Raw genomic sequence first — 72089 nt, forward strand, 5'->3', positions numbered from 1 at the left:
TGCTGCGTTTGCATCTATCTGATACCATGTAATTAATTAAGCAAGAGAGTTTATGAGATGCATTCCCTAAGAATTTCATTCTTTTAATTTTGTTAAATTCAATTAAATCAAAACAAATTCTGGGCTTCAGACTATGTTTTGTGGAAATAAGTTTGCATATGACAAGACCAGCTATCTCTAGGAGTCCCAAGCCTTGTTCAGGAGACAAATAAGTAACTCTAACATGACAGATTAATGTCTGTGATCATGGAATCAGAATAAATGGCCCAGCTAATTGGCTGAGGTTGGTGCTGGTAGGGTCATGAGTAGCCAAGGAAAGCTGTCCCTGAAGAGAATTGAGGAAATGGCCACATGGAAAAGGGGAGATGAACATGTTGAGCAAAGGGCAGGGAAAGAGCTTAGAGTTGTGATAGCACATGGCTTATTCAACTGGCTGACCTAGAAATGGTAGCTTGCAACATTCCAAATGATTTATAAGATTAATACCTTCCAACAGCCCTATGAAGTAGGTTCTGATGTTTTCTCCCTTTTATAGATGAGGAAGCCAATTTGCCTGGTGACAAGATTTTAACATGTCAAGGTAACTTCAAAGAAAGATAATTATTAGTCATTAACTTTAGTGACTATTCTCTATGCCACGTCTCTAAGCTGGCTTTTATTGATCAGGGTTAGCCATCAGAATAGCCTGGGACATTTCTAGAACTATGCTGACCCTGGCCAATCCCATCCCACAGAGAGTGAGTTAGTGCCTCTTCTTGGTAAATGGTGCCTCTTCTACTATTCAGCCAGTTGCTTGAACCTGAGATTGGGAGTAATTTGTAGCACCTTCTTTATTTTCTATATCTAATTCATCTCCAAATTCTCTCAAATCTCCACTAAAAACTTATCTCAAATTTTCTCACTTGTGTGTTTGCTTCCACTTTCAGCATCTAAATCCAAAATCCCCAAACCAATTGATCTCTCAACTTCTCTTCTAGCCCCCTTCTAATCCATCCTCCAAATCACACCTACAGCGATTGGCTCAAAGTTCTCCAATGGCCCATGTTGTCTTTGGAATTTGGACCGAATCTTCCTCATGGTTTACAGGGCTCTGTATGGCTAAGCTCATGCCTATTCATTTTATACCACTCTTCCTCTTGTTCAGTCACACAGGTGTTCTTTAACTTCCTTCACTGTGACAACTTCTTCTCTACCTCAAGGGCTTCCCATAGGCTGCTGCTCTTTCTGTGGGGATAACTCTTTCCATACCTGACTTCACTGGTTTCAGACCTTCCTGATCCTCTTTGATAAAATATCCCTTTGATCATTTTCTTTTTTAGGGCATGCTGATCTTATCTTTTATTGTACAATTTGTTATATGTTTCTATGTGGCTACTTATCGAAATCAATGTTCTAACACAAGCTTGAAAGCTCCAGGAGAGCAGGGATTGTACCTGCTGTGGTCACTGTTGTGTACTTTATACCCAGCCTGGTTTATGACCCAGAGCAGATGCACAATGCAGTTACAATGAATAAATGATGGACAAAACACATACCTAACTGCATGCGATCAGAAATGAGGTCGTTGGATTTGGCAAAGAAGCTACTGATGGTATTCACTTGCCTGTTTTCAGTTGAGTTATGGGGAAGAAACAAAATACAGTGACTCCTGAACCTAAATGAGAAAGCAAAGAAGAAGAGGAACTAATAATAATCATTACTATGTTCCAACCCTTGACTTTGGCACTAAACATTCATTATTTTACATTACAGTAAACATATAGAGTTCTATTCTCTCCATGTTTTGGATAAGGTAAAGAGTCTCAGAGAGGTTGAGTAATATGTTGGGGTCACACATCTAGAACATAACAAAACCAGGTCCGGGCCTAACTTCAGAGTCCATGCTCCTAACCAGTAAACCAATGGCTCTTGAGTATGCAAAAGAATCATGGCAGTGAGTGGCTTATTAAAACTGCTACCATCAAAAGATTGAAATTAAACAGGTATGGGTGAGGGTACAGGATTCTTCAGTTTTAAGAAGCATTTCACGTGACTCTGAGCCAGGTTAAGCCAGGGATTCTGCTCGGTGGAGCATCATTCCGTGCTAAGCTTCATAAACGAGTACATTTTTAGGTCACTCATAGATTCTGATCTAAGCCTTAGAGCCTGTAAGACTCCATTGCATCTATATAGTGAGAAAAATATTTTTTCATAAGGTTATGGTGATTATATGGCATAAGTTATGGACTGCTAACATACTTTATAGATGCACAGTAAATGTTAGCTTCCCCCCTCTCTCCTAGACTTTACTTTTAAGGAATTTCACTAGGTTAGAGATGAGAGAAACAGTTAATATTTTAAAGTTGTGTTTATTTCTGGGAAAGTTTTATTGTTTCCCTCTATTATTTCCATTTTGTAGGTATAGAAACAGAGGCACAGAGCATTTAGGTAACTGGGCCCAAGGTGACAGCTACTAAATGGCAGCCCTCTCAGCCTCCAAGCTTTGCTGGCGAAGAGATTTGGAAAGAAGTCTGTAGTAAATGCTTGTTGAATTGAATTTCTTTTTTTCCCCAATATTTATTTTATTGATTTTAGAGAAAGAGAAGGGGGGGGGGAGAGGGAGAGACATTGAAACATTGATCTGTTCCTGTATGTGCCCTGACTGGGGATCGAACTGATAACCTCTGCTTCTAGATGATGCTTTAACCAACCAAGCTATCTGGCCAGGGCATAAATTTCAAACATGGCTGTTTTTCTATAGCTTTGTTGTTAAAACAGAATATAATCTCCTATCTCTCCATTATTTGTTGACTTTTGTTTTTGACTCCTTTTCTATATATGCCATCGTGTTTTTATTGTAAATACAAACACCAAGTTCTCTTTAGGAGACCGCATAGTATTAAAATCAAATAAATTTAGTCAATGTGTCAGGCAGTGGGTGGACCATAAGCCCCATTACGGAGAACAGTGGCATTCATATACTTAGAAATTGCTAATAGAAGCTGCAAGCGCCCCGCAGGCCTCACAGTAGCATGCACAAAGAGAAAGTGAAGCCCTGGTACATTGCTTCTGGCTGGGTGAAAAGTCTGCAAAGGTCCCAGAACCTTGTCTCAGATTTTATGCTTCAGGCAGGACTGGCTTTTCTCCAGTTTTTCTTTGGGTTGTTCCTTTTCCTTGCAGAAGCATGTTACCCTACATCTCTCTTTCTGTGGCTTTCCTTTATTTATTTTTTCTTAAGTGAGAAGCAGGAAGGCAGAGTCAGATTTCTGCAGGCACCCTGACCAGGATCCACCTGGCAAGACCTATATAGGGCAATGCTCTGCCCATCTGGGACTGTTGTTCCATTGCTTGGCAACTGAGCTTTTTTAGTGCCTGAGGGGAAGCCATAGAGTCATCCTCAGTGCCCAGGGCCAACTTGCTCCAACTGAGCCATTGCTGCAGGAAGAGAAGAGAGAGAGAGAGAGAGAGAGAAGGGAGAAGGGGAAGGGTGGAGAAGCAGATGGTCGCTTCTCCTGTGTGCCTGGACCTGGAATCGAACCTGAGACATCCACATGCCAGGCTGATGCTCTACCACTGAGCCAACCAGCCAGGGCTTGTGGCTTTCCTTTTAAAGCATGAACACATAAGGCAGCTTTGAGCCTCAGCTGACATATTAGCAAAAGCTTCATGTCTGTCTGGCTTGCCTTAGTAAGACCTCACTAAGAGCCAGAATATTTTTTCTTTCATTTCATGTTTTGAACCCTTAGTTCTTATGTTGGCATTTCTGCTTTTAAAATTCACTTTGTTTGTTCTGACATGTTTCATATTTGATCTCAGTGCCTGGGTTTTTAACTGCCCTTTACTCAGAATCTGTTTCTCTAGCACATTAGAAATGCGTATGTCCCTATTGCTCTTTTAACCATGAATAAAAATTAAACTACCTGGAAATGGACTCAATTTTCAAATTTATATTAACTTAATGTATTAGTCAGGGATCTCCAGAGAAACAGAACCCCACAGAACACAAACACAACAGAATGTGTGTGTGTGTTTGTGTGTGTGTGTGCACGTGTGTGTTATCTCCACATCCCTTTTTGTGAGGCTTATATAAATACATATAAAGATCTTTATTTTAAGAAAATGGCTCATGTGTGGTTTGGTGTGTCAAAAATCTGGTGGGAAATCTCAGCAGGCTAGACTGAATAAAAAGTCTCAGTTTGAGTCCAAAAGCAGTTAGAGGTCAGAATTCCCTCATGCTCTAGGGAGGTCAGTCTTTTGTTCTAGTTAAACCTTCAGCTGATTGGTTGATGCCCACCCACATTAAGGAGGGCAATCTACTTGATTTAGAGCCCATCGATTTAAATGTAGATCTCACCTAAAAACATGCTCACTGAAACATCCAGAAAATACTTGACCAGATGTTTGGGCACTGTAGTCCAGTCAAGTTGACACATAAAGTGAACCAGCATACTAACTGTTTTTCAAATTGGACTCTGCAGAACTGCATTCTAGATGTTAATAGGTTGGCAGGAAAAAAAATAGAGGAGCAGCAGTTCAAAGGTTAAATACATGTCTGACCACCCAGTTATTGCTCCTCTCTCTTGGAGTGTCATATTTTACATTCATCTGTTAACAGTTCTGAAAGTTCCTGAGAGCAGGGAACTTTCTCACCTTGTGTACGTGCTGCCCCAGGAAGGCAGGGCGCCCTGCACGGTTCTGCACTCGGTGGCCCCCACCTCCACCAACACATTTGTAGGGAGAGCAGCTGGGCTGTTCCTCTGTAAATCTCAAACCCTGAACCCTGGCTCTCAAATCTAAATTATACAGAACTGTTTGTCTAAGTACTAAAAATGTGCTCTGCCAACTAAGCCAGAAAAATAGGACAATCATTTTATGTTCAGCTGTCCACGAGTTTTCATATAACTCCCAGGCAAAATGGCTAAGGCATCTGTGCTGCGCTGAGGCTAAGATGTCAGAGACAATGCCTGGCTTCCCAGTGATACCACAGTTCCCTCCCTCGCTAGCTGCTTCCCACTGTGCTGTCGCTTGCTGTGCCTCATGCTGTCTAACCTTCCTCTTTACCTCCTTCATGCTTTTCCTCTATCCCTAAGGAATCACTAATCAAAGCCAAAATGAATTACACCACAGAAATAGCAAGGCGTTCATTGTGTTTATATAACGCATGCTGTTGTCCTTCTGCGCTTGATGGCTAAGGCTTCCTCGTTCTGCGTTATGCACCATCAATGCTGTCTTCCCTTAATTAGAACACACACAGGCTGGAATTATGCTGTGCATGTAAAGGGATGATAATAGATATTGTTAGTGGTGTACACATCTGCTTCTTTAATTTAGCTGAGTTTGTAGAAGATATATCGACTGAAGGAATCCAGACTCTCTGCCTCCTGGAGCCACTGGTCCAGGTTAGAGCCATGATTTTGACACTTTCTCCATTGAAACATTTTCAGGAGAGACAGCTGACTGCATGTTCTCCTCTCATTCCCGCCACCGCCTCCACATGAGGGAGAAGAAGTGGAGGCAGCATTCCCTTGGTTTAACACAGTCTCCTCCCTCCTTCAACAGTAATTTTTGCTGAGGCTGGCACATCTGTCAATACTTGTTTCCTCTCCCCATGCAGTCCTGTCATATCCTGGACCCAAGGTAACTAACTGTCTGAATGTGGAGGACCTGTCTGTCCTGTGAGAAACCTTCCACCTCGGCTCTGTCCATTGTCCTGGACATTTTGGCATCCACAGGGACACCTCACCCAGCCCTATGGTTCTCGATGGCTCCCATCTCCACACTGAAGCTACTATGATCAAACTCCACATCTGGAAACCATGTGGAGTTCTTCCACCTCAGACCTTTAGACTCCCTCTCACTCATTATAGCTTGTTTTTCTTGTACTTATTTTTCCTTTCAAATATGTAGATAGTCCCAAAGAGTTTAACCCTTCACACTGTTGTCAGAAGATAACTATTGATATTTCACTCTCCCTAATCCCAACATCCTGCAGGATAGGTGAAGAGGTAACTATCAAAGACTTACAATGGGGACATCAGAGCCAAAATCCTCAGTGGCAATGAAGACCTTCAGTGACTGACGGTGAGAAAGACTAGACTCACTGCCTATTATTGCCTTCTTTACCTCTGCCACACCCTTGTCCCCAGGCTAGGAGAGGAGTGGGGGAAGAATGCTGTTTAGCGGACTGAGGGTTGTAAGCAGCAGGTGCAGAGGGGGGTTGAGATCTTTCGGGTGCTGGTTGGTGTCAGGACCACAGCAGAGCAGGAGGCCCAGTACTTAGGCTGAGATTATAGCACTGAGAGGAGGAAGCAGGGGGTCTGGGGCTTGATGCTAGTTCATGGCTCAGGATTTGAAGGGAGAGCTGGAGGGAAAGTAGGGCTCCTTTTGGGTCACTCTGTATAGCTCCCTGGGGTAGAACAAAAGGCAAGGATTCAGTACTGATGCCTTACCCTGGAATCTAGAGTGTGCTGACTCTGGAACTTTCTGGAGGTAACCTAGTATGGTAGTTATGGTGTGGACTCCAGAGCCAGACAGTTTTGTGTGACTTTGGGTAAAGGCCTTTATCTCTCCTGGCCTTTTTAGTAGTACTTAGACTTTCCCTGAGAGATAAGGAGGCAGCAGCGAATTGACCCTCCGAAATTGGGGAACCAGAGCCATGGAGGAGTGGAGAAAACACTATGGAGACCTACCACTCTGGGAGCATCAGCAAGAGCCTCACTCGGGTGAAGCATGAAGGAAAAGCATACACAAAACTGTCTGTTCAGTCCTGGCAGGAGGCTGAGGCCAGCTGCCCTATTACTTAAAAAATATAGATCTTTAGTTAGTGCGACTTAAGGCACTTGTAATGAGAAGTAAAAACAATCAGAAAGAAAGAAAAAGCAAAACAACCTGGAAACCGCAATCTATTGACTGGGGCTAAGGAGGCAGAAAAGAAATGTCAGAGTGGGATGTGCTACATTTCCACACTGCACCGCTGAGAGCAGGAGGCTGGCTTCTTTTTCCTTTTTCTTTTTCTAATGAATTGAACACCCCCACAAAAAGAAACATCACACCTTTCCAAACTCAAAACAAACCGCTGTTCTAACATCCTTGAGTAGCCAAAAGAGGCCTGTGGAACACAAACAGGAAATAGGAAGGCGCCAGCTCACTCTGGCTTTGGAATCGCTGTATAATCCTTATCTCTGTTAGAAACGCCTCCTGCTTTAAAGACTGAGCAGGGGTTTGGCCAACAGGGCAAGGCAGGGGTGACTGTTGATTCCCCGAGTTTGGGCCATCTCATATCTTCTCACTTCAGCCACGTGGTACCGTTGGTAGAGGGACCCATAGCCAATGAGTGTCAGCTTGCCATGTGGTCTGTCTGTCCTCCTGACACCAGCGCTCCTGGTGCAGTTTGTTTTTCTCTTCACTTGCGTTCGTGTATTCATTAAATGGGCAGTAAACACTATACGCTATTACTGAGCAAAATCAGGGCTCCAACGCTCTCTGCAGTAAACCTCAGACAATAAATGTAAGGGATGACATTTGGAGCTTGAATTAGTTGGAACATCATCTCAGGATTCACTTCAGGATCCCTTTTTAAACTCACACCATTTGAAATGTGGTATCTGTACAAACATCACTCCCTCTGCATTTGCAGGTTATTTGGGAGGAGTTACGGTGTGTACATGGCAGTGGGAGACAGCAACATTAGTTTCTGAGAGAGACCACAGAGAAAGACTGAATTTACGGTGGTTGTTAAAACATGTTTAAATTCTTAGTAATCAGTTGTTGAATAATTGAACCACAACCCACATTTTGATCAAACTAGGTCAAATTGAAGTTTGTGTTGCCTGACTCGGGTAAAGTGGGCTGGTGTGGCAAAGAACCACCAGAGAAGTGCAGCTAACCGAGCGCATGATAAGACCGTGGTGTTTATTCTGAATGTGCCTCTGGTCACAAGAGTTTTCTGTTGTTACTGTACTTTAGGAAGCAAATAATCAACTGAGTCAGGAACCTTTAAAGCTCTGAGAACTGCACTCAAATTGGTTGAGCCACTTAACTTTCCTTTGCCTCAATGTCCTCATCTAAAAATGTGGGAATGGTGCTAAGATCTTCTTCTTGATGGTGTTAGAAGAATAAAATGAGATAATACAGCTACTACTTAACAGAAAACCAAGCACAGAGTAAAGACCTACATAAATAGTAGTCATTATCTGAGCCTAAGAAATTGTCATTACTTCATTTTTCAGGAAAGAAAAGGAAGGATGAATGCTCACATAAATTTCTCAAGGCACCAGAGTAATAAATGAAATGACACCATAATGCCTGGCACATAGATGACACCTCAAATAACCATCCGCCCACTGCTTTCCTAATAGGTGCTCTGTTCAAGGCAAGCCAGAAGCAGAGAGCCTGCTGATGTGAGAACACTGACTACTGTATTGTGAATGAAGCACAGGGGGTTGGGAAGGAGGCAGGTTCTGATGAGCTTATCAGGTGAGTAAGGGTTCATCAAAAAAGAGTGAGACTTGAGAGGTAAACTTGGGTGGAGTCAGGGAAGTCAGAAGAGGGAGATATGTTTTGAGATGCTTACTGTGGGAACAACACAAAATGTGTGCGTATGCCAAGCAGATAGGATATGTGAGGTTTGAAATCAGGATGGTAGAAAAACCAAAAGAATAAGGCATTCATTTTTCTCTTAGTTATTTTGATAGGAATGTACTTCTCAAATTGAAATCTGACAATGAGAAGACCAGAGATATATTCTTGCAGCTAGGTAAAAAGTATTGTAAAAGAAGTCTGAACCCTGGCTGGTTAGCTCAGTCAGTTATAGTGTCGTCCCAAAATGACAAGATTGTAGTTTTAATCCTGCAGAGGCACATAAAAGAATAGCTTAATGTTCTTCTCCTTCTGTCTTTCTCCTTGCCTCTCCCCCCCCCAAAAAAAAGTCTGTACAGCTCAGCAACAAACAAACAAGCAAACAATACAACTAAAAAATGGGGAGAGGACCTGAACAGACACTTCTCCCAAAAGGACATACAAATGGCCAACAGATAAATGAAAGATGCTCATCTTCACTAGCTATTCGTGAAATGAAAATCAAAACTACAATGAGATACCACCTCACATCTGTGAAACTGGCTGTTATCAACAAGACTGGTAATAACAAGTGTTGGAGAGGCTGTGGAGAAAACAAAACCCTCATTTATTGCTGGTGGAAACACAAATTAATACAACTATTATAGAAGAAAGTAAGGTGGAGGTGGTTACTCTAAAAACTAAGAATAGAACTACCATATGACCCAGCAATCCTTCTATTGGGTATCTACTCCCAAAACTCAAAAACATTGGTATATAAAGACACATGCACTCCCATTTTCATTGCAGCATTATTCACAGTGGCCAAGACATAGAAACAACCCAAGTATCCCTCAATAGAGGGTTTAATAAAGAAGATGTGGTACATATATACAATGGAATACTACTCAAACACAAGAAATGATGACATATTGCCACTTACAACAACATGGATGGACTTTGAGAACATTATACTGAGTGAAATAAATAAATCAGAAAAAGCTAAGAACTGTATGATGTCATACATAGATGGAATATAAAACTGAGAATCATGGACATAGATAAAAGTGAAGTGCTTACCATGGGGAGGGGGCAGTGGGGGAGAGGCTGGAAGAAGACATTAAAGAGGGGCAAATATAAGATGACTGAAAATGGTTTGACTTTGGTTGATGGTATACAGCATAATCAAGAGTTCAAGTGCTATAGAAACATTTACCTAAAACCTACGTGCTCTTATTGATCAATGTCACTCTGTTAAATTTAATTTTCTAAATAAAACTTAAAAAGGAATTCTGTACATAAGTCAACTGTTAGAAATGCTAAACAAGGACCATTCTCTATTTCTGATAGATAACTGCATGATCCGACAGCATCCTCACACTAATCCAGACTTGAGAATCACATTGTAAATTAATCTTTTCAATTACACAGAATTCAGCGCCTTCATGAAGGCATCAGCTGCACAGGTCAGGCCCAATTCTGAACCTGAGTGTCTTTAGGAGGAGTGGAACACTTTTGTATGTGGCAAAAGTTAAATATGAAAATATCTCAAATCCCCTGAATTATTATTATTATTGTCTATCTCAGCTTGAGAGCACTACTACCAACATTTTCAATTTCTTAATATATATTTTAAGCTTTTTTTAATTTTATTTTTAAATTGTAATTTTTTTTCTCTGAGCTTCAAATATTCTATACTGAAACCTACTTCTTAGGCCACATCATATACTGTGGTCTGCAGGTGTCTCGACACACTGGATAAAATGATGATCAAGCCCTAGGACCATGATGGCGAACCTTTTTATAAAAACCACCCACTTTGCATTGCTGGTCTACCTGGTCCCTCCCGCCCACTAGTGGGTGTTCCAGCTTTCATGGTAGGCAGGTAGCAGAGCAACTAACCAATGCCATGATTAGCCCACCATGAAAGCTGGAATGCCCACTAGTGGGCAGGAGGGACCAGGTTGACCAGCACTGCAAAAGTGGGCGGTTTTTATAAAAAGGCTCGCCATCACAGCCCTAGGATACGAGAACCACCAGACAAAAAGACTGGATCTCTGAATGGCCACCTGGAGGAAAGCTGCCCACTAACCTGAACATTTGCCTAGAAACTTACAAGAGCAAGAAATCAACCTTTTTTTGTTAAAATTGTAACTTCAATAATTTGGTTGGAAAACTCTCCCAGTTTTATACTATTTAGTGCAGTTCAATGTGGGCTTATGCACAGATTTTTTAGGGCTCCTAAGGTAGCTATCCCGTATATAGCCTCTACAGACTCATCACTGACTGATGGCCTACCAGAATGGGGTTTCTCCACCAAACTGCCGGTTTCCTTCAACTGCTTATCCCACTGAGTAATGTTATTCCTATGTGGTGGCGCTTCATTATAAACACGCCAATATTCACGTTGCACTTTGGTGGATATGGATTTGAATTTAGTGAGCCACAGAACACATCGAACTTTCCTCTGTCCCGTCCACATCTCGACTGGCATGGCCATGGGCTGCTCTGCTGTATACATGGTGTTATGTCATCATCTGCACATGCTCACATACTGCCACATCATCCTACAGAAACTGGAAGGGTTTTCCTTTTATTTAGTGCAGATTTCACATTTCTATTGTGTTTTGTTGCTTTCCTGTGACTGGTCAAAAGTGCACCATGACTTTACGAACACACTGTATATAAAAATACCTCCATACTGCAAAATCCCATGATATAGCAAAAAAACCCGTGATACAAAATTAGATATATACAATTAAAAAATCCACGATACAGTGAGACCGTGAAAAGTGAACTGCAATATGACAAAGGACGACTTAATTTTGACTCCAAGTTGTATTTTCATCTCTGAATTTTCCACCACGAGCCAGTTGTACATGAAAATCACATGGTGTGTTCATGACAGACTGCTTCTTGATTAGTAAAATCCACTTCCTCTCCTTACTGGAACCACAGCTACTCTGGGTTTCCCTCCTTCCCTTGCGATTGGGGGTGGCCAAGTGACTGAATTCTCCTTAATAAAATGAGAGCAAAAGAAAAAGTCCACGCTATTTTTTGCCTGGCCCATTACAACTCTCCACATGTGCTTTCCATGCTATTTCTCCTTTCTGATGGAAGTTAATCACAATGAAATCATAAGGTATGGCGGAGCCACAAGATGGAAAGAATCTTAGCTACTGAATGACAGCAAAAGGAGTGGCCTTTCCATTGAATTCACTCTGAATCATTTTATGAGAAAGAAGTTAATTGCTGGGACCTGAAGAGGGCAGTGGAGTAGGCAGACGCACAGTCTCCCAGCTCACGCCACCAAACTGGATTACAAACTAATTTGTGAACAATCAGCATGAAAAACCAAATCTGGACTACAAGAACAGCTCTTAAAAACTAAGGAGCAAAGAAGAAGCCACAACAAATATGGTAGGGAACACCTGAATCTCCCCTGCTTAGAGAAGCAGAGGGGGAGGGGGAGGCTGAGAACCCAGAAGGGATCTCACTCCAAGGAAAAGAGCAGTAAATACTGCTCACAGCCACTTGCCTGGCGACCAGGAACGAGGTGTGTTGAAAGGGCCAGCTTGTCTTCCAAAAAGAAAGAGGGAGAGAGAGAGACAGATGGAGAGGGGCAGAGGAATGCAGGGGATGACCTGAAAATCTGACTCATTCAGTGCTGGAGGTGGTCATAGCTGGGGGAGGGAGCAATCCTTCCACAAAACAAAAGTCAAAGTACTTCTAGGTCACAGATCTCCAGACATCAGTGCAACAAGACACAGCTGAAAACAAGAAGTGGGGAGGAGGGGCAGTAACTCAAGTCTCCATGGAGATCTGAGATACACCCCCCACCCCACTGAGGCTGAGAAAGCAACCCGCCCCCAGAGAGATTAACTGGCAGAAGAGGACTTCAGGGTCTCAGGTTACATCCACCGCATTCCCGGATACAGTTTCAAATAAGACCCCTGTTGAGATTAGCAAACCAGACAATCACCTGTTAAGAAAACAAACAAATTAAGACTTCAAAGCAGCCCAAATCCAAAAGTGGATTACAAATAATAGCTGATGCCAACCCAAGAAGACCTAAAAATAACACAATTGAAAACTGGAGACAGACAACACCAGGCCTAGACTCAACCAGCTCTACAAACAAAAGACCCAAACACAGAGATATAATGAGAAGACAGAGAAGTGCAATCCAAATGAAACCACAAGAGAAACATCCAGGAAATGAACTTGGTGATATGGAAATAACCAAACTTCCAGACGCAGAGTTCAAAATAATGATTGTAAGGATGCTTAGGGCTCTTAGAACAACAATGGATGGTAATTACAAACACCTAAGTAAAGAAATAGCAAGTATAAAAAAATATTGAAATATTAAAAAAGAATCAGTTGGAGATGACAACTACAGTATCAGAAATGAAGACCACAATGGAAGGAATTAAAAACAGGAGGGATAGAGCTGAGGATCGAATCAGCAAGTTGGAGGACAAGTTGAATGAAGGCATGAAAGCAGAGAAGAAAAAAGAAAAGAGAGCCAAAAAGTCTGAGGAAACTCTTAGACAGCCCTGTGACAACATAAAGAGAAATAACATCCACATCATAGGGGTTCCTGAAGAAGAAGATAAAGAACAAGGGATAGAGACTTTGTTCAATCATATCATAGCTGAAAATGTCCCTAAATTAATGTAGGAGAAACTCTTACAAGTTCAAGAAGCACAGAGAACTCCATTAAAGAGAAACCCAAAGAAACCTACACCAAGACACATCATAATTAAAATACCAAAGCTAAATGATAAAGAGAAAATATTAAAAGCTGCTAGAGGAAAAAAAGGCTGTCACATACAAAGGAGCCCCCCTAAGTATGACATCTGACTTCTCAACAGAAACACTTGAGGCCAGAAGGGAATGGCAAGAAATATTCAAAGTAATGCATAACAAGAACCAACAACCAAGACTATTTTATCCAGCAAGGCTATTATTTAAAATTGAAGGAGAAATAAAAAGCTACCCAGACAAAAAAAAAAACTCAAGGAATTCATTACAACCAAACCAATGCTGCAGGAAATGTTAAGGGGCATGGTGCAAACAGATCAAAGTGGGAAAAGAATATAGCAGAAGAGGAATACAGCTTTAAAGAATAAAATGGCAATAAACAACTACATATCAATAATAACCTTAAATGTAAATGGATTAAATGATCCAATCAAAAGACATAGGGTAGTTGCGTGGATAAGAAAACAGGATCCATACATATGCTGTCTACAAGAGACACACCTTAAAACAAAAGATGCACATAAAAGGAGGGACAGAGAGAGAAGGATGGGAAGGGAGGAGGATAAAAATGTGTGCAGGTACCTACACACCTGATTCTCAGAATTAACTGCCAGAGGCCTGCCTGTTCTCCTTGTGAAAATAACACTACACTCTTTCTAAATAAGTGCATGTTCACTGTGTTTTATGATTTTAAAGTCAAGTCAATGACAGTGCTGTATGAGTAAGTAATAAAGTAAAAATGGAACATCTCTAAAAAAAAAAGATGCACATAGACTAAAAGAAAAAGGATGAAAAAAAAACATTTCATGCAAATGGAAATGAAAAGAAAGCTGGGGTAGCAATACTTATATCAGACAAAATAAACTTTAAAACAAAGAATATAGTAAGAGATAAAGAAGGCCACCACATAATGATAAAGGGAGCAATCTAACAGGAAGATATAACTACTATAAATATCTATGCACCTAATATAGGAGCAGCTAAATATATAAAGCAGACTTTGATGGACTTAAAGGGCGAGATCAACAGCAATACTATAATAGTAGGGGATTTTAATACCCCACTAACATCACTAGATAGATCCTCAAAAAAGAAAATTAACAAAGAAACAGCAGACTTAAAGGACACACTAGATCAACTCGATTTAATAGATATCTTCAGAACCTTTCACCCTAAAGAAGCAGAATATACATTCATTTCAAGTGCTTATGGTACATTCTCTAGGATAGATCACACGTTAGGGCAAAAAAGCGATCTCAACAAATTTAAAAAGATTGAAATCATATCAAGCATTTTCTCTGATCACAATGGCATGAAACTAGAAATCAACCACAAATGGAAAGCTCAAAAATTCTCAAACACACGGAAACTAAATAGCAGGTTGTTAAGTAATGAATGGATTAAGAGTGAGATCAAAGAAGAAATAAAAAAATTCCTAGAAACAAATAATAATGAGCATACAACAACTCAAAATTTATGGGACACAGTGAAAGCAGTACTGAGAGGGAAGTTCATAGCACTACAGGCACACTTTAAGAAGCTAGAAAAAGCTCAAATAAACAACTTGACCCTGCATCTAAAAGAACTAAAAAAAGAACAGCAAGTAAAGCCCAAATGTAGTAGAAGGGAGAAAATAATAAAAATCAGAGCAGAAATAAATGACATAGAGGCTAAAGAAACAATACAGTGGATCAATAAAACTAAGAGCTGGTTCTTTGATAAGGTAAACAAGATCGATGAACCTTTAACCAGACTCACCAAGAAAAAAAGAGAGAGGACTCAAATAAATAAAATTAGAAACGAGAGTGGTGAAATAACAACTGACACAACAGAAATACAAAATATTGTAAGAAAATACTATGAAGAACTGTATACCAAAAAACTAGACAACCTAGATGAAAAGGACAAATTCCTTGAAACATACAATCTTCAAAAAATCAATCTGGAAGAATCAGAAAACCTAAGCAGACCAATTACACCAAATGAGATAAAAACAGTTATCAAAAAATTCCTAACAAAGAAAAGTTCAGGGCCAGATGGCTTCACAAGTAAATTCTACCAAATATTCAAAGAACTAACTCATATCCTTCTCAAGCTATTTCAAAAAATTCAAGAGAAAGGAAGACTTCCAAACTCCTTTTATGAGGTGAGCATATTCTGATTCCTAAACCAGGCAAAGACAACACAAAGAAAGAAAATTATAGGCCAATATCTCTGATGAATATAGATGCTAAAATCCTCAACAAAATATTAGCAAACTGGATCCAACAATATATGGAAAAAAATCATACACCATGATCAAGTGGGATTTATTCTGGGGAGGCAAGGCTGGTACAATATTCACAAATCAATCAATGTGATTCATCACATAAATAAAAAGAAGGAGAAAAACTACATAATAATTTCAATAGATGCAGAAAAAAGCATTTGATAAAATCCAGCACCCATTCATGATCAAAACTCTCAACAAAGTGGGAATACAGAGAACATACTTCAACAAGATAAAAGCCATCTATGACAAACCCACAGCCAACATCATACTCAATGGGCAAAAATTAAAACAATCCCCTTAAGATCAGGAACAAAGCAGGGGTGCCCGCTTTCACCACTCTTATTCAACATAGTCCTGGGAGTCCTAGCCACAGCAATTAGACAAGAAGAAGAAATAAAAGGCATTCAAGTTGAAAAAGAAGAATTAAAACTACCATTATTTGCAGATGATATGATACTGAATATAGAAAACCCTAAAGTCTCAGTCAAAAAACTACTGGACCTGATCAATGAATTCAGCAAGGTGGCAGGATATAAAATTAATGCTCAGAAATCAGAGGCATTTTTATACAAAAGCAATGAACAGTCAGAAAGAGAAATTAAGGAAACAATCCCCTTCACTATTACAACCAAGAAAATATAGTACCTAGGAGTACATTTAACCAAGGAGACTAAAGACTTGTACTCGGAAAATTATAAAACATTGATAAAAGAAATCAAAGAAGATATAAACAAGTGGAAGCATATACCGTGCTCATAGTTAGGAAGAATAAATATCATTAAAATGTTTACATTACCCAAAGCAATTTATAATTTCAGTGCAATGCCAATTAAAATACCAATGACATACTTTAAAGATATAGATCACATATTCCAAAAATTTATATGGAACCAAAAGAGAACACGAATAGCCTCAGCAATCTTAAAAAAGAAGAATAAAAGGGGAGGTATCACACTTATATTGAGTTATACTACAAGGCCATTGTACTCAAAATAGCCTGGTACTGGCATAAGAACAGGCATATAGATCAATGGAACAGAACGGAGAACCCAGAAATAAACCCACATCTCTATGGACAACTGATATTTGACAAAGGAGGTAAGGGCATACAATGGAGTAAAGACAGCCTCTTCAACAAATGACATTGGGAAAATTGGACAGCAACCTGCAAAAAATGAAACTAGACCACCAACTTACACCATTCACAAAAATAAACTCAAAATGGATAAAAGACTTAAATGTAAGCTGTGAAACCATAAGCATCTTAGAAGAAAACATAGGCAGTAAGCTCTCTGACATCTCTCGCAGCGATACATCTGCTGATTTATCTCCACGGGAAGTGAAATAAAAGACAGGATAAACAAATGGGACTATATCAAACTAAAAAGCTTCTGCACAGCCAAAGACAATAAGAACAGAATAAAAAGACTAACTACACAATGGGAGAACATATTTGACAGTATGTCTGATAAGGGCTTAATAACCAAAATTTATAAAGAACTTGTAAATCTCAACACTAGAAAGACAAACAATCCAATCAAAAAATGGGCAAAAGAGATGAATAGACACTTCTCCAAAGAGGACATACAGATGGCCAATAGGCATATGAAAAAATGCTCAACATCACTAATCATTAGAGAAATGCAAATTAAAACCACAATGAGATATCACCTCACACCGGTCAGAATGGCTCTAATCAACAAAACAACACAGAATAAGTGCTGGCGAGGATGTGGAGAAAAGGGAACCCTCCTGCACTGCTGGTGGGAATGCAGACTGGTGCAGCCTCTGTAGAAAACAGTATGGAGATTCCTCAAAAAATTGAAAATCTAACTGTCTTTAGACCCAGCTTTCTCACTTTTAGGAATATACCCCAAGAACACCATAGAACTGTTCCAAAAGGAGAAATGCACCCCCTGTTTATGGCAGCATTGTTCACAACAGCGAAGATCTGGAAACAGCCCAAGTGTCCATCATAGGATGAGTGGATTAAAAAGCTTTGGTACATATATACTATGGAATACTACTCAGTCATAAGAAATGATAACATCGGATCATTTACAATAACATGGATGGACCTTGATAACATTATACGGCGTGAAATAAGTAAATCAGAAAAAACTAAGAACTATATGTACCCATACATAGATGGGACATAAAAATGAGACTCAGAGTCATGGACAAGATGGTAACAGGGGGTGGGGTGGAGGGGTGGGGAGGGGGTGAGGAAGGAGAGAAAGGAGGTGGGGGGAGGGGAGGGGCACAAAGAAAACCAGATAGAAGGTGACAGAAGATAATTTGACTTTGGGTGAGGGGTATGCAACATAATCAAATGTCAAAATAATCTGGAGATGTTTTCTCAGAACATATGTACCCTGATTTATGAATGTCACTGCATTAAAATTAATAAAAAATAAGATAAAAAAGAAGTTAATTGCTATTGTATCAATCTACTGGCATTTTCGAATCTGTTTGCTACTACAGCCTGCCTTACCTGAACTAAAATACAAAGAAAAACACAGGTTCCTGATCTGAAATCCAGATGTCCTTGGTCAGAATCCCTGGGATGAAACCTAAGTACCTGTATCTAAAATTTTTTAAAAGTTCTACCAGGTTATTCTGATGTATCTGGTTTTTGACAATAATATATTTTAATATATTTGATTCCACAACCGACTTTTCCCTTTATTCAGCTAAATCCCTCTAGTTGGATACTTTTAGGGAAATTTTTTTTTCTTCAATTTTGCCTGGATTTTTAAAAAGGTTGTAAACCAATAATTTTAATTAATTCAGAAAAAGCTTCACTTATTCTTGATATTTTCTTTAAAATTCAATCTATTTATCCCAGGGAATTCAAGATATATTTCTCATGATCAAGGTTTCAGTTCATTTATTTTCTTCCTTCCTTCCTCCCTTCCTTCCTCTCTTCCAATCTATCTGTCTATTGTCTATTATTCTGCCTATTCATCTTTCTTTCTACCAATCACAGCTAAATAGCTTATCCAAAAATATGTTTCTTCAATTTTATTTTATAGATATAGAGTAACTCCTGAAAGAACATGCAACAATTACAACGTAAGAGTTCAGCAGCTGTTCATGCATTTTATTATTTACTTTGGAACTGTGATTCATCTCCAAATCTTAGGGGAGAGGAAACATTTTCAGATATGGTAAGGCTGCCTCCTGCTGTTTTTGTAGTTTACAATGGAGATCACATTTTCTTACATTATGTTTTCCATTATCTAATGTATTTTTCTGACTAAAATTGATTGTTAAAACTCAGCATAGTGATAAGTTTGATTTCTGTATCAAACGCCTTGAATGTTTATAATAAGATGACATTGTTATTTTTTAAGAGATATATAAAAAAAGCCTTTGATATAGTTTGTCTCTTGATAATTAATGGGGAAGCATAAATAAGGATAGCTAATGTTTTATAGTGTATTGACAGGTCTTCCTAGGGACTTTGCATAAACTCTTTAATCCTCAAAATAATCCTATGAGTTGAGCCCTGTTTATCTTTATTTCATATTGTGGAAACTGAGGCACAGAAACATGAAGGAATACAGCCAAGGTTAGATAGCAAGTAAGTGATAGTGTTGGGACATGAGCCCATGTAGCCTGGATTTAGGCTCTGTGTCTTCAACCATTACATGCACTTTCTATTTTAGTCAATAAATATTGATTTCATGTACTTTTTTATTCCATTATATGAGGATATTAGTTTTCTATTGATTCATTACCACAAATTTTGGAGCTAAAATCACATACACTATTATCTCCTTGTTTTAATGATTCAGGATCCAGACTTAGTTTAGCTAGGTCTCCTGTTCAGGGTGTCATGAAACTGCTGTCAAGGTATTGAGTGGGTCTGGGGTCTCATTTGAGTTTCAAACACTTGTTCCAAACTCATGTAATTGTTGGAAGTATTTATCTCCTTGAAGTTGTAGGACTTATTATGCAGCATGCTTCTTCCAAACCAGCAAAAGAAATCTCTCTCTGATCTCAGTGAAGTTCAAAATCCTCTTTTAAAGAGCTTCCAACTCTTTATTTTATTCAGGTTCATGTGAGATAATCTCCTTTTGATGGATTTTTCAACTAATTTGGGACATTAGGTTATAGCGGTATAGTTCCTTCATTCTTGCCATATAATGTAAGTAATCAAAGATATAACCAATCATGTATGTAACACCAGTGGTAGAAACCATGGGGGGGCATCTTAGACTCCTGTCTATCATAATAACCCAGGGGGTGTGTCTGACCCCCTTTTCCATGCATGAAGGAGATTGATAAACACTATCATACTTCAACAGGGGGATGATATTGCCATTAGAACTTGACTCATCAATCTCAGCTTATAAAAATAGCAAGGATTTGTTAAAAAAAGTTTTATACATAAAATTTTTCTCCTTTAATCTTTATCTAGAACTCTATTCAAACTGAAGGAAGGTTTGTGATATAAATAATTTTTTTTGAAATTATTGTGAATTTACTCTGCTGATTAGTTTTCCAGGTCATTTCTTTGAAGTCACCTAATCACTTTTGTCCTATGACCAAAAATCAAATCCCATAGGGTGCAAATCAAGATCCCTCATATACTAACTAAACATACCACATTGTCCTTTTCTCTTGTTACTGACATCTTCTATTGTTTTACTCCAAGTTCCTTTCATGCCTCTGGATCTCTGTACACAATATACCTATGTACATACTTATTTTTTTCTGGAACAACCTATGTACATCCTCTCATCTCCACACGGGTCTGCTGGTAGGAAAAGGACTTCAGTTCTAGGTTCAGTTGGAGGGGAAAATGGGGGATAATACTGATCTGAACCCCTTCTGAAGTGCCCTGTATCACTCTTGATTTAAGTACATTGTAGAATAAAAATACTTTAGGAGAAAAGAAAATAAATTGAGAAAATCAAATTTAAACTAAAAATACAAATGTGGACTGCTAACATGTTCTATTACTAAAGAAGTTGAGAAATAAACTAATGTCAAATATGTTCTTTAATATCTGGGACTTTGCTTTTGCTCCTAACACTCCAGGAAAAGGCATCAGAGCTCTTTAAAGACTAGGTGAATATTTCATTTTTGTGTGAAACACAAGGATGCTTTGAAATACCTGAGGTAATGCTGAAAGGACAGTGGAGTCAGCTTCCAGGTGTTCTCTCTATCTAACTTGCTCATTAAACCTTTTGAACATTAAAAAATAATTATTTATATACAAGTTGAGTTTATAATTCTATAAATCCATAATGATTTTAAAATGGGAAAAAGTAAAGTACAAAATACATGGTACAAAAGAAAATTGTACATAACTAGATACTCTTAATTTTTATTAATTTTAAGAGAATTGTGGTGTTGACATGTAAGTGTTCTGTTTCTTATTTTAGGTATGTGGCCCTTTAGAAAACCTACATTTTTCTTTACCTTTATATGTAGTGAAGGTACAGAGAATTATAAGTCATCAATCTCAGGAGTTCTGAAGAAGTAAAAAGTATACTAAGAATAAGAAAGATTGTGATCAGTAGTGTAAAAAGAATGTGTTGAGAGAAGATACAGTCACCACATTACTCAACAGTAAACTCAATCTCTCATTTTCTAGGAAACAAAACCTCTTGGATGATTGGAACACTTATCCAGAGATGCTAACAAGGCATCATAGGTTCTAATGCTAACAAATCGTGCCAAATTATAATAAAGAAAGAATATCAGTATGTCTTGCTAGCCAAGGAAACCTTTAAGAATGCATCATTTCAGAGAAACTTGCCAGATTGCAAGAAACCAAACTGTATGAAAGGTGTGGGCTTAAAAAGGCCCATTGGCATAAATCATTGTGACTCTTAAAAGAGGTAGGGAAGTTGGGAATGCAGAAAGTTGGTGACTGGTTTAAGTTTGAATAACTCTGGAAGCTTCAATCAGGACCCAGGTCCTGACTAAGAATTGCCTGATCAGTTATCTGGAATCTGCAACCGTAGCTGGCCTGAGTTAATATGCACTGCTCACAAAAATTAAAAGATATTTTATAGCTTTACATTCATTTTGAAATATCCCCTAATTTTTGTGATTATTAAATATTTTTTATCTTGGTGGTGAAAGTTTACTGTAAAACTAGAAAGTATGAACTTTTCTTTCTGTAACCTGTCCACCATGGTTAAAGTAGTGTCTGCTGGATTTCTTCACTCTAAAGTAACCATAGTGGCTTTAGGAAAAGAGACTACAAAGCACCACCTCATAAAGAACATAAAAAGAGGACATAAAATACCTATAGGTATTAAAAAGAAGTGGATGTTTCCCCTTCTGTGCTAGTAGACTACAAAAGAAGAAAGGAAGGAGAATTAGAGAAGTAGGTTTTCCATTTACGTGCCTTGCTCAGAAAGTTCAAAGAAGAGTTTGATTTTTCCTATCAGTACTGGAACTTCAGGAGGAAAAAGCCATATTGGAAGGCTCTTCGTCAACCCTGAGGTGAAGCAGTGGTGGCCTCAGCAAATGGACAGAAGAATGAGGCAGAACTCTAACCCCTCACCGTTCTGCCTCAGTGGGTGGGTATGTTGATGCTTGGAAGACCAGAGAACTGGCAGAGTCCTGAGGATGCAGAAAGAGGCTGCAATGTGGGAATGCAAACCTAGAGGCAAATGGTCAAGACCAGAGTGTGTGCCAGCAAAGTGCCCCGAGACCCAGGTGGACTCACGACATGTCGGGTGGGAGGGGACCAGATCATTCACAGGGACCTGGCATGCCTCGCCCCCACCACATGCAGCCGCAGCCCAGGCCTTCCCCATCTTTGGAAAGAGCAGGAGAAGATAGAGGAAGCTGGAAAGATTGAGCATTTGTTCAAAAGAAAATGCATCATAGAAGAATCCAATGAAAAGAGAAGAGACTTTAATACTTAATATTGAGAAATTTAAGAGTGTTTTCTATATCCTGGTACCCAGAGAGATAAATGTTGGTGAGATAAATTAAATCCATTTGTTTTCTTCATATATCTAAGTAGTATTTGAAGTTTCCACCCATGCTACCTAGAGGACCTATCCGAGCTTACCCAGGTGAGAAGGGTGTGACCTCAGTCTCAGTTATGTCCCAAGGGTAGGGCATTTTCCAGTATAACACAACCTCCTGTTCTCAGATATTATCAAAGCCTGGCTACCCTATGAACTGTTGCTGTGAATAAACAAACAAAACCTCACATAACCCTCCAAACAGTATACTTCTGTAAACATCAGAGCAAGGGAGGAATTCAAGTTTGGGAAAGGTGGAAATACATTGGACCTGAGTTCAGGAAGGGGAGAGTGTAATGAGGATGCCTCAGGGGCACATGGGCATGCAAGGAGTGAGTGGGGATGAGACAGTGAGCTCTGCTAAGCTCATGGTGTGGTCTTTTTTCCCTGTGTCATTTCCAATATGGCCCTTTTCTCCTAGAGTTCCAGCACTGATAGAGGGAAAACTGAAATCTTTGACCTTTGTGATGCTCATTGCAAAAGAGTGAGATTGACTTCAGTGGGCCCACCCTCAGCAGGTCCTGGCTGGGCCAAAATGTGAGGTAGGCAGGCTTTGCTTCTGAAACCCATTCAATTCCATCAAAGAAGAATTTGGCTTCCAAAGGAATCACAGAAATATCAGCAGTCAGAATGGACAGATTCAATGATGATTTTCACGTATCAATTCGACACAACTAGGGCTCAACAATACCCATCTCTAAAGAGGAAAACTGAATCTTATAATGCAAAACTGATTAAAAAGCTAGAGGTGCGCAAGTAGAATTGAAAGAAGGAGCTATACTGGGCAAAAATAGACTAATAATTTTAAGACAATGCAAAACATTTATATATAATTCAATTATTTCTGGGTTCATTCTTAAAATGTAATACAGACACATTGCAATTATTCTAAACATATTAAAATAATTTAAATAAACATTCTAAATAATGCACACCTTCCTTCCCAACCCTGCGCCCTTATACTGAGAATCGTTACGTGGCATTTGGCTAAATTGTGAAGATGGTCTCTGCTCTCTAGTTTACTTTGACCTGTTTAGAGAGACTTGGAAGCAGCGTGGGGACACGTGGAGCACGGGTATGTCCAGCTCTACAAATGCAGTATTGTTCACAATTACCCTCAAATCAACGAGGACTGTTTTGGATATAAAAATATCACATTGACTCCAACTACTATTCAGTTTCCTTCAAAATTCTCACCTGCGAGAATAGCACTAGAAATTTCTATGCAAGGGGGAAGAAATGAACTTGGTGTAAAGGGTAAGGTGCCATCTTTCGCACAGGATGGGAATAGATCAGTTGTATTCAAGCCCAAGCCTAATAATATTACCTTCTCATTCAAGGTGTTTCAGCAAAAGTATTGACAAAATTAAGATAATTTTTAAAAACTATTAAAATCAGTAATTCACCAACCTTTTCCATATATGAACCCTATCAAAGAAAAAAAATGGTTGGGGCTTAGGTGAGAAAAAATGGAAATAAGAAAGGAGTAATTGAGGGAATGATGGTAGGAGAAAGAGGAGAAGTTTGGATTATTTTGCTCTAAGTAATTTCTACTCTCAAGGTCAAAAACGGCCCATTTGTAAAGAGATCTTATTGACCCAGCATCAGTTGCTGCACATTTTGATTCCATTCTCTGGTGTGCAACTCTATTGGTGCCTACGCATTAAAATTATCTCACCATTCCTCTTGCAACCCATGATGTGCATTGGCTGGCCTTGATTTGGAGAGATGTTCACTGATCCATATACAAATTGAACTCAGCACCTTGGCCTCATTGATTCTGAACTAGCTTATTTCTTATTTTCTAGATAAGATTGCATTTATCAGCCAATATTTTCTCAAACATCACCAGGCAAGAAAATTTAACAATTTATCATTGCCAACCTATTTCACTGTTTAATGGACTGTCTAACCTAAATCAATAATATAATTAATAAATGTATGTATAGTGTGTTCGTAAAGTCATGGTGCACTTTTGACTGGTCACAGGAAAGCAACAAAAGACGATAGAAATGTGAAATCTGCACCAAATAAAAGGAAAACTCTCCCAGTTTCATACCTATTCAGTGCAGTTTGATGTGGGCTCATGCACAGATTTTTTAGGGCTCCTTAAGTAGCTATCCCATATGGCCTCTACAGACTCGTCACTGACTGATGGCCTACCAGAACGGGGGTTTCTCCACCAAACTGCAGGTTTCCTTCAACTGCTTATCCCACCGAGTAATGTTATTCCTATGTGGTGGCGCTTCGTTATAAACGCGCCGATATTCACATTGCACTTTGGTCACAGATTCTAATTTAGTGAGCCACAGAACACACTGAACTTTCCTCTGTACCTTCCACATCTTGACTGGCATGGCCATGGGCTGCTCCGCTGTATACATGGTGTTACGTCATCATCTGCGCATGCACACATGCTGCCACTCATCCTACAGAAACTGGGAGGGTTTTCTTTTTATTTGGTGCAGATCTCACATTTCTATCATCTTTTGTTGCTTTCCTGTGACCGGTCAAAAGTGCACCATGACTTTACGGACACACTGTAGATGAGCACTCTTGAGAATATGGTTGAAGATTTCATTCTTATAAAAAATGATGGTTTTCCCCTCCTAACCTCTTCCTATCCTCATTTGCACATATTTTATTTGTCTTATAAGTGAGTTCATTTCTGTAAATAGTTACCTAGAAACTTCACACTATGAAAACCAAGAATCTCAGACACAAGTGGGTTTTGTTTGATGTATTTCTTAATGTCTTATGCCCTCTGGTGGTAAAATCAAGGGACTTGCTGTATTTTCATCAATTTCTCATAAGCAAAACATTTCATTAAAACAGAATTTTTAAAAAATCATTATAATTAACTACTCATTGTAAATAAATATACTTTAAAGAAATAAAGTACTTTGACATAATTTGTTTGATATTAAGAATGTGAAGTAATTGTAGACCAAGAAAAAGTCCTAAGGTTAGCAAAAGCAGCCTAACCTTTCTAGAGCAGGGTTGCCAGGCTCTTATCCTGGTCTCCATTTCTCCACCTTCTTTTTGAAAATACAGAAGAAAGCTTCATAACTGCACATGAGTACTTTTACATGAGGGTCAAGTCTTCTTTGCTGCTGAATTACATCTAATAGCTTCGGTAGAAATATTAATTCCCTGAAATCTGTTACCCAGAACAATACATAAATAAAATTAAACTGTAAGATGTCTAATATCCAGTAAATTGTCACTAGTTAATTTACAGAAATATTACATCATTACCTGGATCATACATATCTTTTGAAAACATGAGCAATAGTTAGAAAATTAAAAGAATGAGTCAGAGAGGAAACATATTGATCTAAAGGAGAATGTATATATAAAATATATCTTTCATGTATGTTTTTGTAGCTTTTTATAAAGCAAAATATAGTTAACATTTGAGAAGAAAATACATTTTTTTTGAGAGGATGTCAAGTTATCTCTTTTAAAACAAAAGTTTGTAACCATAGATTGCAAGACTTTTTAAAGTTTTTTTTCTTTAAAATTTTATTTATTTTTAAACTTTTTATTTTGAAATCAGTTCAGACTAACAAAAAATTGCAAAAATTGTACAAAATATAATGTAAGATTTCCATACACCCTTTACACAATGTCCCCAAATGTTAACATCTTACTTAACTATAATTTTCAAAATCAGGAAATTAATATTGATACTATATTAGTAACTAATCCACAGACATTATTCAGCTTTTGCCAGTTGTTTTATTATTTCCCATTTTATGGTCCAGGATCTAGAGTGTAATAAAATTCATAATGATTACATTCATATTATACCTATGAGGTAAGAATACCACAGAAGTGATATTTTGGCTTTCTTAGCCTATCATGTCAGAGAGTCCACGATATCTTAGAATTGGAGACATTAATTTTGATCATTTGGTGAATGTAATGTCTGCTGAATTTCTTCACTTTAAAGAAACTATTTTTTCTTTCTTTTTAATTTGTATTTTATAGAGAGATACTTTAAGACCATGTAAATTTCTTGTTTCTCATGCTGTATTGGCTCATTGATAGGCAACCGATAATTTTTAAATAATTTCTTTGGCATTTATAATTAAAATTCTACTGTGAAGTAGAGAGCTTTTCCTTCTAATTATTGGTTATTTGATGATTTATGTATTAATATATTGGTATAGAGTTGTGAATATTTATTTTATTTTATACATTATAACCTATTACTATCATTGTTTACTTTATTTTTCAAATTGGCTCAGATTTGACCTTTGGGAACTTCTTCAAGTTGACTTCTGTGTCCTTTTACTATGTTTCTGTCCATCATATTTTTTTTTCTTTTGAGCACTTCTTTTCTTTCTTGCACCATAAAATATTTTAGGCTAATCGTATACTTTCTCTACCCTAGCACCCTAGGACCATTCACTTCTCCAGGGCTCAAGTTTCTTTTCAAAGTGAAAGACAATATCTGGGTGATTGCTGTGTTGATTGCTACTGCTGTCATTACTTCTAGCAGTTCTTAGCAAACAAAACTGAAGGGAAAACAATCAATGAATATGTGAACGTACACATAAAGATCATTTAAATTTCCATTACTTATTTCTCTCTCTCTCTCTCTCTCTCTCTCTCTCTCTCTCACCATGAGATACCACAAGATTCATTCTAGCCTTCCTCTTTTCTTTATTTGTAACTCTTTTCTCTGACAGGAAGGAATCTGCTTCTCATTACTCAAGGTTTATTTACTTATTTGCACAATCCGAAAATATATATGAACTAGTTTCGGAATTACTAGTCCATGCCACCCTAGAGGGTGGAGGAACATACTGACTAGTATACAGTGTTTATGTATATTTCTTTTCCTTTTTAGAGTATAGAGTCAAAATGCTGTTTTTCAAATGCTCTTTTCTTCCCAATCCCCTTCAGTATAGTTTGTAACACAGACTCATTTGTTATTGTTTGGATTGAATTATTGGGTTATCCCCTCATACTGCTTGATTTAAATCATTTATTTATATTTTTGGTCTGTGAAACATTATCGTGGTTTCTGAAGGTCAGAACATACAAAGAATACTGTTCCCATCATGCCTTCCACCCCATGCTTCTCCCCCTTATTCTTGTATGGAAAAGAAACAGAAAGATACATGTATGTTTTATTTCTTTTCTTTCTTTCATAAAAGGTAGCATATGATAGGTATTACATTTTTGCACTTTGTCTTTTTTTTTAAAATAATGTTCCCAGAAAATGATCCAGATTAGTGCATAGAAATCCTCTTTTTCATGCTTATAGCTGTGTAAATATACATACTTCCTTTAACAACTCTCTTATATTTAGACATTTTCATTGTTTCCAATATTTTGTAACAACAAACACTGCTGTAATTAATAACCCTGTCCCAAAGTATTATTGTATTATTGGAGCAGTATCTTCTGGGTAAATTTCCAGAAGTAGAATCGCTATGTTAAAAGATAGGTGTATATGTAGTTTTCTGATATATTGCAAACTCCCCTCCAAAACGCTTGTACCAGGTTGCAGTCTAGCCACAGTGCTGCACCTGCAGTGCCTCATCCTGCATCGCATTCAGACAGTGACTCGACCAGGATGACTTTCCTCACCTGCAGTGCCTCATCCTGCATCCCATTCAGACAGTGACTCAACCAGGATGCCTTCCCTCACCTGCAGAGCCTCATCCTGCATCCCATTCAGACAGTGACTCGACCAGGATGCCTTTCCTCACCTGCAGTGCCTCATCCTGCATCCCATTCAGACAGTGACTCGACCAGGATGCCTTCCCTTACCTGCAGTGACTCATCCTGCATCCCATTCAGACAGTGACTCGACCAGGATGCCTTCCCTCACCTGCAGAGCCTCATCCTGCATCCCATTCAGACAGTGACTTGACCAGGATGCCTTCCCTCACCTGCAGAGCCTCATCCTGCATCCCATTCAGACAGTGACTCAACCAGGATGCCTTCCCTCACCCTGCAGTTAGATCCCTTCCATGCCTTCTGTAGTGCCTTGTTCTAACGTTTATCACTTTGCATTTTAATTACTTAATTATTGCCTGTCTTTTAAACTCTTGAGGGCATAGACTATATTATTTAATTTTAGATTCCAGATTCTAGTACCATGCCTCACATAGGCTCTTAATATATGTTTGTTAACTGGGTAAATGAATGAATATTTTTTTCTTGCCTCTTTTTTTTTTTTAATTTCATGGCATACTCTTATCTCTTTTTACTATATTGTCTTCTTCCCTGCATAGGAAATGATTTTCCTATATTCTCAAGATTGTCACCACCATGAGCTGTGGGCTGTCATGAACTTTTCAAAGTCTCAAGAGAGACCTCACATCAATGATGTAAGATTATTTTTTTATTAAAGAACATAACCAACTGACATATTTTTTCCACTTATTTTCTTTTCTGTATGGGAATGATTTGCAGCTGTCATTATGATGAGTAATTCCCAGCCTTTTATAAAATGCAAACCTGAAAATGGTCTTTGAAATCTGACCCGGCCATTTCCAAAAGGCATCACTTCCTGTCAAATGCCTGCTCCAACTCTGGCAATTGACATTTTATAAATATCAGATGTGTCCTCTGGACCATTTTTCTTGACATTTGGCAGTGATAAGAGCTATTGTTTATTGAGCTCTATCAATGTGTTACACACTCTTTTAAGCATATTCCATACAGATTACTTTATGAAGCAGAATTAATTTCACCATTTTTCAGATGAAGAAACTGAGACATACAGAGATTAAGTAACTATTCAACATGCCTTAAGCACAGCACAGCCAATTTTAAAAGAAACTGAGATTAAGTTTCTAGGGGAACTAAATCCAAAGTCTATATTCTAAAATTGCTAAAGATCACTCTCTCCATCTATATTTCATTCTACCTTGCCTCCTGGAATGGGTAATGTTGTTTGTTTGTGTGGCACATCTGTGTCTACTATTATCTCCTAAATAAGATCCTAAGATCTTTCTCTTCAGAAGGAGTGACTTATCTCTTTAGCTTCCACAGTATCTAATATACTGCTGGACACTTGATATGACCATTTTATAAACATGTACTCAATTGCTTTGAAAACTTTAAATTCTTTTCCTGGGTCTTAGGAAATTTTATATAGAGATTTTTAACAAGTTAAGATATTTTAAAAAATCTCTAAAATGGTTTATTCAAGAGATTAATGTGTGATCATAACAGTGGTATGGTAATGAAGACTCAAGAACGGGAGGAGACCCCCATGATATCACTGTATCTGTTCCCTATGAGCTTCCAAATGGATGTCACAATGCTGCAATGGGAACCAATAAAACCAGGTACCTTGTGATCTGTTTGCTTTGTACCTACACCGCTTAATCAAAGCATTCATTTTATTCATAATCTTTCATAGCTTTTTTCTCCTGAGGGCCATGGCTCTTCTCTGAAAGAGGAGTAGGAAGCTTATTGTCACTGTATGAAAGTGTAATTGAGTTCTCCCTTAGCCCCAAGGATACCTTCAACTTAGCTTGTATATCCTAACTCTCCTGTAATAATGAGTGCCTTCATTAACTGTATTGCTTCCCAATGCTTGGGAGGTTAAAATATCCATTCATGTCACAATAGATTGGGTTTTGGGAAGACACAGACGTACCAACCATCAACCTTAAGATAGTAATAACTTGTCATTACCAAGCCTGTCTGTCCTTTATGCAAACAGACCCCACCAGGATACCAAACTTGCCTATGCATGTCTGAATTTACAGAAAATATATTTACAAAATATATCTGTAAAATTGCTATTCCATTGTTATTTTCTCAAACCAATGTCAAACTCAAGAAACCAAAAAAGAAAATAATTGTATATATATATATTAAATTCCATCAAAGCTTTTATAGCATAAGAAATATCTTCCTAGAACTTTTGTCATATTATCTTTTTTTTTAAAGATTTTTAGAGAGGGAAGAGAGAGAGAGAGAGAGAGAGAGAGAAGTGGGGGAAGAGCAGGAAACATCAACTCCCATATGTGCCTTGACCAGGCAAGCCCAGGGTTTCAAACCAGCAACCACAGCATTCCAGATCAATGCTTTATCCACTGTGCCACCACAGGTCAGGCATCACATTATCTTTTTAATTAATAAGTACTTTTCTAATCATTTTAGATTATTAAAAAAACACACGTGTATGGTAGAACTGTTGCAAATCAGAAAAATATGTTTAAGTATTTCTAATTACTATCCTTTTTACTCAAAGATACCCACTGTTAATAATTTGGTACACTTCCTTTGTCTAGATAGATAGATGGATTGCAAGATAGAAACATAACTATTACTACTACTACTTCTACTACTACTACTACTACACACACACACACACACACACACATATTGAATGAATCATTTCATGAACATTTTTCAGATCACTTTAAACAATATTAGCAAAGGCTTTATAATGTCTATTGTGTAACTATATAATAATCCGACATTGACATAGTTGGATATTTTGATGCTTTCACTGAGATGAACACCAGGATTTCCTCTTGCAAATCCTGTGTGAATAAGAGAGAAAAGTACATCATAAACTGCATAGAGACAGAGAGATTTTCTAAAGGAATGAAGCCACCTTCAACTGTCCAATAAAATCCTGGAATTAAAACACACACACAAAAAGGCCCCAAAACTTAGGTGCTTATCTGAGCTTTATCAAGTGATTCAAGTGCATTGGAGTCTGGTTTGTGTCTGAAATCCCTCACTAGTGCATAAGGGCAGGAAAGTGATAAGAGGACATTGTTATCAGATTTTCAGCTACTTTGCTTTCTCAAGCCCAGCTGCAAATATCACAGAAACCATCTTACATGCAGCACGTGGCTACTTGCATTGCTTATCAGCTGGTGGGAGGACTATAGATAAACAAAACTGGACATCAAGAGATATTTTCTGAATGTGAAAAGTGGCACAGTGACATTACCTTTCCTTAAGCAAATAATTTACCTGTTCTCTGTTACTAGGAGATGTAAACACCTGCTTTGAGATATATTTACCCAGAGAAAAGTGGTGACTAATTTGTCAGCCAGAAGATCATAACAGAAAGGAATTAGCTTAGTTCTAAAAGAACAGAAAGGAAGTAGTCTAGTTCTAAAAGAAATTAGATTAAAGGATAGAGCAAGAGAAGAGAAAAACTTCACTTTAGTATTCTATGCAGTAGTGTATTGCTTTTATAGCATGGCAATGCAAATACTATATACTATTAAAATACTGAACCTTTTATTAAAACATTAACAACTAAAATATTAGAAATTTAAATACTTATTAAAACATAATATCAAAATATTATATACTATTCTATAGCTATCAGATTGAAAAGAACTAAAATACTGAGTGTGGGTAAGGATGTGGAGAAGAGGAAATTCTCACACAGTGCTGGGGAAACACGGAGGAGCAGTTATCAATATACAGTATAACATCTCGTGAAGCTAAAAGTATATATGTCCTTCAACAGACTTTGGGGAAAATCAGAAAAAAAATTAGGTGTTTTGTTTTTTGTTTCTTAACATAATGAAATATAAATGATGATAAGATGTTAAGGTCAAATTTCCTGCATCTTTGCTAAGCCTCAGGAGAGAGACTGATTCTGGAGCACAGGTGCACAAGGACAGGATGTGGGAGTGTCTGCCTCAGACTCAGGGAATAAGCAGGTACCTTGTAGAGATTTTTCAAACAAATACAACCACCAAAAACTTAGTCTACTTTCTTATTATCACCATATGCCAACATTGCTGAACAAAATTTTTTTCTGAAAATAAAAATATCTTTTGTTTGTCTAAGTTCTTGACAATTGCTGTGTTCATTGAACATTTTTAAACTACTTTGGTTAACTTTTAATTATTATTATTTTCTACATGGGAGTTGATTCAGAGGATTTTCAGTCATGCAGTCAGTTCTCATACTTGTAGACTCAGCTACAAAATACCTCAAGGATGATGGGATCGAAGGGAGATTTTTCCAGAATAGAGTAGACTGTACCAAATTGGTAGATGAAGAGAGAGGAGTCAGTGGAAAGGGAAAGATTAAAGAGAAGGGTTGTATATAATTAATGCATCAAAGTCTGAGGGCTTTTGTAGCTGGGTATCCCTTTTGTTCACATCCTTGGGTGACTCTGGGTCTGACAGTGACTTTGCTTGACCAATGAGACAGTGACACATGTGATGCAAAAAGCAACTTGTAAAGTCTTGGCACACAGGAGCTTTTCATTTGTGGCCCTTGGGGGATCTTATAATCATTAAAATGGGAACAGACTTCTGGATGATGAGTGACACATGGTCTAGCCATTTTTTTTTTAATTTTTAATTTATTTATTCATTTTAGAGAAGGGGGGGGAGGAGGAGCAGGAAGCATCAACTCCCATATGTGCCTTGACCAGGTAAGCCTAGGATTTTGAACCGGCAACCTCAGCGTTCCAGGTCGACGCTTTATCCACTGCGCCACCACAGATCAGGCTGGTCTAGCCATTTTTGTCATCTCAGCTGATATCAGGCTGATTTCCAGACATGTAAGTAAAAGTGTCCAGTTGGCAACTGAGGTATGAGTGAGTACAGCTGAAATTAGCCCAAACTGGCCCATATCAGAAGAAACATTTGCTTACCTTTAGATTTGTGAGCAATGGTATATGATTGTTGTTTTAAGCCACTAAGTTTTGGGATGGTTTGTTACACAGCAAAAGCTAACTGATATAAAGTTCTTGAGTAGGTAAGTAAGGATGGGATAGAAGGCAGAGGGAGCAGGGACAGATTGGTCTTGGATATAAGATAATATATACACATGTATGTTTGAGTTTCCATCCTCACACACTCCTCCCACTTCTCCTAGGGGTCAGAAGAATGAATGCAGGCTCCGACCTGAGATTACCTACATTTAGATGGAGGTTTTCTTCTTTTTAGCTGAGTAATCTTGAGCACACATCTTATTCATCTGTAAAACATTAATATTTACCTAACAAAGTAGTTGAAAAAATTAAGTGACACCACATGCTTAAGGGCCTGGCTCTTAATAAACACGTTTTAAATGCTAAATGGATACTTGGGTGAAAATACAACATAAATTTGAGATGAAATGATAGAGAAAGTTGAGGAAGCACATATCAGCTAATAATATAAAAATCCTCAATAATACAGCATGAAGGATATCTTTAAAGAGTAAAAGGTGGAGCAATAAGAATTTGAGGAATGATGGTGAAATTTTAAATATGTAATTATAAAGTGTTAGTTTGGCCGAAGAAGGGACATGCCAGCCTGATGAGTTTTATAAGTAGTTTATTTTTGCATCTGCAAAACAGATGAGCTGAGACCCTAGCGGCATCAACAGAGAGTGGCAGAAAGGGGGTGTCTGATATAGGGTCCACCTCAGGCATCTGCTGAGTGGGGGTTTGTGCACTTGGACATTCTCAGATTAACCTATCCTGGTTTGTGACCTTGGTCACAAACTGTCTCCCTTCTATTCCAACCCTCTGGTCCTTCCCAATGGCCTTGTCCCAAGATACTTCCCAGAACCTTCCCAGGGTGGGGGAGTTGCTTAATGAAGAAGCTGCCCCAGTGAGAGCTTGGGTGAGGGAAATTTGAGTTTTAAAAAGGACTTGAATCTAAGGAAGCCCTGGACCCAAACCTAACATAAAGGAATTAAAAGAAAATGGTTGAGTAGCAATAATAGTCCAATTGAAGTTTAAAATAAAATTATGGAGTACACACTCAGTACAGTTTTGATTTTCTACTACAGGGCTCAGGAGCTCAAGGGTAGAATTGGGGAGAGCAAATAATGAGATTGTTGGATGGCAAAGGATGTGGCAGATGGGAAAAAAAATAATAATAGGGTCTAGGTAGCTAATACTTAAGAGGAAGTTGCCCATGGGCCTATGTTGGCCTGGAGGCAAAAGAGGTTATAAAGAAACTGACTAAGAGGACAGAATGGGGTCATAAGCCAAGAAACAAGAGTCATGTAAACATACTAATAAGTAGGAAGTTGCAACTTTTTTAATTTGGTAAATAGTATAATTCCACCCTCAGTGACTTGCTCCATTGCCCAGAGTCAATATCTCCTTATCTTATGATCTTGTGTTGTTTTATTTCAGAAGAACTTACTTTCTGAACTTCTTTAAGGGACATCAAACTATTTAAAGAGAATTTATTGGGTAAAGAAGATGTAGTACATATATATACTATATATATATACATGTCCTATATATATATAGTATATATATATATATTCTCTATATATGTCCTATATATATATATGTATATATATAATAGAATATTACTCAGCCATAAAAAGAATGAAATCTTACCATTTATGAGAACATGGATGGAACTAGAGGCTATCATGTTAAGTGAAATAAGTCAGACATAGAAAGACAAATATGATATGATTTCACTTATATATGGAATCTAAAGAGGAAAATAAATAAACAAAACAGAAACAGATTCATAGATACAGAGAACAGACTGATGGTTGCCAGATGGAAGGGGGATTGGAAGGATGGATGGAGAAGGTGAAGGGATTAAGAAGTACATTGGTAGACACAAAATATTCATGGGGATGTAAATTACAGCATAAGGAATACAGTCTATAGTATTGTCATAACTCTCTATGGTGCCATGTGTAGATTTATTGGGGGTATCACTTAGTAAATTATATGAATGTCTTACTACTATGCTGTATAGCTAAAACTAATATAAAGTAATATTAAATGTCAACTTTAATTAAAATATAAAATAAAATAAAAATAAGAGAGCTCTTGGTTTAAAATCCAGCCCATGTTTGTGGATCTCTTATCAGAATGCTGTGCCTATTAGATCATCTATCTTAGCTACTAAAACTTTTCCACAGGTGACCATTGCTATCTTTGCATGTTAAGGTAGCAAGAAACAGGACTTTCTCTGGCACCCAGATGTGCATCTGGGGGCCTGTTTGAATGTAGTCATATTTGACTATCATCTGGTCTCCTGAGTGAGCCTGTGAACTCTTGCCCTCTTTGCCTTCTTCTGTTCTGTCCACTTCCTAGACCCAGCCCATCTTTCAGCATGGAGCTTTTATTCCACGTTTTTAAAAGACCTAAGGATCAATATATTTTGGAACTAGAAGAGAATTCAGGGAATTCAATTCCCTCATTTTGCTGATGAGAAAATTGAAATCCAGAAACACTTAGAGACGGCGCCAAGCTTAGAATCCAGCTCAGCTTTGCCAATATTTGGTGATTTTTCTACTGTGTTATTTGTATATTTTGTGAGGGTGTGAGGTTGGTCAGGAAAAATACATGTTTAAATCAATATTGTTTACTTTTGGGGATCCTCAATGGATATTTGCCCACAGTGACATGGTACTTTACCAAACTATATGAGACAGCTAAAAGAGGAATGAATTCATACATAGAGCAGATTTTTACAGTTAAAAAAATTCTTATGTTTTTCAAACACTTAGGTGTATATCTTTTTCAAATAAAATATATTAGAAAGTTTATGTTTGCTATATAAGATATTCAGGTTTCTAGCTTTATTATAAGCAATATGAAATTAACAGATCTTAGCTTTATTTCCTTAACTCACTACTAAGGGTGGTCTTATTTGGAATGTACTGGACCAGTTCTGACCTGTGCAGGTCACAAATACATGTTTGAGTCTCATTCAGCCAGTTAACTGAAAGAAGCTTACCATTGTGGTTACTGATTGTCACTCCATTTCAGGAATAAAAGAGCATTGAGGAGTCAATTTGATAAACAAAAACATTTTTGCAATTTAACCTAAGTTGACAATATGCATTGGAAAAAAATGGAACAAATCAAAAGTAATATAAGAACACATATTTGGAGAATATATTTATCAGAAATTACCAATTTCCCTCATTTTGAATTTAATTACATAAAAAAAAAATCAATCCATTACCCAAGATTTTCCAGACTTATAATATGCACTCATTACCTCAAACAACATCTCTAAACCCATTTGAAAACAAAGTCCAGAGCCTGGCCCTCTCATTCCAACTAGTCTACCTACAACCGTATTAAGAAGAATTTCCCCAGAAAAGTTCACTCTAAGCTTACTATGAACACTATCGCAATTTATTTAATACTATAATGCTCAATTCAAGGTGGTGGTTCTGAAATCCCAGGAGAGGCTCGTGAGCTTCCTGAAATAGAAACATTTTTCTAGTAATTCTTCTCCTGAGTTCAGTTGGGGCATTCCAGCCCATACACGCCCCTTCCTGCTCTCCCTTCAGCCCCCTTTTCTTTTTCTCCCACCTCACATGGGAGAAACGACAGACACCACCCACTTGCAGTCAGCTCACCTGATATTACCCAGAGGAGCCAAAAACCTAAAGAAAACACATTTACTTGTTTTAAAATGTAACTTGCAGACAGCATTTTCACAGAAAAACGTTCTCACCCTCTTGCTGCGAGTCCACTGCGTGTTTTTCTTCCAGACTTGTTCTTCCCCAAATGACTAGAGCTTTTGCTGGCATTTCTCTGAAAGTAAGAGTCAGAGAAGCTACCTGAATTTGCAGGCAGCTTCCTGTTGGGTTCACATTTTGCAGAATGCATGCGTGGTGTGCAGAAGGTGGGCAAGGTGTTTGAAAAAACAGGAAGCACCTGTGAATGTGAGACTTTATTCCTAGAAGCAGAAGCTCCCTATGAGATGATTGCTGCTTACTCCTGTCTCACCTAGGAGCACTTGGGTCAAGCCTTTAGAGACTTGAGAGACCAGAAATGGGGCTTCCTAAATGGTAGAATTATTTGGAAAGTCTGATGCATCTATAGGCATGGTAGAAATCTACAGCTTTTCTGTTTTTTTCCTATCTGACTTTCTTCTTCTTTTTTTGCTGGGGCTATTGATATGCATGGAAATTAAGGTAGGCTTTTAAAACTTATGATTATTACATTTTTTTTCCTTTTTCTTTTTTTTTACAGAGACAGAGAGAGAGAGAGAGAGAGTCAGAGAGAGGGATAGACAAGGACAGACAGACAGGAACGGAGAGATGAGAAGCATCAATCATTAGTTTTTCATTGCGTGTTGCAACACCTTAGTTGTTCATTGATTGCTTTCTCATATGTGCCTTGACCGAGAGCCTTCAGCAGATCGAGTAACCCCTTGCTAGAGCCAGTGACCTTGGGCTCAAGCTGGTGAGGGTTTTTTTTGTTTTTTTTTGTTTGTTTGTTTGTTTGTTTTTGTTTTTTTTTGCTAAAACCAGATGAACCCGCACTCAAGCTGGCGACCTCGAGGTCTCGAACCTGGGTCTTCCGCATCCCAGTCCAACGCTCTATCCACTGCGCCACCACCTGGTCAGGCTAAAACTTATGATTATTGTGGTAAAAAAACAAACAAACACATAATGTGAGACCCATCCTCTTAACAAATTTTTAAGTATATTCTATAGTATTGTTAACTGTAGACACAATGGTGTGTAGCAAGCATCTCTAGAAGTTTTTGGTCTTGCATGCCTGAAACGTTATTACCATTTAAAAGCAAGTCCCCAGTTCCCGCTCCCACAGCCCTTCACAACCACTGCTTCAATTTACTTTCTGCTTCAGTTGACACCACATGAGTTCCAGACCTAAAGCTAGTCTGTCTCAGGCTGGCTGTAGTGTGTGGGTCCTTGACTTGATGCAGGAAAGTTTGCACAACACAAGTCCAGGTGATTTTGAGAGTACATTTATTAAAGCTGGGGACAGTGAAGCAAGGAAGAGCTTAGGATAGAAGAAGCAACAGGAGAGAGCCTAGACGGGGCTGCTTTGGCTCATTAAGAAGTCAGGGGAAAAAAGGGCCTTGCAGAAAGGTTAAGGGGGGGAAGCCTGGGACGAGCTGCCACTGCCTGATGCTCCCCTGGTTCCAAGTTTCTTTGGGTCCTTAGAGTTTAGGAGAAAGAAAGTAAAAAGTACATGCCTGAGAGTAGGCATGAGCCTGCTCCAGAGAGAGCTTGCACTGGTATCTTTTGTCTTGAAGACTTTTATCTCTCTTCTGAGCTTATGTTTAGGTCTTTAATCCATTTTGAATTGATTTTTATTTATGGTGTAAGATAGAGGTCTAGGTTCCTTTTTTTTTTGCATGTGGTTGTCCACTTTTCTTAACACCATTTATTGAAGAAATTACCCTTTCTCCATTGTGTATTCTTGACATGCTTGTCGAAGATCAGTTGGAGATATATATATATATATATATATATATATATATATATGCATTGATTTTTTTTTTTTTTTTTGCTCCATTGGTCTATATGTCTGTCTTTATCCCAATAGTATACTGTTTGGATTACCATAGCTTTGTTATATGTTTTGAAATGAGGAACTATAATGCCATCTTTATTCCTTTTCAAGATTGTTTTGGCTGTTTGGGGTTCTTTGTGGTTGCACCTGAAGTTCACAATTGTTTTTTTTGTATCATAAATGCCTTTGAGATTTTTATAGGGGTTGCATTGAATATGTAGATTGCTTTGGATAGTATAAATATTTTCACAATAAATTTTCTAATTCATGAACACAGAATGTCTTGCCATTTATTTGTGTCTTCTTTAATTTTTTTCAGCAGTATATTATAGTTTTTAGTGTCTAAACCTTTTATATTCTTGGTTATTTTTAAGTATTTTATTCTTTTTGATGCTATTGTAAATGAGATTGTTTTCTTAATTATCTTTTTGGGTTTTCTATATTTAAAGTGTAGAAAAGTAGCTGATTTTTATATGTTGGTTTTATTTTATTCTGCAACTCTGTTAAGTTTACTATTTTATTTTCTATCTGGCTTGTAGTTTCTGGTTAAGGGGTTATGATAAGCTTCCTTCTGCACTCAGCACCGTATCACCAGTTTGGTTCTGGGACCCACACATTAGGACAGTCAATTTTATCACAGAAGGTAAAAAATACGATAAAAATCTGCAAATTATGAAATTATAATGAAAGGTGGAAAACACTGAGGATATTTTGCCTGAAGAAAAGAGTCTTATAGTTGTTTTCAAATAATCGAAGTTTGGCTAGAAAACTTTTTCCTATATAGTTGCATGTGTGAACATTGAAGTAAATGGGCTTAATAAATAGGGGATTAGGTTTTAGTTTAATATATGGGAAAAAAAATTTTATCTTTCTGAAAATGGTATGAGCTACTTGGGAGAATATGATCCTTATCACTGAATGCTCCAAATATTTCCTGAGAGCCACTTACAGGAGATTTTGTAAGAAGGTCCCATATTTTAGATAAAGGGTTGAACTAAGTGGCTTCTAAGTTCCCTTATATTGCAAAAATTATGCTTCTAAGAGTCATCACATAAGATTTTTCAGTTTCCCAAATTATGCTTTTTCACACTTAAATTCCTTTATATCGAGGCACATTTGTGATGTAGAACAATATGTAAGCACTCGAGTCAGCTGCAATCTGCAAACACCAGAAGAATCCATTTGGATTTAGCCTGACACTGCGATCAAATTCAGAGGCAGGCAGCAGTGAGCTGACAATGGAGCAGCACATGGAGTTTCAGCTGCTCTTGGCGAACGGAGGACATGACACCGAACAGGTGGTTTCAATTAATGGAGTTGCTGCTGCCAGGGAAAAACAGAGAGAAGTAATCAAACCACCCAGGAAACAACAGGTAAACGGGGTCAGACTGGAGTCCTCTGGAACTGCGCCAGAGAACACAGTCCCCCTAGGCCAGCACTGCAAAAATTAATTGAAAAGAAGAGCAATAAAGCATTGTGTATTCTCTGGGTGTATATCTGTCTGTGACAAAACTGACTTTTCTTTCAAAGTTTTAAAGCATAGTAAAAAAAAAATGGATATAGAGAAAGAGGTTGCTACTTAATGGGATGACCACAGAGATGTGCTTGAAATAATGACTTCCAAATTGTGAATGAGCCTGACATCTGAGTACTTTCAGACTGTTCCCAGGGTACTGTGGAGCCTTCCTGCCCCAGGCCTCCTGGATAACACGTCTGATTCATTTACTGAAGTTAGTCTCCAACACTGCTTCTTGCTCTTTTTAAATGCAGTAGCAAAGGGAATGTTCTCTTAGCATAAGGCTAAGAACAGGCTGTTTTAAAAGCATTGTGAGTCCATTTTAATAGAACCGATCAGAACATCATTGGTCAGCAGCTGCTTTATTTCACATTAATACAGTCCTCTTCAGAGCCTCTGATCACACCAGAATTTCCAAAAACCTTTTTTTTTCCTCTGAGCAGATCCTATACAACCAAAGCAATAACAGCATTGTCTTAATCCCTGCAGGTGCTGTAACAAAATACCACAGACTGAGGGACTTCTAAACAACAGACATTTATTTCTCACAGTTCTGGAGGCTGGAAGTCCAAGATCAAAGTACCAGTATTGTTGGGTTCTGGAGAAGGTTTTTCTCTTGATTCATAGCTGATGTCTTCTTGCTGGTGGGAAAGAGTGAGGGGTCTCTCTGGAGCTTCTTTTACAAGGCACTAATCTCATTCATGAGGGCTCCACCCTCGTGAGCTAAGTACCCCTCACAGGCCCCACCTCCTAATACCATCATATTGGGGGTTAGAATTTAAACATATACATTTTTGAAGGACACAAACATTCAGACCATAGCAGGGATGGTGGCTTAGAACCTGTATCAGGCCATTCTCACTATCTCCCTAGAAAAATAAGAATTAAATCATTAACAAGCCATGACTCTACAAATCTGGTATGCTAGATAAGTACCTTCTGTATTATTTGTGATTAATATTACAAAAAGTCTGTGAACCTGTGAATAAAATGCTAAATTATCTTCCAAGTCAGATGGCTCCTCACTTACTCTAGCTGTAGCTGAACCTTGTGCTACTGCTAAGGAGACATGGAAAGGTTCTGACACCGGTTGGTTAGTGTCGCCATGAAGCTACGGTGAGTTCTTCAGGGTCTCACATTCTGTATTACATTTCTGTCAAATGTTCTTTTCTCAGAACTCAGGTAGTTAGAAATATTCCTTTGTAAAACTGAATTGGCACGCACAACAATTTCAGGTCTCTGACACAAACATTTCTGATAATTTGTATTCAAATAATTAGAAAATGTAGAAAATAAGGGCTGAGAATAGAAAATAAAGGAAAGTGAGAAAGTTTTTGAGGAGAATCAGAAATTTATGGGGAAAGTTCAGAAAGAGAGATAATATAGACTAGGCTTGAGTTGCCTGTAGTTAGTACCTTCTGTGAGGACGGAGGCAATATGAACTTTGATCTACAAGATACTGCCAACATTAAGGATGACTCCACTCTGAGGTAAAGGTAATTAGATTGTATTCTAATCATGATAAAAAAGGAATTTTTATGGCACTATGAGATAACAACCAAAGGTTTTTTGGGGGAGGAGATTTGTTTTTCTGGCTTATTTCCTTGACTATTTATTTATTATGAGCGTTAATACTAAGCTAAAGTCAGATATTAGGCTCAGTGCTTCATCCATCTGCCAGTGAAAGAATTCATGGCTGTCGATGTGGTCTAGGGTTCCTGACCTCACATAGCTTGCTTTCCTTTCTTTTTATAATTTTTTTTTTCCATTGAATAAGAGAAAGAGGGAGAGATAGAAGGGGGAGGGAGGAAGAGAGAGAAGTATCAACTCGTTGTCCCACTAGTTGTGCACTCATTGGTTCCTTCTAGTACGTCCTTTGACCAGGGCTGGGACCTGGGACCTCGATGCGCCAGGATGATGCTCTGTCCACTGACAGGTCCTCACATAGCTTTCTTCTCAGAGTTAGATGCCAAGGACCTTGCCCTCTACCCACAGCTAAATATTCTGCACATGGGATATCTTCCAGGAAGAACTCTAGGCTTTTGGTTATATTACAACATCCTTACTTCATGTTCTATAAGTTCAAAGGTAACATCTCATTCTCACACTTTTTCCTGATAGAATCACAGGAAGCTAATGAGTACAATTTCCTAAAAGTTTTTGCATTAGAGGTTCTGTCTGAATTTTTTATTTTCTCCTCCTTTGGTATGGTACATTTTCACAGAAAGTGTCATTCAGATCTTGGGTAATTTCCTTAAGAATAACTGATGAAAGTTACACCCAACCAACTTTATGAGCTTCTCAAGAGAAAAGAAAAATATTACACACAGAATATGAAGACATCTTTCCAATTATAAGATAATGTTTTATTTTTCAATTATAGAAATGTATTACATGCTCATAGTATAATATTTTATAAATGTAGCAAAGCATAAAAGAAGAAAATTAAAATTACCATTTAAGAGGAGTCAGGTAGAGTCAAATCCTGCTCATGGCCTTTTTTGTATGGCCTGAGGTAAGAATTACTTTTACATTTTTAAAGAGTACTGATCTGTAGTGGTGCAGTGGACCTGGAATGCTGAGGTCACCGGTTCAAAAGCCTGGTCTTGCCTAGTCAAGGCACAAATGGGAGTTGTCTTTAAAAAAAAAAAAGACATTAACCAACATTTTTAAAGAGTATTAAATACTATCCCTACCATAATCACAATCAACACACACACACACACACACACACACACACACACACACACAGAAGAACATGCAACAGATACCTTAAATGGCCCACAAAGCCTAATATATTTGCTATCTAGCTCTTTACAGAAAAATTTTCCAGACCTTTGATCTAAAAGGTAACTAATATATGTTGGTACCTCTTTTTCCTTTCCTTCTTCCTCCCTCCCAACCTCCCTTCCTCCTTCTTTCTTTCTTTCTTTCTTTCTTTCTTTCTTTCTTTCTTTCTTTCTTTCTTTCTTTCTTTCTTTCTTTCTTTCTTTCTTTCCTTCCTTCCTTCCTTCCTTCCTTCCTTCCTTCCTTCCTTCCTTCCTTCCTTCCTTCCGTGAAGAGAGGGGAGCTAGTGAGACAGACTCCTAGATACACCACAACCGGGATCCACCCAGCAACCCCTGTCTGTGGCTGATGCTCGAATCAACTGAGCTATCCTCAGCATCCAGGGCAATGTTCGAACCTATCATGCCACTGGCTGTGGAAAGGGAAGAAGGAAAAAAGGGAGAGAGGGAAGCACATGGTTGCTTCTCTTCTGTGCCCTGACTGGTAATGGAACTTGGGATGTCCATACACAAGCCAGTGCTCTATCCACTAAGCCACTGGGCCCTCTTTTTCCAATCTTTGTTGAATACTTATACAAATTTTTACAGAAATAAAAACTCTGTGCTATTACTTTATATAATTTTGTATCTTGCTTTTCCCACCACTTTACTATTATTATATCATAAGCATTTTTTCTCATGTCATTAAAATAAAAAAAATCCATTAAGTAAATTGTAATTAAACAAGCCAAATGTAAACAAGTACCTTTATGGAATAGGACTCTAAATAGTTAGTCCTATTTTCCCTAGAGTTAAAAAATTTGAAAGAATGAACATTTGTTTATCTTTTTCAAGCTGTTTTTTTGTTTAATACACATAACATAAAGTTTATCATTGCAAGCATTTTTAAGGGTACAGTTCAGTGGCATTAAGTAGGTTCACACTGTTGTACAAACATCACCACCACCCATCCTCAGAACGCTTTATTTTGAAAATCTGGGACTCAGTACCCATTAAACAACAACTTCTTATTCTATTCTACCCCCTAAAAACATGTTTTTAAAAATAAATATATAACATTTATTTTGCTGTTATACTTTCTAGCTTTTTTCATTTGGTATTTCTCTATCACATGGGGAATAAAAAACTTTTTTGAGCCTTGCTTTTTGAAGTAATGAAGGGAAAGTAACACAATGATTTTAGAACTGTCAACAATATCTATAATAGCAAATTTTAAAAATGTGGTTTATGGTAAAAGGTGCTAATTCAACTAAAGGTCAGTTAGGGGTTTAATAGAAAATTGTAGAAATGTGCTTAAGATTCTGGCTCTGTGGTATATTGTCTTAAGATTTAGGATTAGTTTACCACTCTGAGTCTCAGTGTTCTAATTTGAAAAACAAGGGTAATAAAACTGCAAAGGGCTGATGTGATGCTTGAATGAGATAAAGCATGTGAAAATCATTTTAAGTAACATAATGTGATGAAAATATCAGCTATTAAGCTGTAAAGACATTTGATATTAAAGTAGTCACTTATCAAAGAAAAAATTTTAATTGATATTTTTTGAGTAGCAAGGTCATTACATTGAAATAATAAGGAACAGATGACAATCTTAGAAATTATTTTTTAGTAGTTTAATTTTTCCCTGGAAATTTACTATTGTTCTGGGAATATCACATGATTCAAAAGCTGAGCACTTCTACATGGTATTTAATTAAAATGTATCCTGAACATGCTACGTGAAGAATTTTAAATAGTCCTGCTTAATATAAAATCTGTCCAATGTCAGCATATTATGTCTTTTTTACTAATAGTTTCCCCATTGGGATGTATCAATATTTTAAAGTCAATCTTTAAAACAGATACATTGGCCCTGGCCGGTTGGCTCAGTGGTAGAGCGTCGGCTTGGCAAGCAGAAGTCCCGGGTTCGATTCCCGGCCAGGGCACACAGGAGAAGCACCCATCTGCTTCTCTACCCCTCTCCCTCTCCTTCCTCTCTGTCTCTTTCTTCCCCTCCCGCAGCCAAGGCTCCATAGGAGCAAAGATGGCCCGGGTGCTGGGGATGGCTCCTTGGCCTCTGCCCCAGGCGCTAGAGTGGCTCTGGTCGCAACAGAGCAACGCCCCGGAGGGGCAGAGCATCGCCCCCTAGTGGGCATGTCGGGTGGATCCCGGTAGGGCGCATGCGGGAGTCTGTCTGACTGTCTCTCCCCATTTCCAGCTTCAGAAAAATACAAGAAAAAAACAAAAAACAAAACCAAAACAACAACAAAAATAAAAGATACATTGGAATTTTGTAACTTTTGAAATGCTTTTTAATCTAATCTCTCTGTTTTGTGATAAATTTGTTATTATTGCCCATTGTGTTTGTAATGATCTAGAGGTAAATATTTTGTGAAATATAGCCAATCTTTATACATTTGAATTCTCAAGTTTCCAATATTATAAAATAAGGTAAAATAACCTAAGAAATATGTTTTTTTCCCAAGTACAATTTTTTGAAAGCCTTTCTTCAGATAAACAAAGTAAAATAATAGATTTTTAAAAATTGTTTTGTTAAATATTAAGCATTTACTAGACTGTCAATTATCCACACCAATCCCCACTGTTAATAAAGTTTACTAGATAATTGTACAACTCAATTGTTCTTTGTGGCTTATTGTTTCTACACAGTAATGTCGAAGTTAGAATTCAAAGTTGCTAGATTCTGCAGTAGGAGAGATGAAATAAGTTTGTGGGTCCTTACATATATGCTATTTCTTTTGGAAAATAATTCATAAGTATTATGAATATACTCAATGTATGAAAGTGAGTATTTATTTATAGGAGGCCCAGTAAGCATGGGACCCCTGAAACTTCAACCTCACAGGAAATAACATCTCTGCCCAGAAAGATGAGCAAGAGGGGCTTTCATTCTTGGAAAACCATTCCTTTCTCTGCATCCATCTGTCTTCTGCCCACCTCTTGCCTTAGTGTAAAGAATTCACATGGAAATTACAGAGAGACAAACAAAAAGTACATTCATGATCAGAAAGTTCCAGAGTGTGCTCACTGAAGAGCTAGTTGTTTGCTAAAGCAAATGTTTAGAAGATTTCAGCCTATGGCTGGGGAACAGAATGCCAACTAAAAATTCACACCAGCGGTACAAGTAGAACTTGGATCCAAGAGAGACGTTTCATTGTTTCTTCGTATGCTAATAAGGAAAACTGGTAACCCACAAATATACCACCAGTTCTTGAGCTAATTCCTCATGTTATGTGCAATGAGTAAGCCTCGCCCTGGGAAAACCACCTTCGTGATCATGGTATCTCCCCTGCCAGGTAAGTATCCTCCTCATGTTATGTGTAAAAGTGATTGTGCCAGGAAAATATTAAGGTCACTGGCAGTAGCTTCCTGAATACATGCTTGTGGTCTCTGTTAGGAGTGCAGTAAGCTGACCTTTTTAGGAAAATGATGTCTGGCTTGTTGGGTGGGTTCACATCCACCCTAACTACAAAGTAAGGAATCTTCAGAGAGCTATTTGAGTGACAAATTGCACAGATAAGAAGGCATTTCTTTTCTGTCTGAGTGACAATGTGCTTAGTGGCAGTCTTATTATGCGATAATGGCTGGGAAGCTCTAAATAGAAAGTTATTCTCCTTTGAAACACACATAGCTTGTTTAGATGTAGAATGACAGGAGTTACATAAGCAAGGGAGAGAACCTGTTAATAAGTTTATAACTAATAAATGTATAGATTTTGCTGAAAGTTTTATTTTTAAATGTTTATTTATTATTACATTTTGGTGATGGATATTCATAGTATGGATGTGAATCCATTCAGTATAAAAGTAAGATTGCATTTAGAAAAAAAAGAATTTAATATATTTCTGTTTTAACTTAACCTCATAGTACTTCCCAACTAAAGTCTGGCCTTTATAAATACAATTATATAAAACTGTTATATCATTATTCCATTGAAATTACCCATCTAAACATGACTTGGGGCTATACTGGACATTATATAAAGGAGGTGTCAGGCAGAAAAATAATGTTAAGTTAATCAAAGTTTATCTTTTCACATCCTCCATTTTCTCCATTAGCCTCATTATTTACTTCTCTTCCCTGGTCTTCATACTCCTCCATTCCCCTGCCTCTCATCACCCTCTCTGCCCCATTTTCTGCTGCAGTTTTAACTGATAAGGTATCAGTTCATTAAAGAGTAAACTTAATTCTTCAATTTGTTATTTAGTAAAATTGGCAAAGCCTTTACAATGTGAAAAAAAATCAAACTGTAGTGGCAGAATTATCAATAGGCAATAGGATTTGAGTTTGAGGAAAGAATTTTCTTCTTAGTTTCCTTAAAATAGAATCATGGGATTAACTTCCTGCTTCACTCCCTAGTTAGTCTAGCGCAATAGAAAGTAATAATCTAAGACAAGCAATAAAATAAATTCCATATAGAGAGAAGCAGCCAAGATAATTAGTAAATGTATGTGTTAGGTGGTGACAAGTGCTAGGAAGAAAAACATCCAGAGTGGGAGTGGAGTAGTCAGGAAAGGCCTTTCTGATAAGGTGACAATGAGCAAACAGTCTTATTTGGTTTCCATGGTGTACTTTTTATAAACAGTTCATCTTAGGGACTCCACTAGGAAGGATCACTGCCTAAAGTTAAGCAATCCTATGGGTGCTTTATTGGTATTCTATGTAGTTGAACTGGTTTTCTACTTACGTTTTCCTAAGCTGAACATAACATAGAACTTTATGGCTTTGACTTCGCATTCCTCTCTGGCTTATAGTGGACTTAAAAAATGTTTTCCTAAGGAGAATCATGGCCTGACATACAGACACTAACTTAATTCACCTCCAAATAGAGTTAAGAAATCTTCTATTTTGGCAGCTGTCCTTATGAGCACTTCTGTTTTTTCAAGAGGATCTTAGCTCTCTCTCCCAGCTCACTTTTCTGTTAAGTCATATTTAATTGGCAAACAAGAATAACTTTATTTGAGATACTAGCCAAAGAATAAAACTTAGAACAATAATAAAAGAACAAAAATAATTAATAGTATTATGTACTTATGGGCAGAGTGACATCTAAAATACTTTGTGTCTATTTCTTTCAATTCATGATTCCAGCTACGCTATGAGACAGGTCCTTTTAATCAGCTCTTTGCAGATGAAGAAATGGAAGGTTGGAAAGACTATGCCAACTTCTTAACATTAGAAAGTTAGGCAGAGTCTGCCCAGGACACAAATCCAGGTCTGTGAGTTCAATCACATACAATTTCAATGTATATATTTTTTCCTATTTACTCCTGATTATGTGATTCTGGTATATTCAACGTATTCTGACAAATGAACTTTTCTTTGGCTGAGGGAGGGAATAAATAAACAATATGGCTACTCCACAGGCTGTTCTCTGTCCTCCAGGAGCATGCTTGGCTTGATATTGAAAATGTTCCTCCAATAATCATCTTTCTCCTTGTCTTGAGTCTCTTTCCTACCCACTGCTGATCCTTCTCTCTCCCTGCCCCCCACCTCCTTCTGCTTGCCTCTTTATCTACTTACCTTTTCTTTATGCCTACTCCAGACTAGTTACTGGAATAACTGTTTAAGAGCCCTAGTAGCAGTTCAAACTTGTCCAGCTTCTGGTGTAGCTATTGACAGTCTGCGTCTTCTCTGTGCATGAATTTTAAACTCTTCACTGATCAACGAAAATTTTTTACCACTTTTACATATTAAGGGATCACTCAACTAAAGGTATAAGGTTACCAAGGAACTGATACTTCCTGAAAGAATCAAGTCAGACAATTGCATGGGCGCTTTACTGGGATTTTATTTTGCATTCTATTCACCCTGTACTTCTTTCATTTTTTTTTTTTTTACCTTTTTCCGTAAAATTAGTTTCAATTAAATCATATATTTTTGGGTATATATATATATTTAAGGTTTTATAATTAAAATATCCTGATTGATTATAAAATTTAAAGGTGTGAAAATAGCATCTGGAACTTCATGAAATGTTTGAGTAAGTGATAAATGAAAATTTGATGCTCTTTTAGAAAGAAAATGTGATGTGAATTTGGTTTACTACTATTCTTATATAAGTTGTTCTGAATATAAAGACAGATTCTGGAAACGTGAAGACCGACCTAATAGCCTCTCCCTGGCCCTCTATCCCGGTCCTCTTGACTGTAGGATCTGAGTGGGAGGTCTTGGGCTCTGGATGCACTCAAGTAGCTGATGTGGAGCCTCCTTCCTGAGGGTCAATCTAGAGCCTCTAAATCACTACTGGGAAATATCAGGGCAAGAATTAGAACCAAGGAGACCTGAGGAATGTGTGTACCCATAGCGGTAAAACTGGCACTGGGTCCATATGAATGTATCTGCTGGCACTGGTCCCCAAGAAGTGAAAAGAATGCTGAGCAGTTGGGGTAAACAAACGTATACTGTGTGAAGAGATACGAGTGGGAGACAATAGTGCTTCCTCCTAGCCTGTCCTTAGCGCCCTCTGGCTCTCAGAGGTAGAAATGCTTTGCTTTGCTTTTAGTAGACAGTCACCACCTATGGTATGTCAGAACTGACCCTAAAGGATCCAACAACAACAGAAAAGGTAGAAAAGATGAAGGAAAAAAAATGGATGGGTCCAGAGATATAGAGTACCAATAATAATTTTTCCACAAAGAGACAGATGTAAATGATGGATGAGAGGTAATAATTTTGCAGATAAAAATGAACAATTTCCTAGCATAAAGGAAAACCCAAGTTTGGAATTTGGATTTTGAAAGAAGATATTAATTCAAAGCAAGTTTTGTGAGGAAAAAAAAGAACAGCACACCTGGGCATATTTTAGTAAGATTTTTGGACAACAGAAAAAAATAAGACCACATCAAAAATAAAATATAGTTAATAGTTTTTAGTGAGACAACATATTATAGAGGTTAAGAATAACAATGACAGCCACACAGTTCAGTTTAAATTTCTGGTTTCTCTATTTTCTGCCTGTGTTACCTTTTATCAATTACTTAACTGTATTTTTGTTTGCTCATGTAGAGTAGTGACAATGGTAACATTTAATTCATAAGATTTTATGAAGATTAAATTAATTAGTAGTTAATTGATAAACAGTGCTTAAAACTGTGCTTGGCACAAAGTAGCAATATATACTGGTCACAAAAATTAGGGGATATTTCAAAATGAATATGAAGCGATAAAAAAAGAAGCTTTTGAATTTTTTATTAAACAAGAACATCAGGAAAACAAATGACAAGCCAAAGACAGTTGTTAGATTATGCAGATAAGATGCAAAACCAACTTTTATTTTATTGGTGAAAATGCACTATACAAAAAGCTGAAAGTACTGGAGTATGTGCACATTCCCTGACCCCTTAATTTTTGTGGTTGCTATTATTATTAGATTCTTTATGTCAAAGCTGCAAGTCACAAGATAGAAGAAAACCAACATCAGTGAAAAGAACTAAACTCAGAGATCTTGCACTGAGCCAGTTGTACTCTGTCCTGATGACTATGTAGTTCTACAAGAATTCAGGGAGTTTATTGCCATATGTGCCATCTGAAGAATTGAAAAATGAATGTTCCATATCTTAATGGGTTGTCAAAAGTAGAAGAAATAGAGACCTCCTTCATCTTACAGTGAGGTGAGAAGGACCACCTCAGCCCCAATCTCTGCAAGGCCCCTCAGATCACAACCAACAAAAGATAAATTTATTAAAAAATATTTGGATATCCCTACATGTCTTGAGACAGTGCTATAGCTGGCTCAGTATAGAACATAAGTGCAAATGTCCACTCTTGAGATGAGCGTTCTCCAGAGCTCTTCCAGTGGATGTAGGATATGAGTAATATAAGTACTTAGGTCAAAAAAGAAAAATTAACTAATTTATCAAATCTTTTCCTTTCTGATAACATGAATGCAATAGTTCTTCCATATTGAAGTCTCATTTTCCAGCAGTACTGAGAGTCTACTTTTCCTTCCTTCTCTTCTCGTTCCAAGTCCTGGCTCTGAAGGTATGAAAAAATTAGCATCCTATTTGCAACAGTTGTATACTGCAGATAAGGAATATTTTGCAGTATTAACAATGCAAATTACTTTTTAATCTGCACATATTGTAGATTAGACATAACGAGTAAAGTATGATATATATTTTGAAGTCCTTGGCACTAGATGAATACTAAATACTAAAATTGAGAATAGTTTTATTACTGTAAAAAGAGAATAAGATTTATTAAATATTTAAAATTATTTTAAAATTCAGATTTTTAAAAATGTTTTATTAAATATAAATTATATTTATTTTACATTTTAATAGATAATTAAAATATTTGAGGTATATTGTTGAATACACAAAAAATAATTTTAGATTATTATTCATCTATTTTACTGTTTGATGTAATTATATTCAATTTTTATATTTGTGATTAAATTACATTTTAATTTTAGTCTCAGATAATTTTATTATAAGAATATAACTAGTAATTTTGTTTAAATGAAGGCAAGAAAATGAATTTTATGGAACTGACATATAATAACTTATAAATTGTATTTTCATTATATAAACATTACTGAAAATTTCAAAGATGTAGGGAAATTGGTATTTGATTATGATAGAGATAATTATATAATTCAAGATAGTTAAACACAGACAGGCACACAGATACACACTCATGAACAAAACACATGGAGAAACTTTTAACAAACATACCTGTGAATAAGATGCACTGTTTATCAAATTGTATGCTACAGCTAAATATATACAGAAAAATCTAACAGCTAAATATATACAGAAAAATCTAACAGCTAAATATATACAGAAAAAAATTGTAAATTCAAGGAGTTCATGACAAAAACTTTATTATAATAGCAGACTTTAATATATCTCTTTCACAATTAGCTCTAACAGCCCCAAATAAAATACAATACAGACTGTATGACTGATGAAGAAACTCAAGTATGTGACAATGATTTGTTACACAAAACTTTGTTAAAAATTCAACATTGTCTTGAGAGTTGAAAATCTTTATGAAAGTTTTAACATATATATATAATAAAGTTAGAAATAAATATTTAAAAGGTAACCAAAAAATTTCTAATACTTGTAAATAAACATATTCCTGGATATTGTTTATGTCAAAGAAGAATTCAAAAGGTTATATCTATCTATATAACAATTTGTAAAAAAATAAGATTATTCATCAACATGAAATTGTAGAAGGAGTTAAAGTAGTTCTAAATTTGAAGGGCCTCCTGGATCTCAGCAGCAAGAGACACATACACTTTCTGGAGCAGAATATGTTCACTGTAGGCCTCCAAGGTTCCTATGTGTGAAGACAAACAGGAAACTATTGATACAATAAGAGATCATCAAGCTCAGAAGAAAGCAAAGCACCAAAAGGAAACCAAATGTGACATTTAGACTTCCAAGAACTTCAGATTTTGAACTGTATGGAATATTTTAAAAGATAAAACCCCAAAGATGAACAAGCAACAGAAAACTTCATAGCAAAATAAAATGTTATAAATAAATAAATATTTGTTAAAAAAAAAGAACAGAAAAAAGTTAACTTGCAAATTAGATACAATTAAGAAATCAGTGAACTAAAAAAATCAGAAGAAATTGTCTAGAATGCAGCACAATGAGACAAAGATACAAAATATATAACAAAGAATATAAGATCAATGGACTATAGAATAAGTTCCAGCATATCTCAAAGGAAGTAAATAAAATAAAGAGAAATATTTAATGGAATTATGGCTATGAATTTCCGAGCATTACTCAATATATAAAAAGAAATGCTCATCCAGACACATCATAATAAAACAGATTATTATTCAAAATAATAAAATCATCAGATAGTAATAATGTCAATAAAATATAATAACCAAATAACCAAATCAAAATCATAAAAAGGAACAGCCTGAGAGGAAAGAGTAACAACCACAGGGGAGCAACAATTGGACCAGTAGCAAACCTAAATAGCAACGGGAGCCAGAAGCCACTGAATAACGTCTTTAATATGTTGAGAGAAAATAACTGTCAACCTAGAATAGTATACCCATCACATTTTTCTTCTAAAAATCAAGGTGTAATAAATATATTTTCAGATGGAAAAAAACTGAGTTTTACTATCAACAGACCTTTATGAAAACACCCTTATAAAATATGTACTCTGTAAAAAATAAAAATGACCCCATAGGGAATATCTGGAATGGAAGGAAAAGGGATGAACAAAGAACATGATAAATATAAACATAAATCTATAATAAACATTGCATGCTAACTTGACAGGTTAAAATGCAAACCTCAAGTACTGGGCAGGAATGGTATATAAATTAGGGGCAGAGTGGGAGTGAAAAGATTTAAAGTGTTTCAAGATCTTGCATTTTATTTTGGAAAGGGAATGAAGCAGTGTTTAATTTTATATCTTTAGTTAAATATGCACTTGGAGAATGACTGAAAACAAAGTAAAACAATTGTATATAATGTACAATTTTCTGATCATAGGCAGAAAAAGGCCAATAAAAAAATAAATAAAAGGAAAAATTATGTCCTGGGAAAAGAAGAATGCATATAATAATAAAAATGTAAAAAGATAGAAACAAGTCAAAATACATTAATTAGCATAATTATTAATTAGCATTTATATATTATAATTATTAACATGAGGAATATAATAAAACCATGGAAGCCAGTTAAGAAAAGTCTATATTGGATATTAAAATCCAGATATAGGCCCTGTCCAGTTGGCTCAGTAGTAGAGCATCAGCCTGGCATGTGGATGCCCTGGGTTCGATTCCCAGTCAGGGCACACAAAAGAAGTGACTGTCTGCTTCTCCACCCCTCCCCCTTCTCTTAATCTCTTCTTCCTCTTCTGCAGCATGGCTTGGTTGGAGCAAGTTGGTCCAGGGCACTGAGGATGGCTGCATGGCTTTGCCTCAGGCGCTAAAATAGCTCTGTTAAAAATAGACACTCAGACCAATGGAACAGAATAGAAAGCCCAGAAATAAAACCACATATATATGGTCAAATAATCTTTGATAAAGGGGCCAACAACACACAATGGAGAAAAGAAAGCCTCTTCAACAAATGGTGTTGGGAAAACTGGAAAGCCACATGCAAAAGAATGAAACTCGACTACAGCCTGTCTCCGTGTACTAAAATTAATTCAAAATGGATCAAAGACCTAAATATAAGACCTGAAACAATAAAGTACATAGAAGAAGACATAGGTACTAAAATCATGGACCTGGGTTTTAAAGAACATTTTATGAACTTGACTCCAATGGCAAGAGAAGTGAAGGCAAAGATAAATGAATGGGACTACATCAGAATAAAAAGTTTTTGCTCAGCAAGAGAAACTGATATCAAAATAAACAGACAGCCAACTAAATGGGAAATGATATTTTCAAACAACAGCTCAGATAAGGGCCTAATATCCAAAATTTACAAAGAACTCATAAAACTCAACAACAAACAAACAAACAATCCAATAAAAAAATGGGAAGAGGACATGAACAGACACTTCTCCCAGGAAGAGATACAAATGGCCAACAGATATATGAAAAGATGCTCAGCTTCATTAGTTATTAGAGAAATGCAAATCAAAACTACAATGAGATACCACCTCACCCCTGTTAGATTAGCTATTATCAACAAGACGGGTAATAGCAAATGTTGGAGAGGCTGTGGAGAAAAAGGAACCCTCATTCACTGTTGGTGGGACTGTAAAGTAGTACAACCATTATGGAGAAAAGTATGGTGGTTCCTCAAAAAACTGCAAATAGAACTACCTTATGACCCAGCAATCCCTCTACTGGGTATATACCCCAAAACCTCAGAAACATTGATACGTGAAGACACATGTAGCCCCATGTTCATTGCAGCACTGTTCACAGTGGCCAAGACATGGAAACAACCAAAAAGCCCTTCAATAGAAGACTGGATAAAGAAGATGTGGCACATATACACTATGGAATACTACTCAGCCATAAGAAATGATGACATCAGATCATTTACAGCAAAATGGTGGGATCTTGATAACATTATAAGGAGTGAAATAAGTAAATCAGAAAAAAACAAGAACTACATGATTCCATACATTGGTGGAACATAAAAATGAGACTAAGAGACATGGACAAGAGTGTGGTGGTTACCAGGGGTGGGGGGAGGGAGGACATGGGAGGGAGGGAGGGAGAGAGTTAGGGGGAGGGGGAGGGGCACAGATAACTAGATAGAGGGTGGCGGAGGACAATCTGACTTTGGGCGAGGGGTATGCAACATAATTTAATGACAAAATAACCTAGACATGTTTTCTTTGAATATATGTACCCTGATTTATTAATGTCATCCCATTACCATTAATAAAAATTTATTAAAAATAAAAAAAAATAAAAAAAAATAAAATAGCTCTGTTGTTGAGCAACAGAGCAGCAGCCCCAGATGGGCAGAGCATCCCCTGTAGGGGGCTTGCTGAGTGGATCCTGGGAGGGGTGCATTCAGGAGTCTGTCTCTCTGTCTCCCCCCTTCTCACTAAAGAAAAGAAAAAATCCAGATAAAAATTATTTTATAAGAGACTCAGTATGTTCCTATACTGCCATTTTCCTGAGAAGCAGATCCAAGGAAAGGATCAGATGTGTAAGATATTTATTAGGAGAAAGCCTGTGAATGATTTAGAAAGAGGAACCAGGAATATGAGATAACCTTCAGATATTAAGGCAGGTCTGTCACGTGAAAAGAGAGGTGGAGAAGGAGAATTGGATAACAAGAGCCTCAAGCAGCATTGCAGTTCTGAGAAAGCCTCAGCCAGATCGATGTAGTTCATGGCAAAGACTGACCACTACATTGATCCCATATGGATTCAAATGGCCAATCTCTACTACTCTTGTTCTCAGTCATTGGCCAAGAGCATCCCAGTTGAGGCTTGTCCTGGGTGGGAATATTGTGGTGGATCTGAAAGTGTGGTGACTAGAGGTTGTCAGCCGACTCTCTCCTTGCAGGAGGCTCTCTTGAAAGAAGATTTAACAGGACACTATCATGGCTGCTACACACAGAAATGCTGAAACTAAGTGAAGGAAAAAGATATACAAAGCTCATATTAACAACAGAAGTAAGGTGAAGTGACTGTTAAAAATAGAAGAAGCAGCAGACTTTAAAACAGGACTCTATGAAAGTTAGTCTTCTTAGTTGCTTGTTTACCCTTCCTATACTTTTCTTTGCAGAAAGATGTATATTTTTATTTCCCTTACAAAAAAAGGTCAATAGATATTGCTATTAGGTTAACATACTATATTTAATTATCTTATTATGAACTATTACTCTTTTGCATTTTGCATTTTTTATTTCACAATACACCGTGGAAATCACTCTGTGTTAGGTCACAGAGACATTCCTTGGTATTTTTTTTACACCCACATACCACTCAATTGTATAAATGTACCATAGTTTATTCAACATGCATTCATTAAAAAATGAACAAACACGAAAAGGTCAAGCCAAAATAGTGGGATTACCTACATGAGTGGGAAAAGGGTGGGAGTTATGGGAGAAAGCCACATTTCTCTGAATGTACATTTTATGAAATTTTGCCTTTTGGGACATACAAATAATATCTAATCACATCAACAAGGTTATAAAAAGCTTTCAAAGTGGAATATGAACAGAAACATGTGAACCTTACTCAATTTCAAATTAATAGCAAAACCATACTTAAAGGAGAAAATGAATAACCGAATAACTTAAATACAGTACACTGATTTTGTATCTTCGGGGGAAGATAAAAAGAATTGTAAACATATGAATTCCAATTAGTATGATTTTCAGAGCAGTGTGGATTAGCAATTCTGAAATTTTCTGTGAAGAATAGAGATTGAACAAATGAGTAAATATATTAAGGAAGTGGGAGCCAGTTCTTTCACTTTGAGTAAGAGCTACAATATGGATAGAAGGATGATTAAGCCATCTGGAGTTGGATCGCAATTGGAATTATTAGCATAAACTCATGAATTTTAAGGTAAATGATAGCTGATTGAGATAAACAGATGATATGTGTGTGTATTTCTCACACCTTCAGTACCACAGGTTTGTTTTCTGAAAGGGCCTGGATATAAAGACAGCCCAATAACAATGAGCACACCGAATATTGGTTACTAGATGCCATTTACCAATAAGATGATGTTGAGCTCCTTAGAATATCATCTGATTCTAGGACTGTGAACAAGCTTTATGAGGAAAACTGCAAGAAAAGTACAAGATGAACCAGAAAAAGCAAAACATGATAAAATAAAAAAAAGGACACATGTTCAAGTCCAAAGGATTCAGAATCCAGCTTGAAGGGGAAAAGTTCTTAGATTAGTTCAGTATTCTGCTCTCTGAGAGAAACTGTTTTTAATTGTTCTCTGAGAAGCCGAACTCCATTCTCCACAAAACTTCCCCCAACCCCCAATATTCTCTGTGGCTCATCTGAGATAGGCATTAAGAATTATCCAGCCTGACCAGTCAGTGGCCCAGTGGCTAGAGCGTCGAACTGGGATGCAGAGGACCCAGGTTCGAGACCCCGAGGTCACCAGCTTGAGTGCAGGCTCAACTGGTTTGAACAAAGCTCACCAGCTTGGACTCAAGGTTGCTGGCTCGAGCAAGGGGTTACTCGATCTGCTGAAGACCGGTGGTCAAGGCACATATGAGAAAGCAATCAACAAACAACTAAGGTGTCGCAACAAAAAACTAATGATTGCTGCTTCTCATCTCTCTCTGTTCCTGTCTGTCTGTCCCTGTCTATGCCTCTCTCTGACTCTCTCTGTCTCTGAGAAAAAAAAAATTATCGAAGGGGTCTGTAGAGTTTTCAGTACTTATAATTTTTCCGTGGAAGTTTGGTGTTTAAAGGATTCTGAGACTTGAGTATAAATCAGTGATATTACAGTGGTTTCTTTGGCAGTCAAGATCCCTCAGAAATATAGTAGATTTCTGATCTATTTGTTTCCAGTTTGTTCCATGTATCACGAATCACAACTCCAGCATATTCCTAAGATAGGTTACACATAACTGCTTTATCTGTTTCCTCTCCCCAAGGCTCTACCTTTCAACTTCATGGTGTCTGCTTCAGAAGCTTTCAACAGAATAGGTTTAGGTAGAACTGTAATAGCTTTATACTGATTTTACCATGGGGTTGAAGTACTTTACCAGGCTTCTGTTTCTCAAAGATTTTATTTTTCATTTTTTTGTTGTTTCTTTTTGCTTTTTAGATTCTAGACAAGTTAGCTTTTTCATCCTTGTGATTTTGAACTGTGATTTTAACAGCCAATTTTGCATAAGGTTGTTTTTGGTTGTTTGGTAATACCTCGATAAAAGCAGCAAGAAAAGCCATCACACTTGAATACTCTTTCCAATCACTTCTAAAGACATAGGCTTACTAGGCATATTATTTGTCAAAGTTATGACAGATGGTAATTTTACCAAATAGTTTGCCTCGACAGTACTGGTTTCCACTTTTTCCACTTGTTATCTGGTTCTCACTGCCTCCACTTGACCTCTGACCTTTCTCAACTGTTTTTTGTTGTAATAGCACTTGACATGCTACTGCACATAGATTTACTCTGTAAAGGAAGCCATAGTCATCATGAGTTTACATGTCTATGTGTCCTGAACAGGGCTGTTGAGGAAAGGACAGTGCAGATGTCACTCATTCACAAGGAGTTGGAGCCAACTCAATGGCACATGATACACAGCACTGTACGTTAAGATGCAACTTTCTGTATTAATTAAAATAACACTACTTGCTGTAACATGTAAACCCTGACCTGCTACCTAACAACGGTTCAATGAGTGCCCTGTTGGAAGGGAGTTTTCCTTTTACACAGTAACTCAGGGCCCCAGGTTCCTTCTATCTCAGGCCTCAAGAGCCTTGGTGTCCTTGCCTCCAACCAATGGGTGGAAAATGAGATTATGAAACTTAGAAGTGACACAGCATTTCAGCTCACATCCCAAGGGTGAGAAGTAGTCACATCATCCGTGACTGGGCGACAACTCCACTCCAGAAGAGGGAGCCTGGATTGTATGTGGAGAGCTGACGGACTCTACCACTATTGACAATCAATGCTGCGTAACTCTTTGCTATACTCAGACAATCAGCTGCACAAGACCTGGCTCGCTTCTCTGTCCTACAAGTCCTAATTCCTGCTACCTCAGAATGTAACTGCTTTCACTTCCAACATTGGTCAAATCAACCTCTTTTTTTTTTTTTCTTTTCAGTGAAGTCAAATCCCTGATGTAAAATAAATCAACATTTTTCAAATGTAAGTCTTTGCTTCTCTTAAACTTTATCTTGGTAGTTGCTTCTTTATTGAAATGGTAGTAGTTTAAGGTCCATGTTTTATTGAAAAATATTTCATGACAGAAAGTAGAAATAATGCAATTGGTGTTTAGATGTGCTAAAAAGCATTCTAAAAAGAATGCACTCTCTACTTTGTTGTGTTATTCTGTTTGGCTCCCCAGAATAAGTTATTCTCTGTGTTCTCAGGATTAAAGCAATCATGCTTCAATCACCCCCACACTTCTCGGAGAGGCAGCATAGTAACCATAGCTGTGTCATGTGTTGAACTAGGTCTACAGAAAGGATATGTTAAAAGTCCTATTTCCTGCTACCTCAGAATGTAACCTTACTTGGAAAGAGCGTCATTTCAGATGTACTTAGGTAAGATGAGGTAATTAGGGCAAGATTTAATCAATATGACTGTGGTCCTTATAAGAAAAGGGAAGGTGATATGAAAACATACACATACACACAGGAAAATGGCCACAGGACAATGGAGGCAGAGGCGGGGACACACAGCCACAAGCCAAGGAGCACCGGGAATCAATGGCCCCATCAGAAGCTAGAAAGAGAGAAGGAAGGAGTCTACTCAAAGTCTTGGGGGGGGGCATGATTTAAACTTCTAGCTTCCAGTACTATGAGAGAATACATTTCTATTTTCATAAGCCCTCTGGTGTGACACTTTGTTCTGGCAGCCTTAGGAAACTCCTGCAAAAGTGCAAGATTGAGGATTAAGTAGATCAGGGTTGAATACCACTTTTCTCACTTGCCACCTCTGTGCCCATGAGCAGGATGCTTTACCTCTCAGAACCTATTTCTTTAGCTGTAAAATGGGGGATAGAATGCCTACCTTTTAGAACTGTTATGAGAATTAAAAAAGAAAAACATAACACAAGTTCTACATACTGTTAATGCTGGGTTAAGGGGAAAGTACTGTGGTATAGTATTTGCTGGCATATTGAGTGGCATAAGTGTTTGGACAGTCTTCCTCCTATCCCTTCTGCAGTCTTGACCCTCATAAAAAGCTTTCCTGCACAATATGTATTTCTACTCCCAGGAATCTCTGTGTTCTACCATTCAGATAACAATGTCTTCATGCACGTACATGAAGTATGAGCTTTGGCCTTGGAGCAGGCAAACTCTTTTATGAGAAAGGATCAAGAAGGATTCAGTGATCCAGTCAATTTGAAAAGTCAAGAAGTACTTACTGAGCACTTCACATAGTCCCTGGCACAATGGCAAGCCCAGGTGATGCCACAGGGAATAAAGTAACATCCTCTTACAGATAAGTTACAGGCAGTGTCATGTGATGAGTCTCTTTTGGACAGTGTGATGAGAGAGCTCAGGGCACTTGTGGTAGGGGCATCTCTGCCAGCCTTGGGAATCAGATAAGGGTCCCTGGAGAAGATGCACCCTTAGGCAAGTCTGTAGTTATAAGTGCTAATTATTCAGATGAACAAGGATGGTGGGGGCATAAGGGTTCCAAGGAACAAACCAGATACAAGGGCCATATGACAGTCAGCTTCCTGGTGATTTCTCAACAGCACCTAAGAGTAGTCATCGTTGCATCAATATGTTCTTGAGTGTCTGGGAGCATAATTCCCTTAGGCTTGGAAACTGTAACTTACCTAAGGCAACTGAGAATTCCTTTACAATCTTGCCATTATTCATGTCTTCTATTTGCTTCTTTTTACAATACTTATTCATTTGGAAAGTTACCTTTCTAAATAAAATAAAATAATAAAATAAAATAAATAAAAACAAAAGCACAGTCCAATCCTTTTGAGCTGTTCTTTGTCGACAGAGTGCTGTCTCACCTAGCAGTGGACTTATTCTGCCTTTGTTTCTTTTACTTTCCAAATGTAGCTTTTAAAAGTCAACCTTCTGTTTTTCTTAAACCTTGGTTCATGATGTGTCTCCATTTTCTGGGAGCTGCTTTTGTCGATGTGCTCTTCGCGTTTGCACTTGTGCCTGCTCATCCCCTCCCTCTACTGGGATGAGTGTGTGTGTGTGTGTGTGTGTGTGTGTGAGAGAGAGAGAGAGAGAGAGAGAGAGAGAGAGAGATGTCCTCTCCAAACATGAGCTCAGCAGAGAGGTCCCCCTGGGAGTCCACATCACTCTCTTGAAATGCCCCTCCCTTCCATCTTCATTTTATTCTTTGTTTAGACTTAAAGAGTCAAACTTTCTTTTACTTTAGAGCTTTGTACATCCTTTGAGGCATGTCCTCTTTGTAGAGTTTTTGCCATGAAACCATACTTACAGTTTTGAAACTTGCTTAACTGAAATCTAAGGAATAGGCATAATAATTCTGAATGTTCTCTTCATTGATTGCTGTAGCCACCAAGATGTGCTAGAAATGTAGACACTGGTAGCATTTTTTTTTAGCATGTGTAAGGATACTGAATACAAGTTTTCCTGTTGTCTTGGAGTGTCAGAGACTCCAGAGGCTACAAACAACTGGTGCCATATTCTCCCACATTCCAAAGAAAAGGCCAGGTACCTATGCTGAACATAAAAAGAAAATGGTCCAAAGTGAGTTATGCTACAAAAGCTCTTTCCCCACCTTGTATAAGGTTATATAAGACAAGATTAAAACAAACACACAAACAAAAATATAATTGAGATGTTAGGCAGCTGGTAAGGAAGTTCTTTTTGGTGAAAGCAGTCACAATCCTGAAGGTTTTCACCTATCCCTGGTTGGCAAACTGTGGCTCGCGAGCCACATGCTGCTCTTTGGCCCCTTGAGTGTGGCTCTTCCACAAAATACCATGTGCGGGCTCTACCTCGATAAGGAACGTACCTACCTATATAGTTTAAGTTTAAGGAATTTGGCTCTCAAAAGAAATTTTAATCATTGTACTGTTGATATTTGGCTCTGTTGGCTAATGAGTTGGCCGACCACTGATAGCTTCCCATGAGAAAGGAGAGGTAAGTTTTCCCTTCTTTACGGCAATTGAGAGTGGCTTCATGAAACCAAACCAAAATCAAAAAGCTAGAAGAGTTTGGCATGTGATCTATATTAGCCAGCTGCTCTTGGAGCTGAGGACAGGGCAGTGCTGAGAATGGTCCACCTGTTCAGATGCTGGTGAGCCTGATGTGAATCACATGGAAGGGGAAGGATGGTTTGTTTTGAGACGAGCTTTGCTCAAGACACTGCTGGTTTGTGCAAGGTAAATGTAACAGCATGGGAACCACTAGCAACCAGGGGCTTGGAGGAAGTCATGAGTTGTTGCCCACACAAAGAAACTATAGGTGAGACATCACAAGCAATGGGAGTTATCAAGAAACCAACAAATTACATTATAGAAAAAAAGTCAGTGCTTAACACGGCCACATCCAAAGAGCGCCAATGACAGATTTCAACTGAACCAATCAAGTAAAAAAGTTTTGCCCCATATCTCTTCTCCTTCCTCCAATTCCAATCCTGAAGGAACTACTATAAATGCAGATCATTGACTAGAGTATGAAAAAGTAGAACAGATGAGAAAGTGGAGAAGAGGCAGGCAGGTGCTGTAGATAGCTGAAAGTCTACCGTGGCTTATGCTCCCCTTTCATAAGTATACCGTGCAGGACACTGATTACCCACCAGGGGGTTACCTTTCCCAAAGGCAATGTCCTTTGTATCTATAGGGATATATGACTGAGTTCTGTGCAGTGGATGGGGCTGGACGTGATGTGTTACTTGCAACCCTGAATCACATTAACCTTCCATAAAATCTCCCATGACCTGTGTTCTTTCTGTCAGCTGGATGTTAATATTCAGGATATAGCAGACACTATGAATGCCTTACCCATGTTCCCTTGACTTCTAACATTTAAATGCACACTAACCTGTATTCCAACTGCATGTACCTAACTGTCTTTGCCTGAAAGCTTTCTCTAGTTACTGGAGCCTTCTTTGCCCTTATATATGGCAGGCTGGAAATGCCAGGAAGTAGCACCTTCCTAATATTGGAACAATCTTAAGCCAATTACTGTTTGGACTTTGTGGATCAATACCCAATACTCAATACTTCCTTGGGTAAAATAACATTGAGGCAAATATTCTCTATTGTTTCAAGCAGAATTAGACTCTCTATTTGCTCTCAGTTATAACTTGTATAATTATTATCATCTTATATTCTGATTGCCTCCTAAATAAAAACTACTAGTTTTCAATTCTTTTTTTTCAGGATCTGCTCCTGGGGAAACCCAAACTAAAAACAGAGCAACTTATAAATCTGCATTATTGAAAAGAGCTGAACCTTGGATCCTTGAATGACTAGGTGGAGCCAAGTCCCCTCTCCTAACCAACACCACATTATTTCAGCACCATTGCAATTGATGCCATTTGTATGAACAAAAACAAAATTCCCATTGTGTTAAGCCACTGATATTCCAATATTTATCTGTCAAAGAACCTTACTAATGTGCTATGTGTGCTCCACTTTCCCTTTGATAGTTTTCCAAACATAAAGCAAGTCCAAACCTGGGAAAGGGAAAAGTGTTCAATTGGATGAGAATTTAAATTTTTCAGATTATTCTGGATAGATATTACTAGATGGTGTTGAAAATTAAACTTGAGATTTATTATCTAACAGTGACCAAGTTCTCATTCATGGGTGGGGAAGAAGAAGTTGAGAGAACAGGTAAAGAATTAAAGTTGCTTTCTGTTTGCAGCTTACTAAATTCAGCTCTTTCAATAGACTGGTTATAAGTTACATATGTTTATTTGATTTGGAAAAAGTAATATACTCTCATACTGAGAGTTCAGTGTGAGCTAACAATATAAGATAAAAAATGTTTTTGCTTGGCAAATTAAACATTGCTGTATTTAAATTTTATTTCTTTTCCATTAAAAGATAACACCTAAATGGATAAACATTGCTTCATCTATGATATGAGCTTACCATTTTGTTTTAATTATATAAAGAGAAAAAAATATTAGCTATAAACTTTGAATTAAGACATTTTCGTGAAAAACTCTAAGCCTCTTTTAACTCTGTTTTACCTACCACCCCAAGTCTGGTACCTACATGCTCTGTTTCTTTGTAGTGCCTTTGGGATGAAAGTTTGGTCAAAACAAATGCTTTGCTGTTAACTTTTCTTTAGCTTCTAGGAACAGACTCTGTTTGACACATGGTTTGCTCTCCTTTCTTTCCTTCCCCAACCCTTCATCTCATTAAGAAAGCAGGGACCCTGAGGTCGTGCCCAGATGCAGCTCTCCGGGCTCCCACTTCCCTGGAAAACGGTAATGTCAATAGAACAAGTTCTAAGAGCTAACAAGAAAAGTGAAGCAAAAATAGCTAGAGTTCATGAATGGAAAATAATATAGTAGAATGGCAAAGGCCAAAATGAAAGCTGAAAATAAGTCTGAGTTTTATACTTTATACAATAAAAAGACATCTTCAAATTAAGTAAGATGTCATTCTATGCACAAAGTGAGATTAAAAATCTAAATTTGTTTGAATGAATAATAATATATTCCATTTATTGAGTATTTACGATGTGCCAGGTATGTTCAAAGCACTATGTATGTTTTCCCTCATTTTGTCCTTACAACATAGTCTGCTAGGCAAGGATTTTTCTTACATCCACTTCAATTGTTCAAAGTCACACTGCTCAGGAATGGTGGAGTTGTGGTTTAAACCCAGGCAGGCTGGCTTCCAAGCCATCTTTCTAAGCCTGATATTACCCACTATTTCTTGCTGGGCTGCCACACAGTGCCAGACGGGGGGCCAGGCATTTTACCTTGATTTAACTCTCACAACGGTCTTCAAGGTGGCATTCTCAATTTCCAGTTAAAGGTATGAAGTCTCAGAGGTTAAGAAATTTGCAAGTCTGTATTTATAATCTGATCTCCAAAACACTCTTCTTTACCTTCAGGGTGACCATATTATTTACCGTGTCAAGTCCAGAGTATGTTTAAGGGTGGAAAGGAACATGAATGACAATTATGCTTGCCTGGGGGCCCAAACCAGGACTCTCCCAAGCATGCTGCAATGTTTGATGGCCCTCCACACTTCTGAACCTAGCTAGCTGATGATTTTCTGCCTTAAATCTTTGAAGATTTCTTAAAAATGATGAAAGAAAAAAGTGTTTCCCCGGGGTTTCGTAAACTGATATTACCCTTCTCCTCCACTCTCCCTACATACTCGTATCCTTTTTGGAAGCCCCTATTTCCCTTATGGAAACCCTGTTCAACCAGCTTCCTCTTTCTTACTTCAAGTCTTTTGAAAAAAAAAAAAAGATCTCAGTTGAATTTATAAATGGCCAGTAGCTCAGTGGATAGAGCATCAGCCTGGTGTGTGGATATCCTGGGTTTGATTCTCAGTCAGGGCACACAGTAGAAGAGACCCTTTGCTTCTTTCTCACCACCCCATGTCTTCCATCTCTACCTCTTCCCCTTTTGCATCCAGTGGCTTGATTGGTTGGAGTGTGGCCCTGGACACTAAATATAACTCCATTGAAGCACATCTGTCTCAGGCACTAAAAATAGCTCAGTATTCAAGCATTGGCCCTAAATGACATTACTGGGTGCATCCTGGGCAAGATGCATGAGGGAGTCTGCCTCACTATCTCCTTTCCTATCACCTAAAAAAAAAGGAACTTATAAATAGATTTTTTATTTTCTTCAAATGTGAAATGACAGCTTATTAGAGTCTTGGAGAAAATAACATCCTTTCAACTAACAGACAGAACTGAGCAAAATGGGAGGATAGCACAGTGATGGATAATAATATAAAGAGAAACGTATAGGTCTGCTGATCTCATGACTAAGAAAAAATTTGCTGACTGCTGCTTCAGGGGCAAGGAAATGGTCCTCAAAACCAGCTGTACATGGGACTGTCCTTGGTCACTGAAAGCAATACTGATGCCCAGGTCTCATTTCAGACTTACTGAATCAGTCTCAGGGGGTGAACTGTTCAGTGCCTGAATCTTTTTAGAGCCTCACATTTGAATGTGATTCACAGCCAGGGAAAATGAATCCATATCAAATCCCCTCGACCCCAGTAGGCGTTTCCTGTAGAAGCATGGAGCCTGCATATCAATATTCATTTCACACTGTCATAGTTACCAAACTATTCCTCCTGGGGCTTTTCTTCAACATATTTTAGGCAGAACTTTTTTCAGGTACTTCTCTAATCTAAAATGGTCAGACATCATCTTTCAGATCAATTTAAAGTTTTTACAATCTTTCATGGTTCCTTCCTCTTATCCTCTAACACCTCTTCATTCTCTATATGTTCTAATACATATGTACATATATAATACATGTATATACATGAATATATGTATTTATAGATAATTCAGGTAAATATCAATACATTCATATATATAATTCAGGTTAATTCATACATACATACAGGGATATAAATACATAGCTATGTATACGTATATATTTATCTGAATTATTTTCAGAATTTAAAATAAATATCTTCTTTTCTTTTTCATAAAAATGTTGTCTTGTGTTGAATTAATTTATTGTCAGGATTATGAGAGATCTCTTTAAATTGTCTAATTTTTTAAAAAAATTGAAGATAATAAATATCTGGTAAAACAGTTTTGAAGAAATCTCATGCATTATTATTTTAAATCATAGAACCTTTTGTTTTGTTTTCCACTGATTGTTTTTCCGGACATGTCGTGATGAAAATTTAAAAACATATGGCACAGCTGAAAGAAGTTGAAAGTAAGCATCCAGGCACCTACCACTTACATTCTACTGTGGACACTGACTTGCACTACCACATGGCTATGCACCTGTCATTTCTCCCATGGTGCTACAGATCCATCTTACTGTTGATGCATTCCATAGTATATTTATACATTGATTTTAATAAATGTTGCTCTTACTAATGTTGATGATGACAAAAATCTTCTACTGCATATTGTCATTCAGTCAAGCAAGTCTTGATTCAAAATAATTTCAAGGGAAAAGATAGCTGAGGTCAGACTCCACTCTGAGGAAAATAAAATAATATTATGTTTTGCTGTTAAGATTTAAGGCTTGGCCCTGGCCAGTTGGCTCAGTGGTAGAGCGTCGGCCTGGTGTGCAGGAGTCCCGGGTTCGATTCCCAGCCAGGGCACACAGGAAAAGCGCCCATCTGCTTCTTCACCCCTCCCCCTCTTCTTCCTCTCTGTCTCTCTCTTCCCCTCCCGCAGCCAAGGCTCCACTGGAGCAAAGATGGCCCAGGCGCTGGGGATGGCTCTATGGCCTCTCCCTCAGGTGCTAGAATGGCTCTGGTTGCAACAGAGCAATGCCCCAGAGGGGCAGAGCATCACCCCCTGGTGGGCATGCTGGGTGGATCCTGGTTGGGCGCATACGGGAGTCTGTCTGATTGCCTCCCTGTTTCCAACTTCAGAAAAATACAAAAAAAAAAAAGATTTAGGGCTTGCCTGACGGGAGGTGGCACAGTGGATAGAGTGTTGACCTGGGATGCTGAGATATCAGTTTGGAAACCGTGAGGTCGCTAGCAGGAGCGTGGGCTCATCAGCTTGAGCATAGGCTCACCAACTTGAGTGTGGGGTTGCTGGCTTGAGTGTGAGATCACAGACATAATTTCATGGTTGCTGGCTTGAATCCAAAGGTCTCTGGCTTGAAACCCATGATAACTGGCTTGAGCAAGAAGTCAATGGTTTGCTCGAGCCTCCTGGTCAAGGTACATATGAGAAGCAATCAATAAACAACTTTAAAAAAATGATGCAACTTTAAAAAAAATGAGTTGATGCTTCTCATATCTCTCCTTTCCTATCTGTCTCTCTTTCTCTCACTTAAAAATAATAAATAAAAAGAAAAGATTTAAGGCTTGGTATTAACTCTAGATATAATGTGGCCCTGGCTGGTTGGCTTAGTGGAAAGGGTGTAGGCCTGGCATATTGTTGTCCTGGGCTCCATTACCAGTCGGGCACACAAGAGAAGCGACCATCAGCTTTTTTCCCCCTTCTTTCCCTCTTTCCCTCCCATAACAAGTGGTTCAGTTGGTCCCAGTGTGTCAGCCTCAGGTGTTAAAAGAACCTCAGTTAATTGGAACATTGGGCCCAAACAGGGGTTGTGGCTGGATCCTGGTTGGGGTGCATGCTGTAGCCCATCTCACTATCTCTCCTCCTCTCACTAAAAAAAAAATCTTGATATAATGCAATATGTATTTTTATTTTAACATTTGATTACTTTCATAACACAATTTGAAAATATTAACCCTTTGGACAAAAAAATATTAATAAATAATTACTCTTTGCCCAGTACCTTTTAGTATAAAGCAGCAGTTGAAAGTAAGATTGTTAAATATGAACATGCATCTGATTTTTGTTTTTTTAACTCTGAATGTTGAAAATAGAGGGACCAGAAGGTTTTTTACAAAATAAGTAAGTTTGGCATCATTTTCATTTAAGAATACCATACTGTGGTTCTCTTTTCTCCCAAATATCTCTCACACCTGTCTGAAATCCTGCTGCCATATTTCATGGCTTTTTGGAAGATCCTGTGAAAATTCGAAGAATCTTCAGTGTCATGCCCTGCTTCCCTCTGTCCATCTGGACTACCTAACAGGATAGGGAGACCAAATGGTGCCACCTCCCACCAACGCATGAAAGTTAGAATTAGTCTTGCTGCCTGGTATTTTGGTGTTTTGGAAATACTCGGCTTATCTAGATGTCCACTAAATCAGCCTTTTGCCAGCCCCTGTGTATCGGTGGCAGCGTGGACTGGACTCTCTCTTATACCAACTTTCTGTGCTGTAATGCCTTGAATCCCAAGTTGGCTTGATGATGTGTTGGAAGGCAGTATTGATTCCTGCCCGTCCCTCCTGTATCTCTGTATTAATTGGTCAAACCTTAGGTCTCCTAACGCCAGTTCACTTTAGAGATGCCACTTCATGTTGCTATGCCACTTAAAATTGTGATACAAGTACTATTATGAATTTGAGGACAGCTTATGTTTTGGGCTGCCTTCCATCCTACACCCCCAGCCTTGGATTAGATTTCCTTGCATATAAATGCTGATGCTGGTTTGAACAGAGCCTTGGCTTGGGACAGTAGAGTTTAGGTTTCCAGTTTCTGCCATTTTGAGAGTCAATCTCTATATAATAACCTAAATAGCCTCAGTTTCTCTCTTCTCCTCTGATCCATATGAGGGCCTAGGCCAAGTCAATGTGTTGCGCATACTCAGAGTATTAACAACATGGAAGCTACAGTCAAATAGTGCTGGATTCACATCTCTGCTCTGCCACTTATCAACTATGATATGTAGTCCCTTAACCTACTTACATTTCAGTTTCTTCATCTGGAAAATGAAGTTACTGTAGCATCTTCCTCATTGCATGTTTATGGCTTTTTACTAAATGCTTAAAAAGTGCCAATATTGTTATATACAGTAAGTTCAAGCAATGGAAACTTAAAACAAAAGTTAAAGTACCAATCATTTCAGATACTGAAAGCTATTTCAAAAATAAAGAGTTCTAAATAAATATTTATTTTATTAATTAAATTTTATATTCATTAATCTTTTTGACCCTTTGCTGCTCAAACATTATTCAGACACCTAACAAAGCCCTGTGAAGATGGTACGTGGGAAGAATGTAGACTACAAAAATGGAATGAATTTCTTCTTTTATTCCTATCTTATTCCCTTCCCCTATAATTCACTAATCATTTATTTGAACTTATTTATTTGTATAATACATCCAAAAATATTTCATACCAGGCACTGTACCAGGGTAGGCATGGTAGGGCTGACTAGTTGTTTAAGGAACTGGGTTTTTCCTACAGAGAGCTATTAAAGAAATTTGATCATGGTTAGACCTTCTTTGTGTTCTCATATTTACATATTATGAAGCCTACACAGGTGACAGTGTGGAAGGTAAGTTAGTAGGGGTAGGTACTATAAGGAGAACACTAGGTCTCAAGTGTGATAGCACACACTGTACTGGTTCAAGCCTTTGTGCCTTTGTCCTGTCTAGAATGTCCTTCTCCTGGTTCTTCCCCTACCTCTCCTCGTCCAGGAAGCCTTCCCTGACTCATCTATAAACTAAGTGGTCCTGTTCCATGCTCCCCAGAACTCTGTGCTTACTCCAATCTCACATTTACTCAAACATACCAAAATTCTTTATTATTTTGTTTATCTTTCTCACCAGATTATAAACACTTCAAAGGCAGGACCTGTATCTCATTCCTCATTGTGTCTCCAAGGCTCCGCTCAGAGCACAGTACATACTAGATGCTCAGTACATATTTAATAATTAAAAAGGATGGGCTAGTAGGTGAAGACTCCATTGCATGGCTATATCCATGGAGGTCATGAGTGAATAAAAAAAGCTCAGACACAATAAAAAATGATTGCAAGTTTAATTATTGGGTAACTGTATGTATAGAATGAATAATTGTGTGAGAGAGAAATTAAGGAAGAATTCCCAAAGGAGGTGATAGTCTCTTGCATCTTGAAGGTAAAGAGCAGTATATTCAGTGGGCACCAGACAGAAAGAAGAGTGCATAAGAAGACTGGATTTGTGAAGATTGACCACTGTCTCGTCAGCAGCTTGTTAAAATATCTTTTTGTTCCAATATCTACCACTAGGTGTCGCTAAGTAATCTAATTAGAAATCTAATTTATGTCTCCAACAAATGAGTAGATTCTGAGTTGAATGAGGTTGAAATAAAAATTAAGGTCATGTGGCCTAGACAGAATCCTGTGGATTATCTGTAACAGCTATTTCAAAACATCAGAATAAGTTCTGGAGCATGAATTGGAAAGTTTATGAATTAACAAGAGCACACAAAGGGGCTTGGTTGTTATTGGGGAAAATGAGTAAATCCTTTACAGTTTGTGTGTCCTTTTTTTTCTCTCTCTTACTAAGCTGGACATCCTGCTGCCTGAATTTTCATGTGCATAACTGGGTTTTATGTGCCCTAAACATATTGGCTGGGCTGGCTGTTGGCATCTACCAAAGAAACTACTCGCCAGATCTTTTATCAGTTCACATATTTTAATATTGTTAAACTTTTTAAAGACCCTTTTTGAGAATGCCGACTTGAGCCACTTCAAAAGCAAACTCAATGAGCAGACTGCTTGTCCTTCGGAATATCTTTGGGTGAACTTCTATTCTTCCTTGCAGACGGCGTTCCAACGTTTTCTAGTCTGTCAAGTACCCTAGGCAGCGTGCCCTCTTTCTTCATCCCCACGGCCCAGCTGGGTATTCCTCCATGAGGCATTCTCACCCCACCTGGTCAGTGATTGTTCATGCATCTGTCTTCTCCACGGACTGGGAGCTCCCTAAGGACAGGGGCACGTTTATGGAAGCCACTCAGTCCTGTGGCTGGACTTTGCTTCTGGCTCTAGCGCTAATGTTGCATGTTACAAGTCAGTAGGCAATTCTGATTGCCCTAAGCACTTTGCATTTGAAATCTTCTCTCATGTCATTTCAGCAAGAGGTGAGCTGGTTGTGTGTACTGTGTGTACTCTATCTTTTATAATACTGTGTGCTTAGACAAATAATTTAGGGCTCACTAAATTGACACTGAAAGAACTTTTCAATTTTGGGTTTTTTTAATGGTATCTTCAAATATTTGTAAAAGGGTTTGTTTATTATTCATCCATTGATGATTCATTTAAAAACAGTTAACACAGCAGAGGAGCGGGAATTGTATTTATGAGACATTAAATCAATATTTAACATAAAGGGGAAGTTTTCAAGCAAATTATTTTACATTTACTTCCTAAAAGAGATTATTTGAGATTAGG

The sequence above is a fragment of the Saccopteryx bilineata genome, chromosome 2 (assembly GCF_036850765.1).
Source record: "Saccopteryx bilineata isolate mSacBil1 chromosome 2, mSacBil1_pri_phased_curated, whole genome shotgun sequence".
NCBI lineage: Eukaryota > Metazoa > Chordata > Mammalia > Chiroptera > Emballonuridae > Saccopteryx > Saccopteryx bilineata.